Source organism: Hibiscus syriacus, unplaced genomic scaffold (assembly GCF_006381635.1).
Source record: "Hibiscus syriacus cultivar Baekdansim isolate YM2019G1 unplaced genomic scaffold, ASM638163v2 tig00110610_pilon, whole genome shotgun sequence".
In the NCBI taxonomy this organism is placed as follows: domain Eukaryota; kingdom Viridiplantae; phylum Streptophyta; class Magnoliopsida; order Malvales; family Malvaceae; genus Hibiscus; species Hibiscus syriacus.
The window spans coordinates 8530681-8591628 of record NW_024062800.1 but is presented as its reverse complement, the minus strand read 5'-3'; the positions used below and the strand labels follow the sequence as shown (position 1 = coordinate 8591628).

General features: G+C 33.7%; 1 pseudogene; it reads right to left on the bottom strand.

Annotated features, from left to right (window-relative positions):
- Positions 1 to 16517: 16517 nt before the first annotated feature.
- Positions 16518 to 18220, bottom strand: LOC120135712 (annotated as a pseudogene).
- Positions 18221 to 60948: the final 42728 nt, after the last annotated feature.

Below are 60948 nucleotides of genomic sequence, written 5' to 3'. Positions count from 1 at the left end.
GGTTTGCCATTAGTTCAAAGAGTATTTATTTGCATTACCATAGTATATAACATCACTGTCATATTGTCAAGATCATCCCAAAAGAATGTAAGATGTTTGCATTGGGAGTACGTCACACCAAACATCGTCACAATATTTACCAATCTTCAGGTTAACGAGACATTGTCTTGTCAGCTTTAGTTCAAAACTCTCATTAAGCCATTGTAATTTGTATGGCTTAGGATGTCGTTGACTAGGCAAGTTAAATGAATCCACCACATAACTGCTAATCACATTAACACAACTTCCATTGTAGATAATCGAAGAATAAACTTTATCCTTTATCTGACATCTTGTTTGAAAGATGTTTGTTCTTTGAATATTAGAGTCATGAATTGTTTGAATGCTTAAGTTTTTCCTCACAACTAAGCATATTTCGTCAAACCCATCACTATCTGACTCAATTTCTTTCTCTTTTTCTATATGATCGAGACAATCTATTTCTAAATTGATCTAACTAGTATCCTCCTCTCAGATTATCATTGTTTTCAATTTTGGACAATCGCGACTCATATGAACATACCCTTTACATTTAAAGAAAACGGGTTCTTTTTTTGTCTTTTTAAGATATTCAATCATATCTCTATTAGCCACCTTAGTTTTTTCATCCCTTAATTTCTTATTTGAGATAAAAGATGGAGTAGAAGAATGAGTGATATTAGATGAAGTACCTAGGTAAAAAGATGATGTACCTTGGTAATTGTCTCTAAATCTGAATCTTCTCTGAAGTTGTGCTTTGATTGTTAATGTTTTCTTTAATGTTTCTTCTAGACTTTCATATATATGCAAATCAAGAAAACCAACAATGCTTGTATTTAATCCAACAACAAAATGAGATATTATATTTTTCTCTTCTTCAGTTATGTCTGCTAGGTTTATAAGAGATTACATCTCCTTGTAGTATTCTTCAACGAAACTCTTTCTCTATCGAAGTCGGTGGAGTCATTGTTCTACTTCTCTTATGTAGTGTGTTGACAGAAAGTAGTTTCCCATGACGTTCTTAAGTACGATCCATGATGTAATGTCTTGGATCCGATTATAATGGATTGCCTTTCGAGTTTACATCCACCAAGTGTGTGCATAGGCCAGAATTCCACAATGACAAGGGGCACTTGTTCTATGATGGGACAGTCATGGTAGGAGAACATGAGATCAATATTTCATTCCCAATCAATGTAGCCGTCTGGTCATATTCTTATTTGAATGGTGAAATTATGAACTTCAGTTTAGCGAATAGATGTCGCATTTGAAATCAGGGTTGTGCATGCATGGGAACCATGGATTTCTTTGGTTCATTGTCTTGTCTCGGGTTATCGGCTGGTGGTAGTTGAACCAATTGTTGTTGTATGGACAAGTTTAGCTCATCCAGTCGTTGTTGAATTCCCTACAGTAAGGTGGACTATTGATTTGCAACATTCAACAACATTGCTAAGTTATTTTTCAAACTTCTTCTCTCATCCTGAATTCACAACACTCAAAAGAAAAATTTTAAAGTGAAAAAAAAAACTCACAAGTCACTCCAAAGAAGTAACACAATGAGATGCAAGAAAGCTAGTCATGTACTATTAAAAAATTTATTCTTCAAAAATATTCCAATTTCGTATTAGAGTTCAATCACTAGAAAATGAAGAAAACTTTACTTAAGAGTTCTAAGAGGCCAAACAAAGTTAGGGCTCTAAGAGAACGAGAATGCAAGGAAGAAGATGTACGAAAACTCTTTAATCCTACTAACATAAGGAAGATAATGTGTTAGATGATGTATAGTAACAATAAAAATGTAAAATAAAAGAACATAAAGCAATAAGAGTCAAATAAAAGTTGGAAAAATTAAACCCGAAAAACCCTGATTGGCTAGATCAACTTGGGAAACGTCTTTAAGTGGGTTGATGATCTCCAACATTTACAAATTTTTTGGATGTCTTATAACGAGTTTAGTTTAGATCTAGAAAATTTCAACACCAAATTCTTCCTGGAAAATTTCTTAAAATTTCTGACAAGAACTAGTGTTCAAATATGTAGAACAAATTTGAATGATGGATCAGAGGGTCAAATGAAGTTCGATTAGTCTGAAATTTGAACATGAGATTTCTATTGGAACGAGGCAAGTAACTTAAATAATTTGTCCCAAATTCTTTCATTTGCATTTCCTGTATTTTTTTGCTTTTTTCATTTGCATTTTTTGGATTTTTTTATTTTTTTCTCTTTTTTTGTACCTTTTTATTTTCTTTCTTGATTTATTTTCTTTCTTTTTTGATGAAATATAGTAAACTAACAAGAATGAATTGAAACTAAACTGAAATAAATTGAGAAGAACCTAAAACAATGAACTGTCTCAACTAGATCAGTTGGGGTGCTTGATGAAGTATGCTTTTAAGAATAATTAAGAACACTTTATTCTCTCCAAGAATCATCCCAAATCTGATATCAATTGATAGAGAAAAGGCATCGAATGATGATATTTTCTCTTCGTAGAGGAATCAAACCTAGAAAGCTCTAGACTCGATAAAAGAACGAGATGATGAATGAATAATATGAGCGGCAATAAGGTAATTGGAATAGAGCTTTTAATTGATGAGATTAAGACAAGAAGAATAGGTTAAGACAACAAAATAAGGATAACAATATTCTAAGAACAAAAATGGAAACAAAGTAATAATAGAAACTAAAACAAAAACTGTAATAAAGTAATTAAGTTTATCTTCCCTTATGGTGGACGTCAATGAGCTCTTTTGTATGGATTTTGATGGTTGAATACTCATTGGAAAGATAATGAGATAAGGATCAAAAAGAATAATATAGACCATAATTATAACAGTCGGATCTTCGTAGAAAGAGATTTGAAAATTTGTACCCGGTAGGTATTTGCTTAATACAAACCTTAGGTTTTTGGGAATGATGGTAGCATTATGATGGAGAAGGAAGATGACGAGTTATGGAGATGGAAGATATATGGATATGTCCTACCAAACCCTCCTAGTAATAATTAAAATGTAAACTTGACAATATGGCTCTAACCAGCCCTCTTAATCGCAATGAGTAGGTAAACCAGAGTGTGAAGATATCTCTCTCAAGAACTTGGAAGAACTTAAAGGAAAAGATATTTAGAATGCAGAAGACAACCAGCTCTTGCAAAAATGTACTTACGTTGTATTATTATTCAAAGAAAAGATGATGTAAAAACAATGAAGGAGTTCTTGTAAGAGCATAAGTATATAATAAAATAATAATAAAAACGTGTCCTAATAGCACTAGAATAGGCGGGAAGATGAAGGGGGTGGCAATGCCTTATAGAACAATGAAGGGCCGATCTTGTAGGGTAAAGTAGAAATGATGGGCTTTCCTAGAGGTTTGTCATTACAAATAATTACCATCTTTAGGCATGATCTAATAAAATAAAGAAAATAACTTAAATAAATAAAATCTATTTAGGAAAAGTGATCCATGTTTATTTTCTAGCAATGGATACTTTATATAAGGGTTTTAGTAATTTAAGAGGGCTTGAAATTAATTTCAGAGTCGTCTTCATTAATCATGTAATTTGGTCCTGAGTTATCTTCAACTTGGGTTATGGAGGCCCAAGAAATAGTAGGAGGAAAGATGAATGTGTTTCCCTCCTTTAATTCTTCTGTCTCTATGTGGGCTTGGATTCCTTTGTTAATAAAGCCTAGAATACAGTATGAAGCTTACCTTTTAATAATTTGGCCCAGTTTCTTATAATTGGGCCATGTAGAAGAGTTAGTCCATCATCTTTAGAAATATGGCGCGTGGTGCATGTATCATTGTGCATCTTCTTGGTAAGAGAGTTTTAAAGAGTACAAGATCGACTTACTTGCATCGCGTTATATTACTTCTTTAAAGTAACTTGTGAGGTTTCTTGTTTTCTTTGACTTTTTTTTTTCACTTTACATATTTCCTTGAGTGTGTATTTCTCACGATGTTTCATAATACATGAAGAATGAAACCACAATTCACTATATCTCTTTTTGAAGGGGAGAATGATCCAAATGCATACTATGATTAGAAGATTAATGTGGATCTCATGTTCACCTACAAGTGTTAGGGAGAAAAAGAAGTATCTTTAGCTACACTTCACTTCAAAGACTATGCACTAACATGATGGATACAAGTCCAACAAAACCAATGTTAATATAGATAACAACCAATCAGGTCCAGAGATGATCTCAAACCTAATATGAGAGAACAATTTGTTACAAGTTACTACACTTGGGGAAATATAAAAAGAATTCAAAGATATTTGTGCAGGGGAAGATGTCATCGAACCACATGTGTGTAGGCCTGAATCCAAATATCCTTAATGAACTTTATTGATACGGCTACATAAACCGTACAGATGCGTTACAAAAACCCATCGCCATTAGAAACCAAAAAATGGCAAAAGAAAAAGAACCGAAGATTCAACCAGAAAAGAATGAAGACAGTCCAAGAGCCAAATTAATGGTTGTAATTGTTAACCTTGAATGACCAATAGCCATCTCCGCTGAATGATTCAAAGGTACATCGTTCCCTTCTATTTCTTATCCTTCACCTAAACTTTCTATCGCAATAAAGAAATCGAGGGATATCGAGAGAGAAAAGCCTATTATGGCTAAAAATGACATGGCTGAAAACCCTAAAAAGCCCTGAATAAGAGATATCTATTACCTTACATGAAAATGATATGAACATACTAAAATGATTGTTTTACTTTACAATGATACCTCTTCATCAGAATAAAAAATGGAATGTCTTGATCCTAAAGAAAATGTGGCTATGGATAGTGAATCAGAATTTAACACAGATTGTAACCCTCTAGACTAAACCTATGAATTATGACCAAATCTAGCAGATTATGATAAAAAAATTCAAAACATTTTAAATCTAGCAGTTTAAAACCATATTACAAATAAACATTTTTAAAAATATAGTTGATAACATTAAAGTTAAATTCCACCAGTTAAAGTCGTAAGGATTGAATAAAATATTTCATAATCAGTATCGAAAAAAATCTAATATTAGTAACAAAAGAACCATACATCATAAAACAAGTATTTTCAAAATATAGACACATGTCACCCAAAATATATACAACTCATAAGATAAAAACATTACAACAAAATAATTATGTACGAATGCGTCGATCCTCCAAGTGCCATGTCTAGGTCGCCTATCAAAAAGTATTTGAAAGGGAAAAGTTTGGGGGTGTGAGTTAGGGAGCTCAGTGTGTTCCATCAGTGAAAAATAAAAACATATAGTTAAGTTTCAAAATCAGTTCATTTTCAAGGTTATGAAAATGATAGTAGAGCTGTAGTTTAAAATATAGAACAACCCTCCAACTGTACACCATATGTAGTTCCCTAGAATTGCATCCATAAAGACTTACCCTAGTCCCAAAGGGCGTAGTTGCCAACCTAAGAGAGCACCTTGGTCGATAAATTCTTACCCTAGCCGAAGCATAGGTGCCCACTTGAGGTGTGTACCCTCAGGCCCATAAGGACACAACCAATGCACATAAAAGAGGAGCCACCCTAAATGAGTACCTTAGGGTCCAAAAGGTATTACCAATAGGCTCATTGGGCCTAGAAACCCACCCAAGGGTTGCTTTAGGTCCATAAGGAATTACCAGCTTGATCGGTGTTGAACCTATATAAAGAATTACCAGTTTGACTGAAGCTAATCCTATAAAGACTTCATACTAGATCCTAGAGTACCCCGAAGAGCATAATTTTCAAACAGTAACTAATAGTAGCAAGAAAATCCAATTTCAAGAAGATATCAATTTAGTAAAAAATAGTAACTAGAGAACATGAATTATACAAGTAGGCTTAAAACTTCAGTAAATAATAAATCAATCTTGAAATAAATAAATCATGTGAAATTAAATCAGATCATCTATCCATATTGAAAATCATTTGATGATAAATGAATTAAAAAATCATTTGGTAGTCTTTATATATCCACGTGGAAAATGAAGGAAGGAATGAAAAAGAAATATCTTGAGACTTGAAGAGCTATATTCTTCTCCACCGTGACTCAATAGCTAAGGTGAGAAATCTTTCTAGTTGGTTAATTCTTGCACTTTGGTTATGGTTTTGATTCTTGAGGTACTAAGAAAGCTTAAGGAAAGCTTAAGGTAAGATTAAGGTGGTTTAAAACTCAAAGATTTACAAGTTATGGGAGATTAAGTAAAATGAGTTTTTGAGTGGATTATTGAGATAGAGTTAGTAAATAAGTTTTGAAGTGAAATTTGACTTGTCAAGGGTCCAATTAAGAAGATAGAAGTATTAGAAGTGAAATTCAAACATGTTGGGAATTTAGTAAAATTATTGGTTTCAAGAATTTGAATGAGATATTGAATGTTTATATGTTTTAAAGTGATATAAGATGGTTTAAGGATGTATATTCAAGTTTAGTAGTATGAAAATAGTTAAAAATGGAAGGTATATGTAAGTATGGGAGACTTTTCGAGCTAAAAAGATGAATTATGGGCATGGGGTATTGGTATTGCTTCATCTAGTATCGATACTTCAAGAGTAAAATAGCAATATTGGGTATAGGGGTATCAACATCATATGAATGAGTATCGATACCATAAGTCTGAATTTAATAAAGGCATTCATGAGGTATCGATACCTGAAAGGTAGTATCGATATCAAGAGTACTAATACCATAAGGATAGTAACGATACCATTCTTAGAAATAAGAACATTGAATGGAAAATGGGTATCGATACCCGGATTAGTATCGATACCAAAGTTAGGGAAGTATCGATACCATTGAAGAGGGCACCAATACTACTCAAGTGGAAAATATTATAAAGCCTTTCTTTTGGTTGAAGATTATTAGAATCGAATAATGATGTTTAGATTACTGATATGTATATGAGTGTATGATTGTGTAGATATCGATCAAGAGTAACGTTTGGACAAGTCAACAAGTAATAGTTATCGAGCAAGAAGGAGATAAGTACACCACTTGGACTAGTGAGGCTAAGGTAAGTGCATCTTAATTTATAGGATTATATGGAAATTAGACTTGTGATAAGTATATTTCCTATAGTTATAGTGCTTGAAGTCTTGATTATAAGTATCTGAATGACATGAAGTGTATGTATGCTTGATTACATGAGTTGATATGTTCTTGTATGTGCTATGTGATTTATGTAAAAACACTATTAAGTGATAATGAGAAAATATAACATAAGTTATGTAATTATATGAGTATAAAAGATAAGTCATGTGATAAGATATATGTGACAAGTAATATGAAATGACTTGGAAAGTTGATATAAGCTATGTGAAAGTGATTTATGTGTCTATATGTGATATGTGATTAATATGACAATGAGTTATATGAAAATAAATGCAGTGATTATATGATCACGAGAGATAAGTCTTAAGTTGTGAATGATATGATAAGAAGCTATGAGCCTATGTGATATGAGCAAGTGACTATGTGATAAGTATAAAGATAATGCCCATGTTATGTGTCAGGAGAGCTAGAGGTATAGTTGGCATGCCAAGAGTCGAAGCTTTTACGTGGTCCTACGAGACATATATATAATCCTTTGGAACATATATGTGGTACTTCAGTATACTTATTTGGTCCATTGGAATATGTATATGGTTCTTAAGGAGTGGTCCTTTGGGACATATGTGATATGTGGTCCTTCAAGACATAGTGGTCCTTCGGTACATAGTGGTCCTTCAGGACAAATTTTAAGTGCCCCTAGTGGGAATTATACAAGTTGTGGTGACAACATATGTGCACAACCTCTATGTACTCGCATATCTTTAGTTCTCATATGTGTACATGGGCTAATAAAGAGATAATAACAAATATATTATATGTGATGTGTATGCTTTGTGATATGAAATATGTTATGTGGTTAAATGAATCATATATAGTTAAGAAGGTTAAGTGAAAGAATAGATAACTTTAAGGTAGGAATGAATATATTATTGATAATGAAATGAGGTTATTAATAATAATGACAAGATTTGTATATGTGTACATTTGATTATATGTAATGTTATATTGTTTTGTGTGATAGTATTGTATGATATGTTCATGCATAGTTAAGTAGTTAGAGTTTCCTTGATAAGTTTAATGTCTCACTAAGTCACCGACTTAGAGTGTGAGTGTTTCACACGTAGGTCCCGAGAAGAAAAAGAGGAGCAAAGCAACGATAGGCAATGCAAGGCAAGTCAGCTTCTCCTTTCCAAGAATTAGATCAGAAAACAATTGAATCATATGTATTTTATAATAATGATTTTAGTTGGCATGTAAATAAAGATTTGAATCAAGTATGCTCTGATAGGTTTTGTAAAACTATATGTTTTATATAATAGAAATTATTTAATTTTATTGTAAATGACAAATTGCATTTTTAGTTGTTTTGTAAAAGCAAACGATTTAAAAAGTCAATGTGACACCTCAGATTCGTATCCGGGTCGGATAAGGGTTGAGGGTGTTACAAATATAATACTACAAGGATATTACAATTATATGACAATATCTTATACATATTAAATGAATAATTTTATTCCATCATTCATAAGGACCAGTTAAACCCTCATCAATTAAACTATAATTCTTTTATACCATCATGGAAATTATTATTAATATGTCCATCATACTTATCCTTTTGTATAATTTCCCCCTTTTATTCTTTATTTTCCCTGTGTACATTAAATGTGAAAGTACTATACATGGATTTCACCAAGGTACCAATTGATCATGTATATTTTATAATCAACATGACGGCACCTTATATACTATTAATACACCATTTTGTATTTTCATTTGGGCATTCTTTCATGCCTATTATGTCCGGTTTATGTTTTCCTTTATATCATCTATTCATAATAGTTATACATTTTTGTACATTATATATAAATATATACATCATCCCTTTATATCACTTATGCACCATTCATATCACAATACATTATAATGCCTTTATTCTTTTACCCAAAGGTATTTAACCTTTCATCTAACTTGCATATTTGACACTTATCTGTCAAACGCACAGCTAGTCCATTATTCTTTTACTCCACAGTGTTTAATCGTTCATCGTTTACTCAACAGTTGTTAACCGTTCATCTAACTGACATAATTGACACATTTCTGCCAATTGCACATTTAGACCATAAATCTTGTATTTTAAAACAGTTTCTACTATAATAATTATTCATAATACCAACGAACTCTCTCAACTTATTATAAATTCTATAGTTTACATTGGTAGTGTTAATACCGTCATTTCTTAACCCTTACTATAATTTAGATGAGTTGCATAACCACTACTAATACTAAAATTCATAAAATTATTATGAATTTCTTCTTTTTTAAAATAATTTGTATCATCTACCAAGATTAGATAAGTCCCTATTATTGAAACCAAACTTCTTTCATAATTTTTATCATAAAAATCCTTAGTATTCCCAACATACCTTTCTTTTCATTTTTCTTTAGTAATTGCTCGTTAATTTCATTTTTTTTTGTTATGGAATCCTTTCATGCCAATAATGCACCCATATGCATTATTCTTTTATGCTGATAATGCACCTATATGCATTTCAACTATGGCATCCTTTTATGCCAATAATGCACCCATATGCATTATTCTTTTATGCTGATAATGCACCCATAAGCATTTCAAGTATGGCATCCTTTCATGCCAATAATGCACCCATATGCATTATTATTTTATGTTGAAAATGCACCCATATGCATTTCAGCTATGGAATCCTTTCATGGCAATAATGCACCCATATGCAATATTATTTTATGCTGATAATGCACCCATATGCATTTTAGCTATGGCATCCTTTCATGTGAATGATGCACTCATATGCATTATTCTTTTATTCATACGTTCTAGAGCAATTCATACTCTAAAACGTATTCATAATATTCTTTCCATACATATAGAAATAGCATAATCAATATTATAAAATATATATAAATTTAAATATTCAAATTTGAATGTTCTTCCTCTTACAAACTCACAACAAGATACTCACCTGGTAATCCCCGCTAATAAAGTGTAGAGACTTCTAATTAATCAACATCTTTATCTTTCTCCCTTTTATTGCTAGATTCAGGAGCTTGGTTTCGATCAACACAAGTATCCATTAAGTACACATAACATACCAATGTTAGTATACTCCTTAACCTTGTACTTTAAGAATATTCAAAATATCATTATCTCAATTTCTATAACAATTTTAACCTAATTGGTCGTTCCAAGCTCAATAGTATCGATACTACTACCCTAGTACCGTTACTTCTATACTATGGTACCGATAACCCCTTTCGGTATCGATACCAATTTTAGGTTCGATGTATCCTGGTATCGGTACTACCATACTATGGTATCGATACCCTCTTTCAGTATCGATACCAATTTTAGCTTCGATGATGCTTGGTATCGATACCATTACATGATATCGATACTACCTCGTTCGTATCAATAAGTATGGATACTACTTAGCTAATTCATCTTATTTGGGCCTATAGTATCGGTACTGTTCTATCAGCATCGATAGCCTTGCCCAGATTTTCCAATTATTAACTCAATTATCACCTAAATTTGGTCAATTTTCGTTATAATTACACTATAATATACTATTAAATTCTTCTTTACCTATCCATACTAATATTCCTTCATTTAGCTACTCAAAACATCTAATATCCCTCAAGATCGTTTGATTCGAAGAATGACACCACAATTTCTAACTTGTTTTTAAACTTATTCAATGCTTCTAATCTCTTATTTACTACTCTGACAAGTCAAATCTACCAGTAACCATCCATAAACACTCTTATTATAGCATATCACTCAAAAACTCGTTTTCTTCAATCTCTAATATTTTACTAATCACTTAGTTTTAATCCCATTTAAATCTTCCTTAAGCTTCCACATCACTTAAGGTTTCAAAACTATCCCGTAATTGAAAGGAAAAACTGATTAATTAAAGTTTACCTTTGGTGCTATGGAGGAGAGCAAAACCACGAGAAGAAGAAGAAGAAAATAACTTGTTGCCTTATTTTCCGTATTTTCTTAAATCCCTAATTTAAATGGGTTTTAAATTCATTTCACTCTAAAAGAACAAAATGCCCTCTTTATTCATCTATTTATACAATTTAGTCTAACACTATTCCAAATCATTTCCTATATTTTATCACTTATTCAATTTAGTCCTCCAATTTTACATCTTTTCAATGAAATCACTGACCTGATATTTAAGGTATTACATATGTAATGTATGTTGATTGTGGACCTGGTTTATTATTTTTTGTATTTTATCCCCTCAAGGTTCTGTTTTTGCTGTTTAGCCCTTTTAATTTATGTTTTTACTGTTTAGTCCCTTAATTTTTTATTTTTTTTCCATTTTAGTACTTTAAATTCCTGCTTGTACTATTTTGGTCTTTAAGATGTTGTTTTTCTCATTTTGGTCCTTCTAATTTTACATATTTACTTTTTGATCATATTATTTTGGGTTGTTTATTTGCATTTATATCAATCTCTTATGTATGTACATATTTTTATGTTATGTATTCACTTATATCATATATAAATAAATATGCTTATCACTATTTATTGTAAATATTTTTATTTTGCATGTTTCCAATCATTATTTTTTTTAATATTAGAAGATAAAAAATTTCAATATGAGGGAAATCTACGAAGACATCTCTCAACTAAAGGGAAGGCATCTTTTCAAGGATTTTCCGCATAAATGTTTATTTTATATTCGATAATTTTCTTTGTTCCACATTTAGTTATTTCGAGTATTTTTCACCGATTTACACATTTATGTTGTTTTATTTTATATTTGCAAATATTGTGAAATAACGTTTTGTGAGGGGAATCTATGGGAAAATCTCCTAACTACAAAAGAAGTGATTTCCTGAAGATTGTTCACACTTTTTAAATAAATTAGAATGAATAAAAGGATCATAATTTAAATACATTTTTAATTTTCTAATTCCCAATATTTAAACAATATATAATCGTTTGGGTACCAAAATTTGGGCGTTGTGGGGGTGCTCACACCCTTCCCAACAAGTAACCAACTCCCGAACTTTTAAAAATGAATCTTTGGTAAAACTCAGACCATTTTTTCGTTTAAGGTTTCCAACCTACCTAACTTAAAGGTTGGTGGCGACTCTAAAATCAAATCGTTTTTCAAAAACATATTTCATCGTCTTTCCCCAAAAATCAATTTTTTAAGTCTAACGTATCCCCAAAGGAAATATTATGACATCTTTGAGTCTGTATCTATTAAAACAAAATCATCTTTGAGTCGTTTCCCTTGAAACAAATTTTGTCTCTTTTGAGACAGTTTCTCTTAAAACAAAATCATCTTTGAGTCGGTTTCTCTTGAAACTATTATCCCTAAAGATGGCCTTCCGTCCTCATCACGTAGGAACTGTTTCATCCCCTGACCAGACCTCCTCATCACGTAGGAGTCATGTCACCCCCGATAGCCAACCATCCTCATCACGTAAGAACTGAGTTATCACCCTCCCTAAAGATGGCTAGAACTCTTCATCACGTATGAGACGTGTCATTCTCCTACCATATCTCCTCATAACGTAGAAGTCGTGTCACCCTCGATCACCAGCCCTCCTCATCGATTATGAACTGTGTTATCACCCTTCCTAAAGATGGCCAAAACTCTTTATCACGTATGAGCAGTGTCATCCCCTGACCAGATCTCCTCATCACGTAGAAGCCGTGTCACCCCTAGATAACCAGCCATCCTCATCGCATAGGAACCAAGTTATCACCATTCCTAAAGATGGCTAGAACTCTTCATCAAGTATGAGTTGTGTCATCCCATTACCAGATCTCCTCATCACGTAGGATTCGTGTCACTACTAGATAACCAGTCATCATCATCGCGTAGGAACCGAGTTATCACCCTTCCTAATGATGGCTAGAACTCTTCATCACGTATGAGTTGTGTCATCCCCTGACCATATCTCCTCATCTCGTAGGAGCCATGTCACCCTTAGACGACCAGAACTCTTCATCGTGTATAGTCATGTCGTCCCCAACAACAAACACATTAAATTTTAAACCAAAAAAAAGAGAACCGTACAAAAACTTGTTATCTTTTTCATCTTTTCCTTATTCTTGTTAACACAAGAATGTGCAAAGAGGGGTAGTTGTATACATCCATTTTTGTTCGGGTTAATAAAAATATTATTATTATTATTATTATTATTATTATTATTATTATTATTATTATTATTATTATTATTATATTATTATTATTATTATTATTGTTGTTGTTGTTGTTATTATTATTATTATTATTATTAGTATTAGTATTGTTATTATTTTTATTAATAAACTTTAATTACATTTTGTAGGCTCAACAGCCCACTACTCCAACATCAGCAGCAGCCCACTTTAATACAAACCCACTAGAAGCCCAACAGTAGACCAGACCCAGTATCAGGCCCAAGGTCTGACCCAAACCCAACCCGTTTGTAACCCAAACAAATTAGGATTTTTAAACCCTAATCAACAGTCGTCGTCACCTCCATTTCAACTCCCACCAGCGTGTGAGATGCATGAGCTCATCTAACTGGTGCGTGAGCCGCTACAGATCACTCCCACGCTGCTGTCATCACCGAAACTTGCAAACAGGGCACCTAAACTATCATCAACAGTAACCAAATCCAATCCCATTTTAAAATAACCATAATCTTAAAAAATCAGGGTTTACCTACTAAATCAATCAAATCCCATACCCTAAATAGCAACCCACTATTCCCCTACTACCTGATCTTATCAGGCTATCAACCAAACCAACATGCAACATAAAAGCAAGAAATCATTCAGTGAGGAAGAAAGAGGACCATTCGGTATTTGAGGGAGAAAATTTTGAAAAAAAACAAATAGGACCATTCGAAGTATTTTGCCATTGACAGTGGCATTTCTCCTTCGTGTTGTGAAGAATTAATCATTGCTCGGTGTCGGATCTGATGATATCATTACTCCATCTCGTTTGAGGAGATCTAGTCATAATTGCTAATGATTGATTCGTTATCTCAATAACGACATAGGTCTTTTAAGATCCTATTCAGAATGCTCATATGGTATGATTTCATGTCTATAATTGTTCTCTACAAATGATCTAAATGCAATTTTATATGATATAAATGAAATGCACAGTATGATTATGGACATCTCGATCCAGGCATTTGGGACCTCGTATGCTCTTTAATCTTAACATGCGATATTTTTGTGTTGCAATTCCTTGGACTTTTGACTGATGTTGCCTTCTTTTCCTTTTACCAAATATTGTGCTCAATTTGCTTCACTTGATCTACCCCGAGGAAAAGTTTATCTTGCATGGTTGCCTTTTTTATCGCTGGTTGACTTTCTCTTTGAGAAAATTTGATTTGAAAGACATCTCATTTTGTACATATTTCAAATGGGATTTCTTTTATCTCTATGTTTGGGAAAGGTAGAGTTAGGCTAAGGCTAATTTCTTTGATTTAGACAAACTCTCTTTTTCAATGATCTGCTCAGTAATTTAGGGAATGTTTCTTTTGCCTGTAATTCCTGGTAAGTACCTGTTTTGAAATCCTTTTACCCTAAATTCTTCAGAGTAAGACATAATAATATATACTATTATTAATCAGTATTTTGATTCTTATGTAAATGAATAATGTAATATATTTAACCAATTTCATTAAAGATTGATAAAGAGAAAGTACAATCTTTAGGGACAATAAACAAGAGAATCTTACAGAAATAATAAAGGTTGAATACGTTCGATATCAAGTGCTGAGTCCTCACTTCAAGAAATTTTGAATGTTTCAACAAAATTATTTATCACTAAAAGTACTATATTTGTCACGATATATTTATTCTAACCTATTTTATTTGTTGTCATGTTTGTTAGAAAAATCTTGTCATGTAAAGTATATTGTGACAAAATTGTGTTCGTTACCATTCTATAGTATTTATTGTAACAATGAAATTTCGTTACTACAATTAACTTATCACAAAAAAATATTTTTCACAATCAATTAACTTGTTCATCATGAGAAGTACATTTATTCATAACGAACTTATATTTAAACAACAAATATAAATGGTTTTTGTGACAAAAAAATATAAGGCAACAAAAATTATTTTTTCGTAATTGCTATTTTTTCACTAAATGTAACTTACAGAGACAATATTTGTTAAAATAAAATAATTATTTTATCACAAAAAGTAAATTTCGTCACAATTAAGTTAAATTATAACATTAAACAAAAAAAGGTTTCCGTGACAAAAAGACATACTACAACAAAATTTATTTTCTCACTACTTTTATTTCGTCCCTAAATATTTTTTATAACCTTTTACTGTGACTAAATAAATTTGTTACAATTTTTTATTGTGAAAGAATATTATTTTTCACAATTTTTTATAACGAGAAATTAATATTTATTATAAATTGTTATTTTGATTAAATAAATTTGTCACAATTTTTTATTTTGACAAAATATTAGGACGAAATAAATTTGACATAACTTTTTACTTTGACAAAATTTAACGTGTTATTGCGACTAAATCATTTTGTTACAATTTGTTATTGTGAAAGAATATTACTTGTCACAATTTTTTATGTTAAGAAATTAATATTTGTTATAGATTCTTTTTGGATTAAATAAATTTGGCATAATTTTTATTTTAACAAAATATTGTGACAAAATAAATTTGGAATAAATTTTTATTTTGACTAAATTTACTATGTTATTGTGACAGAAAAAACCTCTATTTAGTTACAAACTTATTTAGTTACAATCGAAAATATTTAGTTTAGGTACTAAACACGTAATTTACCCTTGAAAATAATAATTTAGTGCCCAAAATAGATACTAAATAATAGGTGAGTAACCAAAAAAATAGTTTTCCCTAAATCTTTCTACAGTGTAAATTCACACCAAAAAGCTCGAACAGTTAAACAGCCTTGTGTATGAGCCTGTGCCTATGCTATATCCATAACATTTTAAAAGACAACATTTTGATATAACCAATGAAAACGGGTAAAGGATATGCAATTCTTCTTAGGCAATCCGAGTTCGAGTATCTACAGACGAGTATCTTTATATGTAGGTGTGCATGAGGCTAGCCCAATTTATCATCAAACACAAACTATTTCGTAATCATGTTTACTAAAAAATTCACAAATCCAATAAATATTTATCAACCTTTTAAAAATGAGATTGAATTTCAAACCCAAATTTTTTATAATGGCAAACTCAAACGAATGTTTTACTATATCGAGAAAGATAAATAAATAAAGGCAGTAGCATCATAGTTGCATGCATATGAAACACCAAGCAGTTTAACATTGCAACGAGTTCGAAAATAGAAAATTCTTAGGCATATTAATCTGTTGTTTACTACCAAAAGTCATAGATGATCTAGAAAAGTAACTATGATTTTACCAAAGAAACTATCCTATGATCACTTAATCCTTGTGCTGCTGAACAATTTCAACTGCCTCGTGTTGTTCACCATAATCCTACAGGAAAAAGAACAATAAAATCCCTAAGCTCTTAAGTGAAAAACATACATTGTACATTATCTGAATCAATCTAAATCGAATAAACAAATACATTTTTAAGCAAAATAGATTGTACTTCGATGTATATATACATACCTTCACAACTACGCAGAAGCAACCAACAACCTTCCGTGCCTTCCCCTCAGAGTCTATCTTACATAACTGTATGCAAAGATGAAGCATAATCAATATTCACAACAATGGTAGTCACTTTCGATTTGCCACTCAAAATAATTCGAACGTAAACGAGCAATGAAATGTCACTTACACCGGCCCATTCTCCGAGAGTTTTAGAACTCGGGGCATGTAGCAATTTAACATTGTGATTAGCACAAAGTGCCTTGACCAGCTTAACATAATCCGGTTGGTCACAATCATCGGCTATAATGCAAAGGTGTGCATTGTTCTTTTCGATCGCCTTGACGGCTTCGTGTCAGCCGTGTGCAAGACCTCTGTGAGCTTACGACTTCCTCACCACAAGGAGAAAGGCCGAGTTGATGTCCAGTTGCTCACCCAGAACGGGTGTTACCGAAACTTCTTCCTTGCAAGAGAAACTGACACGAATATCACATAAATACATATAAAGATGAAATATTTCTAAGAAATAACAAATCTAGAACAACACAAACAATTCAAACAATCTATATTAACATAATTGTGTTTTAGTTTATTTATTGCTTCATTGCCGATCCAAAGAAGGCATTCATTAAATGAAAGAAAAACAAAGAGGAAACTATTATTGCTATTACTATTAAACATAACAGAGGTCTTGGTCCTAGTACTTTGGTTGAATTTATTTTTATCTAATTTTATAGAAGCAATAATATCTTCTTCTATCTTGATGGTTACTAGAGTTCCATCAACGATTAATCGAAGCTTTTGGTGGAGGGAAGAAAAAACTGTCCCAACCATGTGAACCCACGGCCTTCCCAACAAGAAATTATAATTTGGATGGATTTCCATGACAATAAAATCCACCTCGAACGTTATAGGGCCAACTTTTAGAGAGACCATCATTTTCCCCATGATTTTTCGCTCAGTCCCATCGAATGCTCGCACATCGTTGCCACAAACCCTTATTTGGGAGGCATCCATTGGTAGCCTATTTAGTGTGGTAAATGGCATGACATTTAGGGTTGACCCATTGTCAATTAACACTCCAGAGATGATAATTCCTTTGTAGTGAGCAGTAATGTTTAATGCCTTGCATCTGCCTTTGCCTTCCTCAGGTATCTCATCATCATAAAAATAAATAAAGTTATATACATTGATGTGATTCACCATTATGTTCACTTGTTCCCCTGGTATGTCCTTTCCCACAAAGGTTTCATTCAGAATCTTTATTAGTGTATTTTGATGTACCTCATAATGTAACAGAAGAGATAACATTGAAATCTGTGCCAGAGTCTTATGAAGTTGTTCTACAATATTGTACTAGCTATGTTTTAAAAACTTCAAAAATTTATGAGCCTCCTCAATCTTGACAGGTTCATTCACTCTGTCCTCAAGCTCATCGATTACCAAAGCTCTTGTTTTTTCAACTCTTCCAGGAGCGTAGCATCACTCACTCCTAGTGAAACATCCAGCTTCATCGATCTCTTCTTCCTGGTTCTCAGGAGTATTGATTTGGCAAGTATAATTCCAAGGGACACTCTTATTACTTTTGTATAAAAAAAAGAGTCGGTGTCTTGATCACCACTCTAGATGTTGTACTTCCCTTGCTCGCCTTATATTTTGGTTTTGATATAACCAAAATTAGTTTTCTTAACTTTCCTTTGGCCTCTTTTGAACTTTCCTCAGAAGTACAAATAACTTATTCGTTCTTTATCGTCCATTACTCGAATAATTGCAATTCTTGTTTGTCCATCAATTCTTGGATTATATGCTTAAAACCTTGACAATCTTGGATTTGATGACCATCTTCACAATGGTATTCACAGAAGTTGTTTGATTACTCGACTGCATACTTCTTTATAGGACTCAACAGTCAACTTTTCTTCATTTGTTCAAATACCCATTTCAAATGTGTTTTTATTTCTTCGATCATTATTTTAATTCTTCAACTTTCCTCAACAATATTAATTCCCAGGTTTTGATGATTTGGAAGTGGATTTACAATAACACATAGTGCCTCTAAGTCATTGAATGACACCACCTTTCTTTTAATCATATCCTCGACCACTCTTTTGAAAGAAAGACATTTTTTAATAGTATGGCCCTGGATATTTGCATGATATTCACAGGTCTTGTTTTCATTGTACCATTTTGCAAAAGGCGGTTTGATTGGATCTACAAATTTCGGTGATACTATGTGTGCATTGAACAATCCTTGGAATAATTCACTGTAGGTCATCATGAATGGAGTAAATGACATCCGTTTAGTGTTATTATCACGTTTTGTTTTCCATTGAGATGAGGAATTTCCAGCCTTAGTTTTTTCATAGAGAAATTCACATTGTTTACTTCTTCTTCTTTCTTTTTCACAAAGGGCTTTTTCATAGAGTTTTGGCCACCGACAATTTACCCATTCTTTAAAGCTCTCTCAATAATCACACATCACAATGTCAGAGAAACGTTTGGTTGTTACCCATAGCATTTGATCTATGTAGGGAGATTTTATTGTGTCAATGAACATCGTTATGAACTCTCTTTCAACCAGGGGTGGATGTACTTGGGTAGCAATATCTATGGAACATTGTGCATACTGTCGAAAGCTCTCATTATGTTTCATTTCCATATTTTGGATAGTAACTCTATCAGACATCATATCAGTAACATGCTGGTATTGGTCTTTAAAAGAATTTGCCAAGTCTTTTCATGACCCTATCTTGGCACGAGTCAACTGGTTATACCACCTTGAAGTTGATCCTATCAAGCTGGCTTGAAAGCAATTAATCAATAATCTATCATCCTTTACAAAACCAGTCATTCTCCTACATAACATGGTCAAATGTGCTATGGGACAAGTCTTTCTCTCATATTTGTCAAATTCATGCATTTTAAATTTCGGGAGTAAAATTAAATCTGGCACAAAGCTCAATTCTACTGCATCTATCCTATCCTGAAAGCCTTGTATTCCCTTTTCTTTAAAAAAGTCCTTGCGTCTTTCAGATGTTCTGGTACCTTAGTCTTGGATTTCTAAATTTCTTCGTGATCTATAACAGTGTATTCATGTAGGCTATTTTGGGGATTTTTTATAGCCATTTGAGCTTTGACGGCAAAAGATCATGCGTGATGCTCAATAAGCTTTTCAGAAGAGATAACCAATCTTGGGGTAGATTCTGCTGGGGAATGTTCAGAAGCTTCAACCAATGTAGCACTTGACTCTTTTGTTGTTTCAACATGTAACCCAAAAATTATGGCCATGATATCATTTTACCACGCTAGTTTGGCTTTACCAGATACGATCTATGACTGATTTCTCTTATTGTTCCATTTTGGCTTCCTATTCTTGTTGTATCCTCAACAAATCTTCTTGTATTTCCTTTTTTTAGTTGTTTGAGCTTAGCTTTCATGGTTTTACTTCAAGTGCGGTGAGGATTTGTATTTTTTTCTTACCAATATCTTCTGTCACATAATCCTCAATGAATTAATTTTATTGTTCTCTTAAATATGAATGCAGGTTATTGGTAATGTATTATGAATGATGAAATGATTGTTTATGCGGAATAAATGATGCAAGTGAAAATGAAAATAAAAGGCATTGATCCTAGCTATAATCGTTCTATAATAACTTTCATTGGATGAAAAGTTTCGCTCATTACAAAGGAGTTTTGATTACAGATAAGGTCTAGCCCTCAAGCTCAGCTCTATAATTACATTCATGATTGAAATGATATCCCCTGTGTATTTGGAGATTGGACTAGTTTGGAGTTTGATGATCTCAGCCCTGTTACCCAATTCATTTGTATATCGAGCTACTTCACCTATTTGTGCTATGGTTTCACCCATCATACATTCTCATTTTCCTACTAGAGAGTGATAATATTCATATGTGTCTTGCCACCTAGCATTGATATAGTTGATATCTCTTTCCAGATTAGTGATTTGAATCCGACACCGTTGGAGCTCACCCTTCAACCCTCTGAATTCTTTTCATAAATCCTTGTTCTCTTCAAGAGAAACTCTTAAGTCCATTGACACAGGCGGAACTTGCACTTGAAGCAGAGATTGCTCAAGATGTGAGATGTGGCTTTTAAGCTTATCATTCATGGCTTGAGATTGGTTCACCTCTTCTTCAAACCTTATCTGTAATTCTCCTATTTCTCCAATGAGATCATGCACTCGTTGACTTTTTATGGAGAACCGTTGCATCCATGACTCGATCTTTGCCTGTTTTCTATCGAGGATATGATTCTAACCCTGCCTTTCAGACCATATTTCATCATTCTTTTACTCTCTTTCCTCTTCGATCTCTTTAATTCTTTTCTCTCTTTCTTTAAAATCTTCAAGTATGTTATTCATATCAGTTTCCAACCCATGTACTTTATTTTTCTCATCTCCTAGTTTTTTCAAACTGACTATTTTCTCTTTCTTGATTTCTTGAACATTACGATTCTCGGCCTTATATTGCTTTACCAAATTTTTCTTGTCGACTTCTAATTCTCTATTTTGACTTCTCAAATTATATCTTCTTGAAATGATACTTATTCTCAACCTCAAGACTTTTAATTCGATGCTTTGCAGCTGCTAACTCTCTATCCCATTGCTAAGGTACTTTACTTGACCTAACTCCCATTCTTGCTCTTTGTAGCTTTTGATAATCTTTTTTTAGGTCTTCTAGATTAGCTTTCACCACTTCTTTTCTTTTTCTCATCATTTCGAACTGTTTGGCATGAAATTCAACATCAAGAGCTAGTATGAAGTTTTCCCTTTCCATTTCTTCATTTCTTTTTGTATCTTTAGCCTTTTCTACCTTGAATTCTTTCATCTGGATTTCCAGGCTCGAAGAAACTTTCCTGAATTGCTCTTCTATCGACATTGATCCTTCTCCAGAAGCTAAAGGGATTTTATCATTTACCCTTTGAATTCTCCATGCTTTATAATCAGGCGTTAGCATGACATCAGCTCCAACTACCTTGGTTCTAAAAGTCAGCCTCCATGAATCCACCACATATTTAACCTTTTTCTTATAATTTACTTCTTTGTAGTCGAACTTAGCATTAGCCAGCCCATAGGTCACTAGGACGAACTGTCGAGCAATATACTATCTCAAAACTAACAAATAAGTGTATCCAATTCCTCCCCATAATCCCAGAAGCGTAATCAAATCAGAGTCCCCACATTTGAGCAAATTTTGAGTGTGCATCAGCCATTCGACTCGCCATGCTATATTTTAACCCTGTAGATTTATAAAAAAATCGATCCATTAGTCTTTATGTAACATCTCGAGCCATTCTTTTGTATGATACTCCATAGTAAGAGAATAATCCTAAAAAGTTATTGCAGTTGACTTTTTCCTCTTTCCAAAAATGACTTCTAATCCAAACAATAAGCAGTTGAGCACAAGCCATAAAGTGCCCTCCTCATAGTCTCCTACAGATGTTTAGAGATCTGAATGTCTCAGCTAGAATTACAGGAACCGGATTTAGTTCTCTCTTCAGTTTTTCAACCAAGTTAACAATATGGCTAACTCAACGAGTTCTAAACATTTTCGAAATATTACCAAACCATAGATCCCTAGGGCAAGCACATCTCTTCTTACATTTTCATCCATGTGGGCTTCGACTATCTTTTGTAGGTGAAACCATGACACTTATTCCTTTTCTCATTTTCTCTACAGGTAATCAATTACCCACTTGTCACTTGTGCCCGAGATCTGTGCAAGTTTTGACTTCAATGATGGTCATTTTATTGACCAACAATATATCTTGTTCACTTTAACGTTCGAAAAATTTAACAAAAATTGGTATTCTTCTAGTGTCAAAGTCATGTCCTCTCGATTGAATGTGAAGCAACTATAAGCTGGATTCCATAATGGTATCATGTTTTGAACCAAGATCAGGTCTACAGTGACATATATCATATCGAATATGTCTCTATAAACTTGTTGAAATGCATGTTTCTCAGTACAATTCCAACTATCCCAAATAATTTTCAACCTCTGAAGCTAATTTTGTTTTATGGAGGCCGGTGTGTAATTAGACAGTTCTGTCACATAATGCCTTGGTAGACTATCTCCTTGATCTTTTTGTTTTGCTTCAGACCAACTTCGTACATCTGTAGGATTATCTTCTTTGTTTAGAAAATTTTATCCATCATGAAAGTCTTTCAACTCTACGAACACTCTCGGATCAATCGCCTTTTTCTAATATTATGCATATGTAATATGAATAAACATAAATAATAAAACAAAAAAAAAACAATTAGTCAAAACATATGCGTAAAATTAGCAAAAATATAAGACAATAAATAAATTGAACCTATCTCCATATTATCTACCCAAATAAAACTTATCAAACTGGGTCCTACCCAAACATGCTTTCTACCCTCGTATATTTATTTAGCAATTAAACCTAACCGCATATAATTTCTAATTCACATGCTTTTATTCGAAATAAGTAAATCTACTCTACCAATTCAAAAATAAATAAATAAATAAATAAATAAAAGGATAGAGTAAGTTTATCCTTCTTGTACACTTATTTTGGTGCTTACTGTCAGAAAGAGGTTCGGTATGGCTATACCTGGGTGATCATTCTATGGTTCACTACCTGCATGGTTTTGGCTCTAACGGGAAAAGGTAATTGAATTGTCATTGTTTTTGGAACCCCCTTGGGCTGCCAAACCCTCGATCCTAACCCATTACAAGCATATATAGATCGAGTTTAATTCTAGGGGGTTCACTTCCTTATACTCCCACGAGGAATAAATTCCTTAGAAGGTACAAGGTATGTGTACCCCAGGAATATTTGCTAAAACTATACGAATAATAAATTTTTATGAGAGTAAAGCATTCACCCCCACTTACTTGGGACGAAGCTCGGGTACAGAGCTTATATCATGTAAATGCATGTAACTTGTGTGAAGAGAAACATACAAACCTTTTACCCCCAAAAAAAGAAAAACTCTCTATAGAAACTTGAACACTACTGAAAACAAAAATTAAAATATTAGTAAGACAATTAAAATATAAAGAAGTTAAAAAAGCTTTAATAAATGGATCATAAGCTAACTATAGACTCAAACCCATAATTTCCACCATTAAGACAATGTATAAACGACATACATCCTTACTCTCTAAAATGTCCCTAGCTGAGTCGTCAAGCAATCATAACCATTTTTGAAAAATCTTTTTATTTTTTAAAAAAATTATAACTTATTTAAAGAATTGCGATTTTAAAAAACGCTCGGTTTATTTCTTGTTCACCCTTCATTCGAATGTTGTATTGAATCACACCACCTCTATAAGGTGGTGCTTTTCACACCTATTCTACGACGAGTATTCTCGAAGATAATTACGAGTAAGAAAATCTTGTCAAATATTAATAGACAAAAGATATTTTAAGAATTAAAATATGCATTTACAAATATAATACGTAAAATATACAAGGAAAAAGTATATATGCGTAGTGTTCATTTTGGTCACTCGTATTCACCAATTAAACAGGAATTCATTTCGGGACCAAAATGTGATTTGTACAAAATAGAGACCCTTCTTGCATCATTAACCCATGTGCTGAAAACACACACTCTAACCCCCTAAACAGCGTTGCTCCATGCACCATATATAAGTCTAAAAATAAGCCCAAAAACCGGTCATCCCCCTTTTTTTACCTCATTTCATTGTTTTAGGGGAGAGAAAAAAGATCTCAACCCTCTCTCCTCTCTTCTCATGCCCCCTCCCCATCGAGAAAGAAACTAAGGCTCCCCGAACACTATAGATCGATAGCCACAGGAAGCGAAAAATCTCCAAAAGGCTCCAAATTCTCCTTCTTCATTATCTCCCCTAAAAAATTGACCCTTCAAATACTAAAAAAACGTTCCATTCAAAACCCTAAAGACCTAAAAATATTTTTACCTGCGGTTGTGACTCTCCTCGTCTTTGATGAAGCTGAGCAGTCTTGGATCTTGAAAATAGGTAAACTTTCCTTCTTTTTCCTTTTGGTTTTTTCTTTAATTTTTCCCTCTATTTTTTTGTTATAATCTTCCTCTCCGATTCGAATACCCCTTATATCTGATTTATGGTTGATTTTAGGGAAAAACCATGAAATGTGTACAATAAGGAAATGATTTATCTAAGTTTCAATAGGTAAAATCCCTGATTTTTCAGGATTTAACTCATTTTAATGGGTTTTAACTTTCTAAGATTTTTTTATTGATTTGACTTTATTTCGATCACTATTTGGATGGATTTGCTGACGATTGTGACTGTGGGATCCATCGGTGGTGGCTCACGCTGTGGGGAAGCCAATTGATGGAACATGCACCAGACACATGACCGGACAATCTTGTTTTGTTGACGGTGATTGATTCACATATTTAGGGTTAAAATCCTAATTTTTGGGCCATTTGGACCGTTGGATCTACAATCAGATCCAACAATCGTGAACTAGCGACATAAAAGAAAGGATCCAAAAACCCTAGCTGATTAGCTCTCATGTGTGGGCTTCATTCCTGGGTCGAATGGACGAGCTGTTGGTCTAGAATAGAAATGGGCAACTGGGTTGGTTGTAATTTGGGCTTAACTTATTGGATCTATAAAATATAAATGAATATTATATGTTAGTATATTTTTATTTATAATAATAGTAATGATAATAATTAACAATTACTAATTATAATTAATAATAATAAATAAATAATAACTAATAATGATAATAATAATAATAAGACAATTAGTTTTGGACAAAATTGAGTGTCTACAGCTGCCCATCTTTGTCCATTGTCTTATAACAACAATGGGACAAAGAATCAAAGAAACTAATTTTCTCCTACCAAGAAATTCGGCTAGCTTTTGGAAATTGGGTTCATTGCCTAAACATGAAAAAAACCAAACATGACATTGTTCCTTCTTGTTGAGGACATCTTGATCATATCTTGATAATGATTTCTAAAAATGACACCATTCCTTCATGTTGAGGAGGTCCGGTCGTATTTTGCTGGTTTGATTTGAAGTAGTTCCTTCTTGATGAGGATGACTAATCATTCTTAAAAGTATGAATCTGAAGACAACATTGTTCCTTCTTGTTGAGGAAATCTAATTGTCTGAAGAGGACTTGCTTTTGCAAATGACCTTGCTCCTTCGTGTTGAGGATTTCTGGTCGCGTTTGAATGATGGCACATAAAAGACGATATTGGTCCTTCTCTTTGACAAAATATGATTGCCTCGAAGAATTTTACCATTGACAGTGGCATTGCTCCTCGTTTTTTTTTGTTCTCTTTTCTTTTTTGTTCTAATCTTCCTCTCCGATTCGAATACCCCTTGCATTTGATTTATGGGTGATTTTATGGCAAAAATATGAAATCTATACAATAGGGGAATGATTTCTCTAAGTTTTGGTAGGTAATATCCCCGATTTTTTTGGATTTAACCCTTTTTAATGGGGTTTATTTTTTTATAATTATTTACGTGTTTGGCTTTATTTCAATCAATGTTTGGTCGGATTTGCTGATGAAGGTGATTGTGGGATTCATCGGCAGTGACTCACGTGACGGGGAAGCCAAAAGCTAGTGCGTGCATCAGATGAACGACCGGGCAGTCTCCCTTTATTGGCGGCGGTGCGGTTGCTTCATATATTTAGGGTTAAAACCCTAATTTTTGGGCAATCTAGACTGTTTGATCTACAATCAGATCTAACGGTCTTTAACTGACGCCGTGAAAGAAAGGATCTAGAAACCCTATCTGATGGGCTCACATGTGTGGACTTCATTCCTGGGCCGAATGGACGGGTTGTTGGGCTTGAACAAAAATGGGCAGCCGCAAATGGGTATGGGTTGGTTTTTAATATGGGCTTGACTTATTAGATCTGTAAAATATAAAAGAATATTATATGTTAGTATATTTTATTTATAATAATAGTAATGATAATAATTAATAACAAATAATAAATTATTATTAATATTAGTAATAATACTAATTAGTTTTGGACAAAATTGAGTATCTACAATGTACATGTAGCAGTAATGGGTTTCTTAGATCCCTTTTGCTTCCCACATTAACTTTTCCTTTCAACCTGAAAATTCCTCTTTGATAACTTCAATCCTTAAAAGACGGAGAGTTGACTGCCAAGGTTGGAATTACCTTTTAAGTTTGCTCATCTTGCAAATAACGTTCTTCAATATCCTTAAGAATTTTTCTCTATATTCTTCATTGCAATCCTTATCTCTTTATCTTTCCAAGGAATATTCGTCCATCAAAATTCATTCACAACAGCCCCTTACCGCCCACCATAAAGAAAGATGACTTAATTCCTTTATTACATGTTTTTCTTTTAGTTTCTTTTATTACCTTATTTACATTTTATCCTTTAATTATATTATCATTATTTTATTATATTAATATATTCTTCTTATCTTAATATCAACCATCAGAAGTCCTAATCCAATTATCATGTTATCGCCTACATCCTTGTAATCCTCCCATTCTTTGATCGAGTCTATAGCTTTCTAGGTTTGATTCCTCAACGAAGAGAAATGATCATCCTCTTTTGCCACTTATATATCAAATGGTATCGTGTTTAGAATGACAGATTCAAGCACTTTTGATTGTTCTTGCAAACATACAAACAAAGGTACCTAAAAGGAGCTAGTTAAGACAAGTTCATCGTTTTCAAGTTCTTTTTCAATTTTTCAGTTTAGTTTCAATTCCTTCTTGTTATTTTGATGTTTTTTTATCAAAAATAAAAGAAAAAAAGGCATAAAAAATATGAAAAGTCAAAAAAATATAGAAAATACAAACAAAGGAATTTAGGGATGATGTTTTACAATTACTTATTTCATCCTAAAAGAAACCTCTAGTTAAAATTTTAGACCGACGAGCTTCATTTGACCCATTTAATCCATCATTCAAGATTGTTTGGAATATTTGAGCACTGGTTCTTGTCGAATTTTTTAAGAATTTTCAAGAATGAATTTGGTTATAATATTTTCCATAACCAAACTAAACTCATTTTAAGACATCCAAAAAATTAGAATTTATAGAGATCGAAAACCCCCTCAAAGACGTTGCTCAAATTGGTTTAGCCAATCAAGGTTTTTTCGGGTTTAGATTTTCCAACTTTCCTTTGACTCATATTGCTTTAGGTTCTTTTTTTTACCTTTTATTGTTCCAATAAATCATCTAACACATTATCTTCCTTGTTTTAGTAGGATTAAAAAGTTTCCATACTTCTTCTTCCTTGCATTTCCTATCATTCTTTGGCCTCTTAGAACCCTTAAGTAATGGTTTCTTCCTTTGTTAGTGATTGAACTTCGATACGAACATTAGAAAGATTTTTGGAGAAGAAAGTTTTAAAGAGTACAAGATCAGCTTTGTTGTCACTCGTTGTGTTACTTCCTTGGAGTGATTTGTGAGGTTTCTTGTTTTCTTTTTTCCTTTTCACTTTAAATTTTTTTCTTTTAAGTGTTGTGATTTCAGATAAGAGAAGAATCTTTGAAAAATACCTTAGAAACTCTAGTGAATGTTTTTAATCAATAGTCCACCTTGCTAAAAGGAATTCAACAATGGTGGGATAACGTAAATTTGTCCATACATCAACAACAAAGTCAATGGTAACCAGGTGACAATATAACGAACTAAACAACCTCATTGTTCCCAGGCGAGCACAACCCTAGTTTCAGATGCCAGAACTATTTGCCAAACCAAAGTTCACAATTCCACTATTCAAAGGAGACTACGATCCAGATGGTTAAATCGATTGGGAATAAAGATTGATTTCATGTTTTCCTACCATGATTACCCATCCCAGTACAGGTACCCCTTGTCACTATGGAATTCATGGGCTATACACACACTTGGTGGATACAAACTCAAAAGGCAATAAACGATTATAAAATCCAAGACATCACATCATGGGCCACAATAAAGAACGTCATGAGAAACCACTTCCTGCCGACACACTACACAAGAGAAGTAAAGCAATGACTCCATCGACTTCGACAAGGAAAGATTTATGTGGAAGACTATTACAAGGAGATGCAATAATAACCGAAGCATAACTTCAAAGAAGGTTCAGTTTCAGAGACAATTACCAAGGTACATCCTCTTCTTACCCAGGTACTTCATCTAATCTCATTCCTTCTTTTTCTACTCCATCTTCTATCGCGAATAAGAAATTAAGGGATCAAAAGCCTAATATGGCTAATAAATGCAAAGGGTACCCTAAAAAATACCCAAAGAAAAGAACTCGTTTGCTTTAAATGCAAAGGGTATGGTCATATCAATCACGATTGTCTGAATTTGAAAATAATGATAATCTGAGAGGATGATACTAGTTAGGTTGAATCGAAAATATATTGTTCCGATCAGATGGAAAAAGAGACGGAAAATTAATCGGATAGTGATATGTATAATAGAATATGCTTAGTTATGAGGCAAAACTTAAGCATTCAAACAATTCATGGCTCAGATATTCAAAGAACAAACATCTTTCACTCAAGATATCAAATAAATGATAAATCTTATTCTTTGAACATCGATAATGGAAGCTATATTAATGTGATTAGTAGTTATGTGGTGGATACACTTAACTTACCAAGTCAACGACATCCTAAGCCATACTGCCTACAATGGCTTAATAAGAGTTCTGAATTAAAGGTGACAAGAAGTGTCTCATTAATCTAAATATGGGTAAATATTGTGACGATGTTTGGTGTGATATACTCCCAATAAAAGCATCTCACATTCTTTTGGGACGACTGTGGTAATATGGCAACGATGTCATATACTATGGTAAGGCAAATAAGTACTCTTTGACCATCAATGGTAAACCATATAGTTTACAGCTGATATATCCGAAAAACATTCTTTAGTATCATAGAAGAATTTGTGACGAGGTTGGGAATTTCAAAAGGGAGACAAAAGAGGTCAAAATCGATAAAAGCCATAAGAATGACCCATGGAAGGTGAGTGAATCTATTTGTGAGAAAACAAAGTGTAAAAAAACATTTATGCGAGTTCAAAAGACCTGAGAGGAACCTTTTCTCACCATAAGACTTGCATGCTTATCCAATTCAAATACACCATATTTTCGGTTTCTACTAGCCTAACAAATTTTCCTAGTGTTTTTGTTTCACTTTTGCAGAAATTCATATATATCTTAAGTGACCAATCGAATGGCTTACCACCTAAAAGAGGAGTTGTACATCAATTGATTTCATCTCGGGATCATTTATTCCAAACTACCAGCTTACCGATGTAATCCCAAAAAAACCAAGGCTATACTCGAGATAGCCTTAGTCCATGCGCCGTTCAAGTTATTCTTGTGTTAAATAAAGATGGCACATTCTGAATGTGTGTAGATTACAGACCAATCAATAGGATAACAATCAAATATAGTCACCATATTCCACGCCTTGATGATATGTTAGACAAACTACATGGTTCTTGCATTTTCAAGAGATGGATTTGAAAAGCGGTTACCAGCAAATCCAAATGAAAGAAAGAGACAAGTGGAAGACAGCTTTCAAAATGAAGTTCGGACTATACGAATGGTTCGTCATGCCCTTTGGCCTTACCAATGCACTAAGTACATTCATTCAGTTAATGAACCATTTTCTAAAAGAGATCATAGGTAAGTATATTGTTTACTTTGATGATATTCTTATTTACTCACCTTCTCTTGAATATCATGTTAGACACGTTTTCTCTATTCTTGAAGTTCTTTGAAAAGAACATTTATTTGCTAACCTAGACAAGTGTTTGTTTGGTAGTGACAAGCTTGTCTTTTTTGGATTTATCATAAGTGCACATGGTATTCATGTAGATGAAGAAAAGGTGAGAGCAATCCAAGAATGGCCCACACCATCTTCTATCACTAAAGTATAATCCTTCCACGATTTGGCAAGTTTTTATCAACGATTCATTAGATACTTCTCCACCATTGCCACACCCCTCACTGAGAAAATCAAGGAATCAATTGAATTCAAAGGGGGACCTCAACAATAAAAAGTCATCAATCTTCTAAAATGTAAGTTTTGTTCTTCTTCGATCCTTTGTCTTCCCAATTTTTCTAACACTTTTGAGCTAGAATGAAATGCTACATGCATAGGCATAGGTATAGTACTTATGTAGGAGAAACAACTTATCGCTTACTTTAGCGAAAGGTTGAAAGGTGCACAACTCAACTACTCTACCTATGACAAGGAAATCCTAGTTCTTGTTTGTACACTCGAAGTATGGCAACATTATCTTCTTCCTAAAGAGTTTATCATACATAAGGATCATGAATCACTAAAGTAGTTAAATAGTCAAGGTAAGTTAAGCAAACAACATGGTCGATGGGTTGAATTCATAGAATCTTTTCCTTATGTGATTAACTATAAACAAGGGAAAGATAACATAGTAGGCGATACATTATCCAGAAGGTAGACACTTATTACTCTAATGCGTGCTATTATTCTGGGATTTGAACACATTAAAGAACTTTACTCTTCTGACCTAGACTTTATGATATTTACAACCATTGTTCAAAAGGTGCTTTTAACAAGTTTTATCTTGTAGGTGGATTCCTTTTTAGATTGAACATGTTGTACATTCTGCAAGGTTCTTTATGAGAATTCTTAGTCCATGATGCACATGCACGAGGACTAATGGGATAGTTCGGTGTTAAAAAAACTCTTTACATGGTAACTGAACACCTATTTTGGCCACACATGAGGAAAACCGTAGAAAAAGTATGTTATTCATGCATCACCTGCAAGCAAGTCAAATTAAAGGTAAATCCTAATTGTTTATATATTATCTTGTCGATTTCTTCCTCTCATTGGATAGATTTATCTATGGATTTTATCCTAGGCTTACCTCATACCAAAAGAGAATGAGATAGTATATTTGTTGTTGTTGATAGTTTTTCCAAGATGATGCATTTTATTCCATGTCACAAAACTGATGATGCAACACATATCGCCAACCTTTTCTTTAAGGAGGTTGTTCGACTTCATGGTATTCCTAGTACAATTGTGTCTGATCATGAAACAAAGTTCATAAGCCACTTCTGGAGGGTATTGTGGGGTAAAATTAGTATTAAACTTCTTTATTTGACAACTTGTCATCCACAAATGAATGGACAAACTGAGGTAATTAATCTAATTCTACGTTCCTTACTTAGAACTGTGATAGGTAAGAACACACGCAATTGGGAAGAATGTTTACCTTTTGTTGGATTTTCTTAACACAAATCAATCCACTCCACTATATGTTATTCTCCATCCGAGATTGTTTATGGTTTTAATCTGCTAACTACTCTAGATCTTTTTCATTTACCTTTAGAACAGATTACTAGCATGGATGGTAAACAAAAAAAAACCTTTTTAAAGTACCTTCACGTCGAAGCCATGCAAATGATGGATAAAATATAAGAAGGCATGATACAAAGAGTCAATAAAGGCATACGATATATTAGATTTGAAGAAGGCGATTAGTTTTGGGTATACATAAGAAAAGAAATATTTCTAAAGCAGTGGAAATTTAAACTTGACCCATGAGGCAACGAACCATTCGAAGTCCTTGAACGTATCAATGACAATGCATATCGTATTGATCTTCTAGGTGAGTATGATGTGAGTGCATCTTTTAATGTTTTTGACTTATCTCCCTTTGATGTTTCATATTATTGGAAGAATCCTTCTAAGGAGGGGAGAGATGATACATGCACTACATGCCACTTTGCCAAAGAAGATGAGCTAACTCTTTCATCTAGATCAATTACAAGAAACCGAGCCAAACTCTTAATAGACAAGTTTCAGACTGCATCTAGGCTTTCATCAGCAAAGGAATAGAAGCCCACATAGAGATAAAAGAATTTAAAGAAGGAAACTCATTCATCATTCCTCCTAATACCACTTGGTCCTCCATAACCCAAGTTGATGATATCTTATCACAACCGTTGGATCAAGAACTTCATCAATGACCAGCTTTCATGTTGTCTATTATAGTACAATTAGGAAATGTTTTTATTATTATTTTATTCTATACTTAGGATATTACAAGGATTCCTCCTCACCTATATAAAGGAGTCTCTCCCTTCATTGTTTCAAATCTTCTTTTTCATTGAATAATAATACAACATGAGTAGTTTTTTCAAGAGATGATTGCATGTTCCTTCGAAGAATCTTTTACTTTAAGTTCTTCCAAGTTCTTAAGAGAGAAATCTTCACAATCTGGTTTGTCTTCTCATTGCGATTAGGAGGGTAAGTTAGAGTCGTATTATTGAGTTTGCCTTTTCATTATGACTAGGAGGTTTGGTAGAACATATCCATCAATCTTTCTTCTCTATAACTCATGATCTTCCTCCTCCATAATCACGCCACTATCATTCTTTCAACTTTAAGGTTTGCGTTAAGCATGTACCTACGGGGGTAAATTTTCAAATCAACTTTTATAAAGATCTAACCATCAGAATTCTGATCCGTCTTCTTCATTGTGATCATTATCTCGTTATATTTCCAACGAGTATTCATCCATCAAAATCCATTAACAACAACCCCTTGTCATCCACCATAAGGGAAGATAACTTAATTACTTTATTACATGTTTTTCTTTTATTTTATTCTATTACCTTATTTACATTTTTGTCCTTGAATTATATTATCCTTATTTTATTATCTTAACCTATTCTTCAAGTCTTAATATCAGCTATTAAAATCCCTAATCCAATCATCTTGTTATTGCTCATATCCTTGTTCATCCTCTCCTTCTTTGATCGAAGCTAGAGCTTTCTAGGTTTGATTCCTCAACGAAGAGCAATGATCATCCTTCATTGCATCTTCTCTATCAATACATGTCAAGTTAACTCCTAATCAAGGATCTTGGGCTTTTGTTCGCTAGCTGATATGCTATGGTAAGTTGGACACTTTTAATATTTATTAAAAAGTTTATTTTTATTTTAAAATCCTATTTTTTATTTTTGAAATTATGTAGCACAAGGATGATCAAGAACCAAATAGGATAGATTTCTTCAAGACAACTTATTATTCAAATGATAAAGGATGGGTAACATCTGAGGCACAAGAAAAATAAGTAAGACCTTGCAAAATTAAGTATTAAATTATTATTTTTAATATAAGGTTTATTTTATTTATGAATGACTTTTTTAGGAGAAAATGGTGGATTTGCAATCAACTCTAGTTGACATAGGAGAAGAGCCTAAGAATATTGATGATATAATGGATAAGGTACTTCGCACGAGACCAAGATACATTTTGGGGGTTGGATATGGGCTAAATCCTAACAAAAAAAAACATTCAAGTGCAGATACAATCGAGTTAAACAAGTGTTTGAAGAATACAAAAGATGAACTTAATGACTATAAGTCGAATTTTGGATTTGATTCAAACTCAAATGGAGGCTACGAGATATGCTTTGTTAGCCGTTGGAATTCAAGTGTCATCGCTTCAATTTTTAAGTAAACAATATAGTTAATCAAATAAAAATAATCATATAATATTAATTGTGGTAACTAATGTTAATATTTTAATTTGTAGCTTCAAATGATACCACAAACTCAGTATCAACCGAAACACAACCCATACGAGGTTTGGATTAAGATTCCTACAGCAAATTATTCCATAAGACATATTATTTTCATTTTCATTTTTATTTTTTGTAAACATTTAAACAATTTTATATTTATAGAAATCAACTTATTATGTTTTAAGTGAAATATTTGTTTAGATTTTATTACTTTTCAATAAGTAAACTATTTTATTTTTTTATTTAGATTTGTATAAATAATTTTATTTTAATATATATTGTCATTAAAAATGTGATAATTTTTTGGTTTGCCACAATATTGATGAAATTATATATGGTGACGTTATGCATAAACTTCATTCATAATATTATTAGGTAACATTTATATTATGTCACTAAAAATGTGACAATATCTCTTTCGTCATATGTAAGTTGATTTTAATGTATTATCCATGACGATATAAATCATCAATAACGAATTTTACGTAATTTAGTGACATAATTAGTTGTCATCGAATATCAATTATAAAGTGATGTTATATATAAACATCATTCATGCTACTATCAGGTATACTATGCCACTAACAATGTGACAATTTTCTTTTCATCATGTATACAATGAAATTATTGTGTTATTCATGACGATATGATTTATTAATGACAAAAATGTACATCATATGGTGACAAAAGTAATTGTCACCGGATACAAATTAAAAGGCGACGTTTTCCATTAGTGTCACTATATGTTTAACAATACATGAAGATGACATATACATCGTCACTTTTAACATTTAGTGACACACCTAGGGTGATGATCGTCGTGACATCGACTTTTACGTCACGAAATACATTTTAGTGATGTAAATTGAAGTTTTAGTGACAATAACTATATTCCACTAATAAGAAAATTTGTTGCAGTGCCCAATAGTTTAGTTAAACCCTTCTTTTGGATGACAATATTTCATTTCTACTACAACAATTGTTTAAGTGGTTCATGGTCTGTTTTAATAACAAAACATATGCTCTCTAGATAGTTTCTCCATTTTGTCACTGCTAACAAAATTGCCAATTATTCTTTCTCATATATGGATAAGTCTGGATGTTTTGGCCTAAGTACTTTGCCGTGGTAGTCAATAGGTCTTCCCTACTGTGGTAAAACAACTCCTATCCCCTTTGAGCTAGTATATGTTTCCAAAAGAATTCATTAGAAAAGTCAGGTAGAGCCCAAATAGGAGACTTGCACATAGCTTCCTTCTGTACTTTGAAAGCCTCTTTAGCCTCTTCTATCCACTGAAATTTTTCCTTTTTAAGCATATTAGTTAAAGGTTTACTAATTTCCCCATAGCCTTTAATAAACTTTCTAAAGTATAATGTTAATCCCAAAAAAAATCTCTTAGAGATTTGATATTAGTAGGTAATTGACAACTTTACATGTCCTATATTTTGGCAGGATCAATAGCAAAATTATGTGCCCCATATATTCTATTTCTTGTTGTCCATACAAGTATTTTATTTCTTCTAGAATACAACTGATGCTGCTACAGTACTTGTAAAACATCTTGTAAATGCCTCACATGATATTCTAATGTAGGACTATAGATGAAAATGTCATTAAAGAAAACTACAATAATTTTTCTTACGTAGGACCCAAAAATATCATTAATGAGGGCCTGAAAAGTTGTTGGGGCATTAGTAATCCCAAAAGGCATTACTTTAAATTCGTAGTGACCATGATGAATTCTAAATATTGTTTTAGGGATATCCTCTTCCTTATTTTTGATTTGTCAATAACTATATCTTAAGTCAAATTTGGAGAAATATTGAGCTCATATCAATTCATCCAATAAATCTTCCACAATTGGTTGTAACGGGATATTAATGGCTTGGACATTTGGTTGTAACGGGATATAGTGGTCATGACTTCTCTTGGGTGGTAAACCTCCTGGTTCTTCAAAAATTGTGGAATATTGATTCAATAGATCCTGTAGGACAGTAGGTATGTTATAGTTAGACTCCTCATCAGAAAGAAAATATATTCCCCTAAAAAATATGTCCCCTTTACTACTAATTTTTATAACTTTGACCCTGAAATCATTTTAATTGAAGTACTTATATTTTCTCCTTGTAAGGTGATTTTTTATGATCTTTTTGGAATGTTAGTTTCATTTCATTAAAGTCCATCCACGGTGGACTATATTTCTTTAACCAATCCACTCATATTACCATGTCACTACCCCCATATTCATAACCCTAAAGTCGTGTTGAAAACCTTGTCCTTTCATTTTTCATTCTAAATTTATACTTTTGGTTGTACTTTGTAATTTCTCTCCACTAACCACAGTGATTACTAATGGTTGTGTTTTTACTAATTCTACCCATTCTTTAGCCCAAGTAGGATTTATAAAGATGTGGGTACTCCCACTGTCCACCAAGACGCTTAAATGCCTTCCTTTTTTGTTCCACTAATTCTTAACATGTATTGCAAGTAAGAGAATTTATAGAAATTTCCAAATTTTCTTCTTCCTGTTTGGTGTTTTGCAAGGGACTTAGTTGTTGGTTCATCTCTATAGTGTATTAGTCTCCTTGGGGTATATTATCTTCTTCAGTTTCTTTCATCATATTCAACTATTTTTGTTTACATTGTTGAGCAGACCAAACATTTTCCCACATTTTAAACATAAATTATTTGCCTCTTCTATAATCCAACAAGCTATGTTTGTTACTGTTGGTAGGGGTTTGTCTTCTCTAAATAATATGACATGTTTGTACTATGTTTTTCTGTACAGAGTAGTATGAATTTTGAGGGTTCGTCCTAAATGTTTTCCTGATTTTTCTATTGTCCACTTCTAGGGCTAATTCATATAGTTTTGTCTTCATATATTCCTCATTTAACTGTTGCTGTTCATGAGCCTTTACTTTATGTTTCAATTCTTCTCTAAGACCACTGATAACTAGAAACAAAATAGTTTTCCCCCAGGTGAAGGTTATGTTACAGCATAATTGGTCTTAATTCTTCCAATTGGGATTAATATTCTGCCACTGTGGATTTTTTTAAATAAATTATTAAATTCATGCATCTATTACATTTGTAAAATTTATGTCATAAAATCTATGACATAAGTCTACAACTAATTCTTGCCATGTGATTATGTTTTTCTGCATCATATATCTATCACCTATATAGTAGCAATTTCAAGTTTTTGGTGTTCAGGAGTTGCAAGAATAGAAAAATATTTTTCACATTTTTGGATCCAACTTTCTATCAAACTGTTTAAGCTCAAACCTAAGTTTTGGGGCATGTATATGTTGATGTATATGTTCACTGGAAGAAGATTCCTCCTCATTATTCCAATTATTCATGATATTGTGTTTAGCAGTGCTATAAGGTGTGGTGGGTGAGTGCAATGATGTTTCTTGAAAAGTAGAATGACATATCATGTGAGGTTTTGAAGCTAGAATGCCCGATTCTTTAGGGTCAAAAGAATATCTTTTTTTTTTTTTGGATTACTAGTACCTGTGTGGCTCTTTTTTCATCTAGCTTACTTTGATATTTTGGTTGAGAACATGCAAGTGACAGTTCCACAGTGCTTGCTGCCTTGGAAATGAGTTCCAATATTCTCTGCACATATCTGTGGGTTTCTTCAGTTCTTGGTTCCAGTGCAGACATTCTTTTCTCCAACGTATCTTTCTATGTTTCCCACCAAGATGGTAATTCTTCATTTTTTTCTTCTTTTTCTTTATTGTCTGAAGGATAATCTTGCACAATTTTTTAGTCATGGCTTTCTTTGCCCTTCTGTTGCATTTTCTTTGTTTTACTCAGTTTGGTGTTGGATCAAGAATGGCTTTAATTACTGGTTGTTATGAAATGGGACAGAATTAGGATAGATTTGAGAAGAGTTAGAGATATTAGAAGCAAGAAGAGTCAACAGTCAAGAATCAGGTAAGTTGGTTTATTTCTCCTGATCGAATGCTCATGTTTACAACCTATCTTCTATATATACATTACCATTGTTGTCTTAGTGTTATATTATTTACAGGCTACAAAAATGTTGGCCCAATATTGATTGGACTTTACACACAACAACCCAACACCTATAATGACTGGACCCACTATTACCCTGTTTCAATCCCTCACCTTTCAATCCCCAAATCAATTATAGAAACCCTCGATCCCCAATTGCTCCATAAATCCTCAATTTCTTCTTACCCTAAACCCTAATTCGCTTTCATGGTCAGGACAAATTTCCTAGTTTTAGTGAAGGGATTTAGATCTTATGGCAACAAGAGTTTCAGATTAAAGTAATTTAAGTCTCAAATCAATTCATTCATATCCAAGTTTAGAATTAAAATTTATATCGTCCGATATTTGTAACTAACCCTAGTAAAAGTAAGTGCCCTTAGTGATCAGAGTTCATCAATCAATAAATCATATCTAGGGAGTAGGGGAGTTATTCTAGTGACAATAGCGAGATAAAGGGAAAGAAGTCGACTACAAAAAAAACGTAGTTATCCCCCTTTAAGAGATAGGGAGATTGTCCTACGAAATCTATGGTTATGTTTTTCCCATGCCCAAGAAGGTATTGGGCTGATAAAGCCCCAACTTCATGTTGGACAGCTTGGCCATGCTGCATAGAGCACACACAACTCATCACTGTTGAACCTCTGCTTCTATCATGGGCCAATAAGAATGTCATTCTAGGTGAGTCAGAGTTTGATCAACTCCAAAGTGTAATCCAACTTCGGCGTCATGAAGGACCGTGAGACGCCTTTCTTTGGCCGACATAGTCTGCCGTCTTTGTAGAGTAAGTCATCTAGCCGGCTATAATTTGCTGTCTGCACTCGGGTCGTCTTCTCCCAGACACCTTTTTCGACGTCCTTCTGAGCACTATGCCGTAAAGTCCCCCAAGTCCAACAAAGTGGTAGAAACAGCAGTTGCGGCGCTTTACTAATTGTCAACACACCTTTTCGTCCTACTAGAATTCAAACTCCTAAAGATAGGATAGAATTTTGCTAGGATTCAAAAAATAGGATAGAGTTCTACTATATTTAAATTCCTAGAGATAGGATCCACAATCACTATAAATAGCTATTATAACTCACCATTGTAAGACACGATTTATACACAAAACATAGAGGAAAGCACGGGAAGATACAAAGGCAAAGCTATTGTAAAGGATTCGAAAAGGAAATAAAAGGTAGCATTTTCTTTTTTCTTTCTTTTGCATGTGCACGTTATTTTTCTTGAGATTTGGTTCGAATAACCCAAAACGTGGGTTGCGCCGATGACCAAAATGGGTGGGGTTTCGAAGTTTCGAACCTAGATCTACCCCGAGTCTTATTTTTAAAAACCGGTTTGATTTTCGGTTAAAGGAGGGAAAGAGCTTTTTAAAAATCTATATTAGTCCCTTTATTTATTATATGGATATTTTATTCATTTATTTTTATTATTCATGTTATTATTATTATATATATATATTAAATTATTTTCATTTGATTTTTTACTATATTATTATTATTATTATATATATTTCTTTAATATTTTACTTATAAGTCTAATATTACTATATATATATTAAATTATCTTTATCTAGTCGTATATATTTTTTATACTTTTAATAGTTTATTTATATACATATTATTAAATATATATTCTTAATTATTTTTATTTGATTATTTCTTTATTTATGTAATATATCTTATAACTTTATATATTTATTATTTTTTATTATTTTCATTTTTTTATTCATTATTATTATATTATTATTTTTTTAAAAAAAACCTTGTGTCTTTATCATTATCATTATTAAACATTATATTATATACTACTAACCTAGAGGGCCCATTTTTTGTCTTATTTCTTACTAGAGCCCCCCATTTTCGGTGAATTGGGAGGGTAGCTTTTCTATTTTTAAGTATTTGGTGTACATATATAGCTTATTTATTTTATTAATACTTTGATATATATATATATTTATATTTTTTTCTTTTTTCAAATATTACTATATATAATTATTACTTTACTATTTTTTCTTATCTTACTTACTTATTTTATTTATTTTATTTTTCCCTTGTATATTATTTGTTTTCTTTACCTTGTTTATCTAACACATTTCTCAATTTTTTTTCAAATCAATCAAGGGTAAGTAATTAGGATCGAAACTTTACCTTTTAATTTAACTTGTTATTTTTCTTAATTAAGACAACTGGAAATTACGTAGTACCGAAAGGGCGGTTCAAGGGTTCTAATCCTTCCTTGACCGTAACCGACTCCCGAACCCGACATATTTCTGGTAAGACGCAGATCAGGTAAGAAATAGGGTATCCGATCAACTCATTTATTTTTAAATAAATGATCGGTGGCAACTCCAATCCACATTTTTCAAGTCGAAGCCCAATTCCGGGGCCCAACCGAAAGACGGTTGCGACAGCTTGGCGACTCCGCTGGGGACCGTAAGTGAGTCAGGCTAAGGTAATTTCCAGTTGTTTTTTTTAATGAAAAGGGTAAGTTTAAATTTTAAGGTAACATTTCGATCCTTATTGCTTACTTTTGATTATATTTTCGAAGTAAATAGTTCTACTGACCGTTTTTTAATGATTTCAGCCCTTAAAGATTTTTCATCTAAAGGCTCTATACCCGAGCTCCGAACCCTATTTAAGTGGGGGTGAAAGCGACACCTTCGTGTGAATTTATTCTCCGTATGGGCCTAGCAAGTAACCTTCAGGATTCATATACCTTATGCCTTCGTGTGAATTTATTCTCCGTATGGGCATAAGAGAATGTTTCCTCTCGAGTTTAACTTAGTCCACACATGCCTGTGATGGGTTTAGGACTAAGGGTCTGGCAAGCCCAAGGGGGCACCAGCAAGGAGAACTCGGGTACCATTTTTAGCACCTAAACCGGGAGACCATGGAGAATTAGAGCCCACCCCAAAACCTCATTCCAAACCCTAGGCTGCTTTGTTTCCTGCTTTAGTTTCTGTTCAAAGCATGCGAGCTAGACAAATATGCGGTTAGGATTTGTTTGAAAGTAGCATGCGGGATAGAGATCATGTCCGGGTAGGAATAATAAGCATGTGGGGTAGATATCATGTGGGGTAGGACTTTCATTTTTATGATCGTTTTTTATTATTTTTTTTTCATCTCACTAATTCTTTTCATCTTTCTTTTATTTTATTTTATTTTATTTTCATCACTTGCATCATAAAAGAGGTCATTGATCCACTAAAACGTGTTTGTTAAAATTCGAATAATCTGAATCCATGGACAAAGGTGTTGTAATACAAGAGATTAAAAACCCCGAGGTACGACTATGGTCTGAGAAGACTCAGAAGAAAAAGGGAGACAGTCTTCAAGGAAGCTATGTGTCAGAGCTGGTTAGCTACGCCTATATCAGCCTAAAACAGAATAATGTGCAAAGAACTTCGAGACATCTGAGATAGTTGGAAGAATGATCGGAAACAGAAGTTCAGTCAGCGGTATGGTGACATTGTATTTTTGCTTCATGTTAAGACCGATGAGCCCTTAATCAGAGTCTTTGTTCAATTTTGGAACCTGGGATACAGTTGCTTCACTTTTAACCAAGAGGACATGGTACCTACCATCGAGGAGTATACTACACTATTGCACTGTGAAAGCATTAAACTGGAGCGAGCCTACATCAAACACATCAAGAGTGAGCCTTTCAAGAACGGGCTGGCTAAGATTGCAGGAGTTGATGAAAAATGGGTGACTGACCGACTCCGAAACAAAGGTAACGGGCAAGGAATTGAGTGGATCCACATAAGGGAACTAATGAAGGACCACCCTGATGAATGGAAGACTATAGACCTTTTTGCACTAGGTCTGGATGGCTTGATCATCTTTCCAAAGGTTTTGGGATGCATTGACGCAGCCGTGGTGGAACTGTTTGAGCAACTTCCGAAACGAGTCAACCCAGCACCGACCATCTCAGCCGAGACCTTTTGGTCTCTCAACCATTACCGAAGGGCTGGCGGAGGTAGATTCATTGGATGTGTTCAGTTCCTTCAAGTCTGGATTCACATCCACTTCTGGAAGACTAATGGGGTTGCCTACTGTAGATTTAGCACTACGTATTCACCTTTGAGAGAGTTCATCACCATGACATGACATGAAGGCGCTTTAAAAGATAAATGGATGAAAGTCTTCACTCATCTTCAGGACCGGGATATTACCTGGAGAGCCCCCTGGTTGTTCCTCAGTGATGTTCTTTTCAAGTGTGGGAATTCTGACACTATGACCCTATTTGGACTTTGAGGTGCAGTTGGGTATGCTCCGTTGTTGGCACTTAGACAGTATGGGGCATATCAATTTGTCCCAGCAACATATGGATTATCTATATCAGAGTTTATGTATCACAGTGACAGTTATAAGAAGATGATCAAAGAAGCAGTCGAGTCATGGAAGAAAGTATCTCTGATGGATGTCTAGAAGATTTAGTCCGAACATACCTTTTATTGTTTTTATATCTCTTACAAGATAAAACATTTTTGTCTGAATAAGGATTATTTATAATAATGGACACTTTTCTGGATCAATGCCTCGAACATTTCATGCATTCTTGCATTTTGCATTTTTGCCTTTTTGCATTTTCATCTACAATTTTAAGCATTTTCACAAACATGAAATTAAGTCATGAAGGACTCGATGAAGCAAATTTAACCACATGGAAGCTAGATTGTAATATTAAAGAGCCTAATTAGCTGATGATAGGACAAAGCCGGCCATGATGATCTAAGAAAAGAATCCTCGTATCCTAAGGACTACGATGTTGAAGCTGTTAGCTGTTACCACATAAGAAGCCCCAAACATTCCTCTGAGAACTATAAGGCATTGAAGCGCAAGATCCAAAACCTGATGGATTCAGGGGCATAAAAAGCCGAAGAAGGGGACATGACATATACCATTTGCACTTAGAGGATTGTTTTGTTTGAACACGTCTCTGATCTTTCATGTTTGCTTAATCTGTTAAACGATTGAATTTATGCTACTTTCTAAGGTGGAGCAATTGAACGAGTTTTAATCTTTAGTTCTTCGAATATTAAATGAATTAAGGATTCTTTTAATTCTTCAAGAATTATAGATTTTTGACATATGACAGGATTAGACATTTCTTATCCTGTCTCAAACCCCAGAATAAAATACCTTGATTCTTTGCCCAAAATAACTCATGGTCATTACCAAAAAGACTAAATTTTGACATTACCTCCCTTTGAAATTCTTGAACATTGCCTTTATCTTTTTGATACACCCATACTTTTCTTTGAGTCAATAAGATCACACCACTGCCTTTTTAGACTCAAAATTGACATTTTAACCCAAGGCATTGAGTTGTTCATCTGAACATGAGCTTTATTCTAAAGACACAACTTGGGGCATCTTGCGGGGAGCTTGAACATTGAGACATCTGGGAAAAAAGAAGAATTCATCCGAAATAATTCTATCACGCGTTAATTACACTGTTTTCATGTGAATAGAATTAATCCTGAAAATCTATCCCCCTGGGGATACCTTTTCTGTGAGGACTTCCATGTATGAAATGATGAACGGCTTTCTTTCTTTATCCCTTCACAACAGGAGAAAAATATATATCCCTTGTGTCCCCTTTTGAGCCTATAGTATTTTTCTTCTGATTCAACCCTAACCAAGGATCACCCTCCACACTGGGGGGCAATGTGGAAGAAATCTGCTCACATGAGTGAAGACATCAATCCAAAGGAGTTACCAAAAGGTGAACCAGATGCCAAGTGCAAATATTTAATCAGAATAAAAAGGGCAAAAAGAAAAAAAAAGAAAAAAAAAGCAAAAAAAAAGAACAAAAAAAAAAAGAAAAAGGGACAAAAAACACATGCAAAGATTCCCTAAAGACAAATGGCACATCAAGCTTCAAACTACGAGATTGATCAAGCACAATCATTCCCGAATCACTTCACTCGAAGATCATAGAGCATCAAGAGAAAGAGACATTTTGAGCAAGACAAGATTAAAGGCATCAGAATGAATTGATCCTTGGTTCAACACCCTGAAACACTTGTTTGGGCCTATTTATCCTTTTCTTTCATAACCATGAACCCTGGCCTACATTACGTGCCTTAAAAGTCCTTTCTAATCATACATGGATTTCTAAACAGGAGAGACTATCTTCAGATTTCATCCCGCCCATCAAACCTGGGAGTCAGAGAACACTTCTAGTAGATGAGCATGCAAGCTACCCCATCAAACCTTTGAGCATCAAATGTCAAACCATTTAGCATCAAATGAACAAAAATGCCAAACCTTTGACCAAACACAATAACCTGAGACTTTTTATCCTTTCTTTGCTTGACCATTTCCCAAAAATAGCTTTGATCTTGGCACATGTCAAATAGCTATAATTTATTGAAGGATTAACATTGTAATTAATTCTTTGATATCCGATGAACTCTAGTTTTATGATTTGTCTCAATTGTAAAACCGTGAAAGTGACAATATTTTCAAAACTTTGGATCAAACATCTTTCAAAATTCTTTTAATTGATATTTTCAGAACTTTGAAAATAAAAGAGAAAGAAAAACATTTTTTTTCAAACAAGACAGTCTCTCTAGAGTGGATCTTGGTAAATGACATGTGACTCTTAGACATAAAGCTCGTGCTCAGAATCAATGATGAAGTAAGAAATGAGGAACATTTGGGGCATCTTTGAAGATTCAACATCAAATATTGGGGCATTTTTTTATATTGGGGCATATTTGGGGATTCAACATCCTAATGCAAATTATCAGACCTTTTTCAGGAGATAAAATATAACCAATTCATGTTACATGCATCTTATGCATACATTTTAGAGCATCATATCTATCATTTTCTTTCCACGTACATAATTTTTACAGCTTTAGAGTCAAGTTTGACTTCAAGACGAAGGATACTCGATTCAAAAGCACCTTTACAGATTGATGTCGGTTGTTTAGCTCAGCAGCAAGAAGCTACACTTCAACCAACTCGACAGATAGAAAGATCGACATTCATTTTCAGATTCGACATTTCCAATATAAATTCTGTCTCGCTTGAGATAGTGTCATTTAATGCAGATGATTATCTCATTTGAGATTGCTTTTTTAAAACAGACTTTGTCTCACTTGGGAATGTTTTACTCGAAAGAAGATTTATTTCACTCATGATTGTTTTTCTTAAAACAAGATTTGTCTCTCTTGAGACAGTTTCTCTTGAAACATAAACATTGAAAACATTTCCCTTGAAATAAATTTCGTCTCTCTTGAGATAGTTTCCCTTGAAACAAAATTTTGTCTCTCTTGAGACAGTTTCTCTTGAAATAAATTTTGTCTCTCTTGAGACAGTTTCCCTTGAAACAAAATATTTGAATATGTTTTCTTTGAAACAAATTTCGTCTCCCTTGAGACAGTTTCTTTTGGAACTAAGTTTTGTCTCTCTTGAGACAGTTTCTCTTGAAACAAATTTCGTCTATCTTGAGACAGTTTCCCTTGAAACAAAATCTTTGAATTTATTTCCCCTAAAACAAATTTTGTCTCCCTTGAGACAGTTACTCTTGAAACACAAAATCTTCAAATTTATTTCCCTTAAAACATAATTTTGTTTCCCTTGAGACCGTTTCTCATGAAACAACATATATCTTTGAGATCATTTCCCTTGAAACGAATTCTATCTCTTTCAAGACAACTTCTCTTAAAGCATCATCTGAACCGTTACACTCAGCTCAGGCACATACTTGAGATGGTCGAGAAGCATTTCTCAAATCAAAAATAGAATGTGCACATCAGATTTGAACATTTGAAGAATTCAAGATCAGGGATCAAAATTTGAAGATTCAAGAATCAAGTTTCCAGACAGGCAACTGGAGATCGAGATTTCTCTCCAGAGCCCCAAGATAACATACGTTGCATATGCATTTTAGGCACACCTAAGAGCATTGAATCCATAGCATCACATATATGCATAACTTTTTCAGGTTTTAGCTAGAGTCAATTTCAACTTCGCGGCGAAGGATATTGAACTCAAAGCGACACAATTTTCTCGAGAGTGGATTTCAACTTCACGACGAAGGATATCTAGCTCGAAGCCAAACTTCACAATAAAGGAGTCTCCACGGTTTCAACTTCACGGCGAAGGAAATTGTGTCCACCCGCAACATACAATACTTGGATTTCAACTTCACGACGAAGGATATTCAAGTCAAGGCTCAACTTCACAACGAAGGGGCCATCCGCGATTTCAACTCCACGACGGAGGATATCGTGGCACTCGAGACAACGCAAGTTCAACTTCACGACGAAGGGACCGCTGCTTGTCAACAACAACTTCTCAATTTCAGAGCCAATTTCAACTTCACAACGAAGGATATTGGACTTCAGACAACGCAAGTTCAACTTCACGACGAAGGGACCGCTGCTTGTCAACAACAACTTCCCAATCGCAGAGCCAATTTCAACTTCACAACGAAGGATATTGGACTCCAGACAATGCAAGTTCAACTTCACGACGAAGGGACCGCTGCTTGTCAACAACAACTTCCCAATCTCAGAGCCAATTTCAACTTCACAACGAAGGATATTGGACTCCAGACAACGCAAGTTCAACTTCACGACGAAGGGACCGCTGCTTGTCAACAAAATTTCATTCAGATTCAATTTCAACTTCACGACGGAGGATATTGGACTCTGAACAATGCTACTTACTTGGATTTCAACTTCACGACGAAGGATATCCAATTTCAGGCTCAACTTCACGACGAAGGGAATCTTGCACACAAGCATCATCCATCTTTAGATTGGATTTCAACTTCACGGCGAAGGATATCCAACTCAAAAAGGGAGTATATGTCAACAAAGACCTTCGAGTTCGACTACGCTCAGCTCCAAGGCACATCATTTACAGCATAACTCAATGCTAGAAGGGTTATCTGCCATCAAAATTGTCGAGTTCGATTCCATTCAGCTCGATGACACATCAATCGCACTACTTTCTGGTTGCAGTCGATGTTTTCAAGTCGAGAAGAGGACCTGGGTTAACCGTGCCTTAGTGACAAGCAACCATTTTCAAACAAAAGCTATATGTCAATGAAGATTTCTGAGTTCGATTCCGATCCAAGGTCTTTAAACCGAGAAGAAGACCGAAGGGCAACGAGAAGCCACGTTCTGATTCAAATTCCGAACTACGGCTTCAATTTCATATCATTCCAAGATGAACTCGACTTCACGACGGAGGAGTCATCCGTAACTCAATTCGACAGGGAGTTATTGAAATTAGAGTCAATTTTCAACTCCACCGAACGAAAAGTGTGTCTTTTAATCTTTGCCCTATCCTCGTTACACGACTATGGGCAAAGAGGGGCAGCTGTCAACACACATTTTCGTCCTACTAGAATTCAAACTCCTAAAGATAGGATAGAATTTTGCTAGGATTCAAAAAATAGGATAGAGTTCTACTATATTTAAATTCTTAAAGATAGGATCCACAATCACTATAAATAGCTATTATAACTCACCATTGTAAGACACGATTTATACACAAAACATAGAGGAAAGCACAGGAAGATACAAAGGCAAAGCTATTGTAAAGGATTCGAAAAGGAAATAAAAGGTAGCATTTTCTTTTTTCTTTCTTTTGCATGTGCACGTTATTTTTCTTGAGATTTGGTTCGAATAACCCAAAACGTGGGTTGCGCCGATGACCAAAATGGGTGGGGTTTCGAAGTTTCGAACCTAGATCTACCCCGAGGCTTATTTTTAAAAACCGGTTTGATTTTCGGTTAAAGGAGGGAAAGAGCTTTTTAAAAATCTATATTAGTCCCTTTATTTATTATATGGATATTTTATTCATTTATTTTTATTATTCATGTTATTATTATATATGTATATATATATTAAATTATTTTCATTTGATTTTTTACTATATTTTATTATTATATATATATTTCTTTAATATTTTACTTATAAGTCTAATATTACTATATATATTAAATTATCTTTATCTAGTCGTATATATTTTTTATACTTTTAATAGTTTATTATATACATATTATTAATATATATATTCTTAATTATTTTTATTTGATTATTTCTTTATTTATGTAATATATCTTATAACTTTATATATTTATATTATTTTTTATTATTTTCATTTTTTTATTCATTATTATTATATTATTATTTTTTTTAAAAACCTTGTGTCTTTATCATTATCATTATTAAACATTATATTATATACTACTAACCTAGAGGGCCCATTTTTTGTCTTATTTCTTACTAGAGCCCCCCATTTTCGATGAATTGGGAGGGTAGCTTTTCTATTTTTAAGTATTTGGTGTACATATATAGCTTATTTATTTTATTAATACTTTAATATATATATATATATATATTTATATTTTTTTCTTTTTTCAAATATTACTATATATAATTATTACTTTACTATTTTTTCTTATCTTACTTACTTATTTTATTTATTTTATTTTTCCCTTGTATCTTATTTGTTTTCTTTACCTTGTTTATCTAACACATTTCTCGATTTTTTTTCAAATCAATCAAGGGTAAGTAATTAGGATCGAAACTTTACCTTTTAATTTAACTTGTTATTTTTCTTAATTAAGACAACTGGAAATTACGTAGTATCGAAAGGGCGGTTCAAGGGTGCTAATCCTTCCTTGACCGTAACCGACTCCCGAACCCGACATATTTCTGGTAAGACGCATATCAGGTAAGAAATAGGGTATCCGATCAACCCATTTATTTTTAAATAAATGATCGGTGGCGACTCCAATCCACATTTTTCAAGTCGAAGCCCAATTCCGGGGCCCAACCGAAAGACGGTTGCGACACTAATAATATAGTATTGTAGTGTATGAAAACCAAAATATTAGTATCTATAACTAACTCTAGCCCCAACTAGCCAATTTAGACCCGTGTGGTGATATTCCATGGTTATTATGGGAGATTTCAATGCATTATTAAACCCCAATGAGAGATTGGGTGGTGCAACTGGTCGGTCGACTATTAGTAAAAGTTTCTCAGATTTTTTTATTGAGACTGGTTTAATTGTTGTTGGGTTTCAGGGTCCTTTATTTACGTGGTCTCGAGGCTCTTTGAGGCAATGCTTGGATAATTTTTTAGCGAATGATGGCTGGATTAATTTCTTTCGATCACATGGACGATACACCTTCAGTGTTTGGGTTTGGATCATATATCGGTCCTTTTATAAGTTCTCACAGGCTCTAACTAACTTTCTTCCCCTCAGTTTAAATTTATTTTCTCTTGGCAGCAACATCCAAAATTTAAAGCTTTAATCCAATCGGGTTGAAATGGTTACATGGAAGTCCACGAAAATTTAGAATCAATTCCATCTAAAATGGTGGATTGGAATACCAATGTTTTCGGAGAAATTGGTAAGCGTAAAAGGATATTATTATTATTATTTTCAATTTTTAGGAATCGATAGAATTCTTTCTTCTTAGCATTTAGATTTTCTTATAGACTTGGACTCAAAACTCAAAAAAGATTTGGATATTATTCTTGTGGAAGAAGAAGATTTGTGGCTCCAAAAGTCAAGATGCAATTGGATGTTGTTTGGAGATCGAAATACAAATTTTTCATACTTTTGTGAAGGTAAGGAGGCGAGCTATTACTATTAATTCATTGCGACTGCCTAACGGTGATTGGTGTACAGGTTAAACCATGCTTATGTAATGACTGTGTCTTTTTATTTTTTTCACTTCATTAGTGTGGCAGAGGTAGATTATGGTTGACATATTTGACTTTTATTTCCAAAATTGGATGAAGGATCTCTATGGCTTCTTTCGAGTCTAATGTCTGATGATGAGGTTAGACATGTTATTTTTCAAATAAACCCTTCTAAAGCATCGGGCGTTGACGGAATCAATGCGTTCTTTTAATAAAAAATATTGGGATATTATTGACCCTACTGTATGTCAACTTATAAAATAGAGTTTTATTTAAAGTAGAATTGCTAAAGAGATAAATCACTCTTTTAGTTCTTCTTCCGAAAATTGTCGCATCAAAAACCTTAACTCAGGTTCACCCCATTATCCTCTACTTAATTTTGTACAAAACAATAATGAAGGTAATTGTTAACTGATTGAAGCTTTTCTTACTTGGAACTCAAAAGGGAAATTTAGCTTTGTTCTTGGTTGATGTATATTTGACAATATAGTGGTAGCCCGGGAGGTGATTCATTCAATGAAGAGCATGCAAAGTAAATTAGGATGGATATACTTTACTCTACATGCTCTTTATTCATGAATTTGTTTCGAATGTTTTGACCTAGGTTCTTTGGAATGGATCTACTACAAACTCTTTCAAACCAACACATAGAATCCCTCAAGGTGGCCGTCTATCTTTGTATCTCTTTGTTTTATGTATGAAGCGGTTGGCTCAATCTATCCAAAAGGTGATCAATGAAGGAAAGTGGAAATCGATCAAACTTTTTAAGCATTTTTCGATTCAATCTCATCTATTCTTTTTGGATGATTTAGTTCTTTTTGCCGAAGCAAGTCCATCCCAAATAGATGTTATTCATGATTTTTATCTAAATTTTATGCTTTTTCAGGCCACAATGTGGGTCTTGAAAAGACTAATATCTATTTTTTCTAAAAATGTAAGGGAGGATATTCGTGCTTTGATTAGTAATGGATTTCAATTTTTATTTTTTGGACAATCTTGGTAAATATTTGGGTGTTGCTCTATTACACAATTGAGTAAAAAAAGCAACTTACTAATGTATAGTGTAGAAGATTCGAAATAAACTATAGGAAAGCGAAGCATTTATCCTTAGAAGGTCGCATTACGTTGGCCAAATCGGTGTTAGCGGCATTGTCATCCTATGCAATGCAAACTTCCCATCTACCCAAAGGAGTGTGTGATGACATAGAAGGGCTCATTCAAAAATTTATTCAGGGCAGCACTAGAGAAAAACGGGGTGTTTCTCTTATTCCTTAGGAAGAGATTTGCATGTCACCAGATGATGGTGGCCTTGGCGTGAAATATATCCACGCTCAGAATGATGTGTTCTTTTATGAAAGTTGTCTTTTGGCTCATTTCCCAAAAGGATCAACTTTTGGTAAAATTTCTACGAGGGAAATACAAAATCTTTGAATGGCCGTCGAAAACTTTAAATCGTAATGGGTGTTCTAGAATTTTGAAAGGCCTAAGTTTGGTATGGGAGGTTGTGTGATGTCGTGTAGTTTGGACAATAGGGAGTGGTGAATGCATGGAATTTTGGCATGATCAGTGGTTAAGTGACTTGGATTCTCTTCGAGAATTACACATTGATCAAGGTAGCCATTTTGTTAGCCATGCAAAGGTCAAGAATGTAACACCCTTGATCTGTACCCAACCCAGATACGAATCAGAGGTGTCACATTTGACTTTTCAAATCATAAAAAAAATTGCAATAAGGAATAAATTTAAAATGTATTATTCCAATCAAGATAAAGAAAATAATATCATTCTAAATAGAAAATCATTTTATAAAATATCTTAATAATTTACATAGATAACCCCAAAAGTAAAAGTTTACAAAATACAAAATATATAAGTTTAAAAAATCGACCATAGAATTTCAAATTAAACGTATAATACATGCAACAGTGTACAAAATAAGCAACAACCTACATTTAATTTGTACTGAAATGATCTTCATAAACGTATGCTATCATCAACCCCACATCAATCTTCAGCCTTCTTCAAACCTACGCGTGAGAAAACACACTCTAAGTCGATGACTTAGTGAGACAACACTAATAGTGCTAACTTTTTAACATAAGTCTTATTTGTTTTATTCAAACTATTTTTTAAAGAGCTTTCTTAATTTCCATATCAAAGGTATACTTATGAATAATTATACTTTGTATGTCTTTGTTTCAAGTGCCCAAGGTATACTACTGAGAAATCTAGGTATTTGAGTACTATGAGGTTGTGCATTAATGTTGTCACCATAACTCGTAATTTGCACCGAAGTGCCACATAATTATCCCGAAGGACCACATAAATTGCACCGAAGTTCCACATAGGGTTGCACCGAAGTGCCACATATTTATCCCGGACCCACATAATTCTCCCAAAGGACAACATAGACCCTTGACTCTTGGCATGCCAACTATACCCCTAATCCTCAAACATATGCATTGGGCTTTTAATCACATAATTAGGTTTAATCCTTATTCAAAGTGTTTCTTAATCACATAGCTTCTCTGTCATAAAGTATATTCACATTCACTGATTCGAAGTTCATATTCACATGTTCAAAGTTCATATTTTCATAACACATAGTCATAATACATAGTTTGTAAATATGGAATTTGAATAAAACATTTAAATAAAATATAAAATAAATATATAGTTTTCGATCGAAAACACTGAGGTTGGCTTATCGCAAGCCTTCCTCAATTCTATTACGAAAAGAGAAGTTGCACTCACCTCTACCTCACTAAAATCTAATCCAAATCCTTTCAAGCTGATATTCGAATTGCCAATCTGACTGAAATTCAATTACGTTCAATTACTACACAAACAATTCTAGAATCAATATCGATCTTATCTCAATTATATCGAATCATGATAACTTGATATACAAGAAACCCTATATTTCATTTCATGCTTGGAGGTATCGATACCACCCTAAGGGTAGTGGTATCGATACCACCCTTCAAGGGAATCGATACTTATACATGTATCGATATCTAAATTGCATTCGTAGTTGCAAGGGTATCGATACCTCCCCAGGGTACCGATACACATATGGCATTCGAAGTTTTAAGGGTATCGATACACTCTCAACAGGTATCGATATACCCCATTTCAATTATGCATGTTCAACTCATGAGGTATCGGTACTACTCCGAAGGGTACCGATACCCTAAGCCCATAATGGTCATTTTCAACCCGAAAATCACCTAAAATCCACCCAAAAACTTTCTTAAACACATACTTTGAGTTTATAAACTCACCTTTATACCTTTACACCAACTTGTACACATTTATAACTCTCAAACATCATAAATTCTCATTTAAACACTTGAATCTTCAAATCATACCCAACATTCAAACATGTTATTAACCAATTCTAACACTCCTAATCATTTAATTAGACTATTGACACGTCAAATATCTCATTAAAACTTCAAAAACTACTTCATATCAAAATTTCATCTAGAAACCCATTTTACAAATATATTTCTAAAATACTTATCTTGTTTTTTAATGCCATATAAGCTTTCCTTTAGCTTATATAACATCCAAACTTCCATTACCAAACCAAAAATCAAAGTAATACCACAAAATTCATATTCTTACCTTTAAGATGGAGCTCACGTTGAAGAAGAAGAAAGCAAGATGAGTTACCAACCCTTCTCTTCTTTTACTTCATCTTTATCCAATCTAAAAACCATTTAAAATATCCTTCCATACAATTTACCATTTTACCCTTGTTATAATTCCATATTTGCTATAATATCCAACACAAATTCATCCATAAATCACTAAACTTATCACTTTATTCTAATTCAACCACTGAGTTTAGAAGTTCTTACAATTTGTTCATTGACCCGATAATTGGGATGTTACAAATCTCCCCTTAAGAAAATTTGTCCTCGAATTTTCATTGCACAAAAAGGTGGGGATATTGTTCCCTCATATCTTCTTCACGCTCACACGTAGCTTCTTCTACTTTATGATTTATCCACAGAACCTTAACTAACAAAATCGTCTTATTCCGCAACTACTTGGTTTCAAAAGCTAAAATCTAAACAGGTTCTTCCTCATAAGACAAATCAGATTGAACTTGAATTTCATCTGGAGTTATGATATGAACAGGATCAGAACGGTACCGCCGAAGCATAGACACATGGAAGACATTATAGAACCTTTCCATCTCTGGTGGCAACGCTAATTGATATGCCACCGGTCCGAATTTCTTCAAAATTTCACAAGGTCCAATGAACCTAGGACTCAGTTTTCCTTTACGCCCAAAACGAAGCACTTTCTTCCAAGGTGAAACTTTTAAAAACACCTTATCGCCTGCTTGAAATTCAATTTCTTTTTTTTAAATCGGCATATGAATTTTGTCTGTCTAAGGTAACTTTCAAATTGTGATGAATCACTTGAACTTTTTCTTCCACTTCTTTGATCAAATCCGGACCATGAATTTCTCGATCCTTTAATTCATACCAATTGAGTGGTGTTCTGCACTTTCCATATAACGCTTCATACGGTGCCATCTTGATGCTGGATTGGTAGCTGTTATTATAAGCAAATTCAACAAGTGGCAAATATATTTCCCACGATCCAGCAAAGTCAATCACACACGCTATCAACATATCTTCCAGAATTTGAATTATTCGCTCTGATTGACCATTCGTTTGAGGATGAAATGCCGTGCTAAAATTCAATCGGGTACCCAAAGCTCCTTGCAAAGATTTCCAGAATCTCGAAGTGAATATGGGACCTCTATCAGAAACTATTGAGATTGGAATACCATGCAGTCTCACTATCTCCTTGATATATAATTCTACATGTTTCTACATAGAGAAGTTCGTTCGCACAGGGATGAAATGTGCAGTTTTTGTAAGGCGATCAACAATTACCCAAATAGAATCCTTTTTACCCGATGATAATGGCAAACCCATTACGAACTCCATCATAATGCTTTACCATTTCCACTACGGAATTGAGATGGGTTGCAAAAAACCAAAAGGCACCTGATGCTCAACTTTCACTTGTTGACAATTTAAGCATTTTGCTACAAATTCTGTAATATCCTTCTTCATACCAGACCACCAATAACGCTATTTCAAATCTTGATACATCTTGTTTCCTTCTGGGTGCATCGTTAAGGGACTACAATGTGCTTCATACAAAATTCTCATTTCAGCTCACAGTCATTAGGGGCATACACACAATTTTTAAAATATAAACACCCATTCAACTTAACCTCGAAGTCCTCAAGTCCCACATTCTCCACTTGATCAAACCAAACCAAACATTTATCATATTTATTTTGTAGCTCCTTAATCCAATCTAACAATAATGGTTTCAATCTTAATTAAGTCATCAATGCACCATTTTATTTTAACACCAACAGAGCGTTCAAACTACGCAAAGCAGTAAAAGTCTTCCGACTAAGAGCATCTGCTACAACGATAGCTTTTATGGGATAGTAATCAATGATCGTGTCATAATCTTTCAGTAACTCCATTCACCTTCTTTGCCTCATATTTAACTCCTTTTTAGTCAACAAATACTTCAAACTCTTGTGAACGGTAAAGATGTAGAAACGCTTTCCATACAAATAGTGCCGCCAAATTTTAAACGCAAAGACCACAGCTGCTAACTCCAAATCATGAGTCGGATAATTCTTTTCATGAGGCTTTAGCTGTCTCGAGGCATAAGAAACTACCTTCCCATCTTGCATTAAAACACAACCCAAACCATTATGGGAAGCGTCACTGAAAATTATGAAATCCTTGTTTGATTCCGGTTATACCAACACCAGAGCTTCAGTCAAAACTTTCTTCAATGTTTCAAATATTTTATGGAAATCAAGAGTCCATTCAAAATGTACATCCTTTCTTAATAATTTGGTTAAAGGTAGAGATATCATCGAAAAGTTTTTGACAAACCTCCGATAATAACCTGCGAGCCCCAAGAAACTTTGAACTTCTGACACATTTTTCAGAATCTCCTACTCTAACACAACTCTAACGTTTTGTGGGTCTACTCGAATTCCCTCAACGGAAACTACATGCCCTAAAACTGCCACTTTCGATAACCAAAACTCACATTTGGAGAACTTCAAGTAAAGTTTCTTATCTCGCAACATTTGAAGAACTACATGAAGATGGTCATCATGCTCCTCTTTCAACTTAGAATACACTAAAATGTCATCAATAAAGACGATCACGAATTGATAAAGGTACGATTGAAAAACTCTATTCATCAGGTCCATCAATGCTGCAGGTACATTTGTTAACCCGAATGGCATTAAAGCAAATTCATAATGACCATACCGAGTCCTAAACATCATTTTAGGAACATCTTTATCTTGATATTTCAGCTGATGATACCCTGAGCATAAATCAATCTTTGAAAATACAGTCGCTCCCTTGAGTTGATCAAGTAAATCGTCTATCCTTGGAAGAGGATACTTATTCTTAATGGTCACTTTATTATGTTGACAATAATCTATACAGAGTCGCATCGAACCATTTTTCTTCTTAACAAATAAAACTGGAGCTCCCCACGGTGACACACTAGGTCAAATAAACCCTTTATCCAAAAGCTCCTGTAACTGAGCCTTTAACTCTTTCAACTCCTTCGGAGCCATCCTATAAGGATCCATCAAAATTGGTGTTGATCCAGACATCACTTCAATTTGAAACTCAACCTCCCTATCTAGAGTAACCCAGGTAAATCATCCGGAAACACGTCTGGAAAATCTCGGACCGTCGGAATATCTTCAAGCTTACTTCCTGTAACTTTTATATTGATTACATTAGCAATGTACGCTTGGCATCCTTACAACATCAACTTCTTAGCCTACATCACCGATATCAGATTAGCTAAAGGATGTATTCTTTCACTGATCATACTAACTTCTAATCCTTCAAGACTTGTTAATTGCACCCGTTTAAGTCGACAATCTAAGTTGGCATAATAATGATAAAGCTAATCCATCCCAGAATAACCTCAAATTCATCAAAGGGTAATTTCATTAGATTAACAGGGAATTTAATTCCCTAAATCCTTATGGGACACCCTTTACAGATTACAGACTTTTCCTACCTGGGCACTATTTCCTAATGGATTCGTCACAACCATCTCACTACGAATAGGCTCTAACAGAAGATTCAACTCTTTAACCAATTTACTACTGACATAAGAATAATTTAATCCCGAATTAATCAAAACCAAAACAGATTTATAGCTATTAGAAAAGTACATGCAATGATTTTCGGGTCATCATAATCTTTACTAGCCTTCAAATTATAAACTCGAGTGGTAGAACGTACTTCAGGTTGAGCAGTAGACTCGTATTGATTCATTCATATTCCTCAACCTCTTTCCCTCATTGGTGCAGCCTTAGATCTCTCTGTTTGGGTAGGGTCTCTAATCATCATTGGGCAGTCTCGAATAAAATGCCCTGCCTCTCCACATTTAAAGCAAGCTTCTAAGACCCGTCTGCATATACCACTATAGTTTTTCCCACAGTGTTGACATTGCTTCGGCTTATCCACTCTAGATTCCATTGAATAAGCTTGTCTGGCTCTTCCCGGATTTGATCCTCTGCCTGAGGATGCTGCGGATTCTGCCCTGGTCTGAGGTCGAGAACTTGAACCTCTACTCTTCTTTGATTGTGAAGAATCGGACATGCACCAAATCTTTTATTCCATTGCGTCCGCTGCTCCGCAGACCTTTCATTTTGAGCTCGCTCTAGAGCTTTAGCTCGGTTCACAACCTCTTGGAAGGAAGAGAGGTTAAGTTCCAACAACAACTCTTTCAATCTGTGTATTAACCCTTCCACAAACCAGTCATAGGAGTCTTTCTCTGTAGGAACTAGCTCTGCAGCAAATCTACTCAATTTGTTGAATTCACATTCAAACTCATACACCATGCGATTCCCTTGTTTTAAGATCATAAATTACTGCTTCATCTGTCGGATAAACTGATCCCCTATGTATTTGTTCTTAAACCATTCCAGAAAGAAGAGCCAATTCACCAGATCTCTTGAAGCTCGCTTCGTCACATTCGACCACCAAATTTTGTATTGACCCCTTAATAATGAAACGGAACCATCCAATTTCTCCATTTCAGAGCAATGTAGATTCTCTAACATAATTTTCAAGTCATGAAGCCACATATCAGCAGCAACTGGACCTTCTTTTGCTTCTCTCCTAAATTCTGGCACTCCCAGACTTCTCAACTCTTTAGAAATATTCATCTTAGGGGATAAAGAGATAGACGATTGGAAGCGTGTCAGGATAGCGTCCAACATCTGAAAGAATGTCCCCTGATCTTGAATAGACACTAAAGGTTGTGCCTTCTCCTAACTTTATCTACTAGGGGCAGGGGAGTTACTTCCTACATCCTATCTTCCACATCACTTCGGGAGCCTTCAAAGTTTGACATCTATTAAGATCAAATTACTAAAGGTATTAGTGAAGATAGCATATCGATCCCCTTATTAGATCAGAAAACTTTATTACAAATTGGCATGTACTTTTTTTAAACCAAAAACAACTTCATTTCAAACTTAAAATCACTTAAACCATAGCTCTGATACCATTAAATATAACACCCCTGACGTGTACCCAATCCATATACGAATTCAAGGTGTCATATTTGATTTTTCAAATCATAAAAATCGTAATTAGGAATAAATTTAAAATTTATTATTCCAATCAAGATAAAGAAAATAATATCATTCTAAATAGAAAATCATTTCACAGAATATCTTAATAATTTACATAGATAACCCCAAAAGTAAAAGTTTAAAAAATACAAAATGTATAAGTTTACAAAATCGACTAGAGCATTTCAAATTAAACGTATAATACATGCCAACAATTTACAAAATAAGCAACAACCTACATTTAATTTGTACTGAAATGATCTTCAGAAATGTATGCTATCATCAACCCCACATCAATCTTCAGCCTTCTTCAAACCTACGCGTGAGAAAACACACTCTAAGTCGATGACTTAGTGAGACAACACTAATAGTGCTAACTTTTTAACATAAGTCTTATTTGTTTTATTCAAACTATTTTTTTAAAGAGCTTTCTTAATTTGCATATCAAAGGTATACTTATGAATAATTATACTTTGTATGTCTTTGTTTCAAGTGCCCAATGTATACTACTGAGAAATCTAGGTATTTGAGTACTATGAGGTTGTGCATTAATGTTATCACCACAACTCGTAATTTACACCGAAGTGCCACATAATTATCCCGAATGACCACATAAATTGCACCGAAGTTCCACATAGGGTTGCACTGAAGTGCCACATATTTATCCCGGAGGACCACATAATTCTCCCAAAGGACAACATAGACCCTTGACTCTTGGCATGCCAACTATACCCCTAATCCTCAAACATATGCATTGGGCTTTTAATCACATAATTAGGTTTAATCCTTATTCAAAGTGTTTCTTATTCACATAGCTTCTCTGTCATAAAGTATATTCACATTCACTGATTCGAAGTTCATATTCACATGTTCAAAGTTCATATTTTCATAACACATGGTCATAATACATAGTTTGTAAATATGGAATTTGAATAAAACATTTAAATAAAATATAAAATAAATATATAGTTTTCGATCGAAAACACTGAGGTTGGCTTATCGCAAGCCTTCCTCAATTTTATTACGAAAAGAGAAGCTGCACTCACCTTTGCCTCACTAAAATCTAATCCAAATCCTTTCAAGCCGATATTCGAATTGCCAATCTGACTGAAATTCAATTACGTTCAATTACTACACAAACAATTCTAGAATCAATATCGATCTTATCTCAATTATATCGAATCATAATAACTTGATATACAAGAAACCCTATATTTCATTTCATGCTTGGAGGTATCGATACCACCCTAAGGGTAGTGGTATCGATACCACCCTTCAGGGGTATCGATACCAATACATGTATCGATATCTAAATTGCATTCGTAGTTGCAAGGGTATCGATACCTCCCCAGGGTACTGATACACATATGACATTCAAAGTTTTAAGGGTATCGATACACTCTCAACAGGTATCGATATACCCCATTTCAATTACGCATGTTCAACTCATGAGGTATTGGTACTACTCCGAAGGGTACCGATACCCTAAGCCCATAATGGTCATTTTCAACTCGAAAATCACCTAAAATCTACCCAAAAACTTTCTTAAACACATACTTTGAGTTTATAAACTCACTTTTATACCTTTACACCAACTTGTACACATTTATAACTCTCAAACATCCCAAATTCTCATTTAAACACTTGAATCTTCAAATCATACCCAACATTCAAACATGTTATTAACCAATTCTAACACTCCTAATCTTTTAATTAGACTATTGACAAGTCAAATAGCTCATTAAAACTTCAAAAACTACTCCATATCAAAATTTCATCTAAAAACCCATTTTACAAATCTATTTCTAAATCATTTATCTTGTTGTTTTAATGCCATATAAGCTTTCCTTTAGCTTATATAACATCCAAACTTCCATTACCAAACCAAAAATCAAAGTAATACCACAAAATTTAGATTCTTACCTTTAAAATGGAGCTCACGTTAAAGAAGAAGAAAGCAAGATGAGTTACCAACCCTTCTCTCCTTTTACTTCATATTTATCCAATCCAAAAACCATTTCAAATAACTTTCCCTGCAATTTACCATTTTTCCCTTGTTATAATTCTATATTACTATAATACCCAACACAAATTCATCCATAAATCACTAAACTTATCACTTTATTCTAATTCAACCACTGAGTTTAGAATTTCTTTTAATTTGGTCAATGACCTGATAATTGGGATGTTACAAAGAAAATGATGGATGATAACGGAGATTAGAGGTTGGAAGAACTCTATACAAAGCTTCTATCTCATGTTCTTTTAGAAATAACTATGGTTAAAACGTCATTGGAG